The sequence below is a fragment of the Stegastes partitus genome, unplaced genomic scaffold, assembly GCF_000690725.1.
Source record: "Stegastes partitus isolate 25-593 unplaced genomic scaffold, Stegastes_partitus-1.0.2 Scaffold1013, whole genome shotgun sequence".
Taxonomy (NCBI): Eukaryota; Metazoa; Chordata; class Actinopteri; family Pomacentridae; genus Stegastes; species Stegastes partitus.
Genome location: NW_007578744.1, coordinates 26,871 through 92,212, shown reverse-complemented (window position 1 = coordinate 92,212; position 65,342 = coordinate 26,871). Strand labels below are relative to the sequence as shown.

General features: G+C 39.9%; 2 protein-coding genes across 2 annotated transcripts; both read left to right on the top strand.

Annotated features, from left to right (window-relative positions):
* Positions 1-10,903: 10,903 nt before the first annotated feature.
* LOC103367075 (multiple epidermal growth factor-like domains protein 9) lies at positions 10,904-53,700 on the top strand. Its single transcript, XM_008294990.1, has 6 exons — positions 10,904-11,569; positions 16,456-16,660; positions 32,412-32,551; positions 37,588-37,737; positions 50,258-50,527; positions 51,630-53,700. The coding sequence occupies exons 1-6, from the start codon at positions 11,011-11,013 to the stop codon at positions 52,121-52,123; spliced, it is 1,818 nt and encodes a 605-aa protein (XP_008293212.1). The 5' UTR covers positions 10,904-11,010; the 3' UTR covers positions 52,124-53,700.
* A 3,168-nt stretch (positions 53,701-56,868) lies between these two features.
* LOC103367074 (tumor necrosis factor) lies at positions 56,869-62,254 on the top strand. The gene is made up of 4 exons (XM_008294989.1): positions 56,869-57,317; positions 58,736-58,766; positions 58,875-58,949; positions 59,793-62,254. The coding sequence occupies exons 1-4, from the start codon at positions 57,102-57,104 to the stop codon at positions 60,212-60,214; spliced, it is 744 nt and encodes a 247-aa protein (XP_008293211.1). The 5' UTR covers positions 56,869-57,101; the 3' UTR covers positions 60,215-62,254.
* Positions 62,255-65,342: the final 3,088 nt, after the last annotated feature.

Below are 65,342 nucleotides of genomic sequence, written 5' to 3'. Positions count from 1 at the left end.
AATAATCCCAGTCAAAGAAGAAACCCTCTAAGTGATGCAGGTTGAGTAGTTAGACAATGACAAAACTAACTGCATTCATCAATTCTTCTGACTTTGCATTTTCTTACTCTGCACCAAACCAGTTCCTAAGACACACGAGGTCATTTACATTTTCAGATGATAAAGAAACTCTCTTCTTCTGTACAATATGACCAGCAAGAGAAAACAACCTTTCACAGGGAACAGATGTTGCTGGTGTGGCCAAGTACTTCTGTGCTATGGAGGCCAGCCTGCTGTGAGCCTGCATGTTTGGACCACCACTCTAATGGACAGGCCTCTGTACTGATGGTGGGCTCTGCTCTGTATCGACGCACAATGTTCTCTACTGAGTCTTCCTCCTGTTCAGAATCAGACTCTGATGAAGCAGCCAGTAGGACTAACTTTTTCTTTGGTGGCTCAGATGTTGCTTCCACAGGTTTCTCTGCAACAACCATCAGTTCCTTCAGTAAGTTGGTGACTGAGGCCCACACCTCACACCTCTCAGCTCTGGGTATACACTCAAGGTCTTTGAATCTCGGGTCCAATGCAGTAGCAGTCTTGAGATATGCAATGTTAGCATTTTCCTTGCATGTCTCCAGGTCTGTTCTGAATGTAGACTTGAATTTGACCACGTAGGGTCATCATCTGACCTCTCCATCACCCAAGAGAGATGACAAAAAGCAGGCAGAACCACAGAGCACGAAACATACTTTTCTCCTCCCAAAAGTTCAGTCACATATCTGCACCAGAAAAAAATCAAACCTATTTCAGTTCAAATGTATTGCATTTGCTTACATATATACACACACACCATTGGACCCCAAGAAAGAATATGTACAAAAATAATTGCTGGTATTCATTACAGACTTTTAGACCATGTTAAATACATTTTCTGATAAGTTGACATATTTTTGGCTCCAAATGCATGACACATGCCCCTCTTTTTATATTTAAAAATAAAATCTTTAAAAATCAAAAAACAACACCTGTCACCTAAACCAAATGGCCTGGGGTCCAAAAGACCCCAAAAGTCTATTTTGAATAGAGTTAAGAAGAAGCCATGTGAGGGTCAGGCCAGTGAACCAGACAGGTTCAGGGGGACGGTTCTGAGGACAGGAATCCAAAGCAGGACCAGTCCAGCAGCTGGAGCCCATCATCAGCACCAGGTGAGACACAGAGCAGGACAGACAGCCATTCCTCAGAGCAAATGAAGAACAACATTGTTAATATAAAAGAGGAGAGCATTGTGTTTATGTGTGTATTTAAATGTATCATTGTTAATGTACCTCGAGCCATCAGGCTGTTGTTAACATGAGTCTTCACTGTGAATCAGTTTGTCATGAGTTGCTTTTGAAAGAAGCAGTTATTGTACATTCCATATTGTACATGTATGTTCTGACCAGAAACCTTTTCTAGATCATCTTTATTTTTTCGGATCTATTTATTTAGGTTAGGTCTATATTTAGCCATACAATGTGAGTACATGTAAAGAACATTTCTCGAGAAATTGCTGTACGCTACATCTTCGAATAACGCAGGAATTGGGTGACCCCCAAAATATAGCGTTGGCCCCCTATTGGCCCCCCCTAAAAATAAAACCTAGAATCGCCACTGCTTAAAGAACTGCAGGGCTCCAGTAGCATTTCCAACGTCTGCAGTTTGTCCATTTCAGCTGTGGCTGGCATGGCACTCTCGGTGCTGTGTGTGGTGAGGACATCCGTCAGTGGCTGTTTGTTTCTGCGGATGCTTTTTATCATGTCCAGAGTCGAATTCCATCTGGTTGGAATGTCTTGTATAAGCGACTCCTTCTTTTGTCCGTGTTCAATTTGTTGTTGTTCTAATTCTGCAGCACTTGCTGGACTGTGTTTAAAGTGGCCCACAACTTTTCTGCATTTGGCTAGGACATTGTCAAACACACTGTACTGCAGAGACACTGTGACAGAACGCTGGAGGCTGTGCGCGACGCAGGGGACATGTTCAAAAGGCAGATGTCTCGCAGCAGCGATCATATTTCTTGCACTATCTGTGTTAAGTGTGCTTACTTTACTTGAAACCTTCCACTGCTCTGCAACATGAATAAAATGTCTCGCGCACGTTTTAGCAAAATGTCTGTCTTCTGTTTTCATTACATTCAGAGCATGGGAGTGCAGCCCCCACTGTTCATCAATATAATGCGCTGTCACCCCAAGATAATTATGGTTACCTAGTGATGTCCAGTAGTCTGTAGTGAGAGCAACAGCTGATGCACGCTGTAAGGCTGTCGTTTTTGCAGTCCTCTCCTTTTCATATAACTCAGGAATTCTTCTTGTGATGGTGCCTCTTGAAGGAGGCTCATATGTGCCGTCATTCGTTGCGATCCTCAGTCAGACATCTTCCACTGTACTCATCAGCCTGCAGTTTTTAGCTGTCCACTTCGCTATGGCATTTGTTAGCTTGTCTTGCTTTTGTTTGTCTATACTTTTCCCACATGCTGCATCTAATGTAGTCTGCCGAAGTCTCTTTCCACTGTTTGTTTGAGTGGATGATTTACTGGCATCAATAGTGTGTTTTGAATTTAAGTCATACTTCAGACTCAAAGTGATTCGGTGATAAGAAAATTTTGCTTTGCAGTGGTTACAAATAACTTTGGTTCTATCAACTACGCCGTGTGGAAGAGATTTAAAATGAAAATGTCCATGTAAAAGATTGGTACCTTTCTCCATTTTTATGTTCCCGCTAGTTCTTTTTTGCAGTCTTAGGCCCGCCCAAATGCTCTGCTCTCATTGGTTGAGACGCGTGATGACACCTATCCCATCCATGACTGGTCTGTATCTGTATTCGGAGCCAGTGAACAAAGGACTTTCAAATTAATAATAATTTGAAAAATGCATTAACGTGCGATAAAATAATTGTCGGCATTCATAAATCCATGCGTTAACGTGATAATAACGCATTAACTTGCCCAGCCCTAATTTAAACTTGTTAGGTCACTTTACAATGACAGCCTTGACCCTCCACTGGAAAGCCCCTTGGCTTAGTAACCATAAATTACATCTTGCTGCCACATTTTGTCCTCAGCAGACAGTAACTTGTTCAAAAAATGCATGTATCTTGTGTAACATTTTCCTCTACAAAAATAATATCTTGATCTCATAATTTTAAAATGTCTAAAATATATATATAATTTTTTTCATTGAATAATTTGACAGCATTATCATCTGTGAATCTTAATGCCCTTCCTTGGGAGTGGACTGGGAGGTGGATGGAAGGTTCTCAAAGAAAAAGTCCATTTTGATCTGTTTGACTCTGCAGGACTAAATAGGAGTACAATAAAAAAAAAAAGTCACACTTTCTAAAAATACATACATAAAGACAGTTTTTGAAAATGAATCATATTGTGTTAGATTAGCAAACTGAGTTAGCGAGTTAATCAGTTGTCTGTGAATATTCTCAGTCATCCAGGTCATGGTTATTCTGGTATATTAATCGTAGCAACTGGACTTGCTTGAGTTCCTTGAAGACGTTTCACCTCTCATCCAAGAGGCTTCATCAGTTCTGACTGACTAGTTGGGAGTTCCAGATACTTATATCCTTAAAGAGCCATTAACACCTGAGTTTCGGTTCCAGTTGGGGGTAGTTACTCCTCCCCCTCCTCATGTGAGTCGTTAGTGCTCCCCCTGCCCTCACGAACACCTGTGTGGCACCTATTCAGGTTTCCACTGGAAACGTTTGCATGATGGTAGCAGTTCAAATAGTTTGTGGAGAGGGTGTGAGGAGTCCCTGACAATGTTCAGTGCCCTGCTCCTGCAGCAGCTCTGGAAAAGTTCTTGGACAGAGGTGAAGGAAACTCTAATGATCCTCTCAGCTCCTGTGACTATCCTCCGTAGGGCTTTTCTGTCTGACATACTGCAGCTGGAGTACCATGTTGAGATGCAGTATGTCAGAACGCTCTCACCAAACCTCTGAAAATGCAGTCTCTGCTGGAACCGTTTGATGATTGCTGTGGTGTTCTTATTCCAGCTCAGGTCCTGTGAGATCTGCACTCCGAGGAACCTAATGTTCTCCACTCTCTCCACTGTGCAGCCACTGGTGCTGAGGGGAGCATGTTCTGGACGTGATCCAGACCAACTTATGGTAGTCACAATTTAACACAGACACATGTTGCCTGTTTAACGACACATAAAACATACTATTGTCTCACAAAGCAAAACCCACAACATACAAGCACATAGAATATAGAATCATAGGAGCATGGTTCCAGCATGGAGGAGTGTGTCCTGAAGGCATTCCCATGGCAACAGACAGACACTGGAGGCAGAGCAAGACGAATGGAGACACGAGTGAGAGATAAGCTTCAGGAGTTTAGGAGGGCATCCAAACATCAAACGATTGGTGTCCATACGGTAAAATAACTTAATAAACCGGACATAACAAGGTAACTCTATGAGTTATTCTACCCTCTCATTTAAAAGTAATGTAAGATGCCGATTGAGCAGGCAAGCGCTATGACTTTATGTTGGACTCATCTAGAGGCTATGGAATGTACGTGCTGCGCAGTCATTCCACCACAAGGGAGGGCCCCACTACAAGGGGGGATATAACCCTCCACCTTCCAACAGGGACTTTGGAGGGACAATGGTGCCTCTACTCTGGGAAGTCTACACTTCAGTTGTAATGTTCTTGAATGTATGTTATTGTTCTATGTTATAAACAGGGGAGATGTGTTTCTCTATTTTCATTGTGAGTGATCTGCACTTGAGGAGTCCATTACTACATGTATACAATGTTGCGCTCAACCCCAATCATTTGACGACTAACACAATATGGTAAAGTTAATTTCTAAATGTTAACAGGCTCCTTAGTCCAATTAAACAATCCAAAATTCTTACAAAATCAAAGAGAGAGAATATAGACATTGCATTCTTGCAAGAAACTGATACGACGGGAAAAGATCTCTAGAAACTTAAAAGACGGAGATATAAATATGTATTTGCTTCATCGAATGGATCAAAACACATGAGAGGAGTTGCCATATTGATTTCTGGGAGAATAATATATGAACATATACTCACAATGAGTGATAAAGAAGGCAGATTCGTAATGATAAAGGGGAGAGTTGATGGGAATTTATTTACCTTCTACAATATATTCCCCCACGGTCAGAACCTGATTTTTACATACAAATACTGGAAAAGATTTCAACAGAAGCCCAAGGGACTTTCAGATGTGGTGGAGATATTAATATCACTCTGAATCTCTGTCTTGATTCTTCAGGAACAAGAATATCCTAAACCCAGAAAATAACTAAGAAACTCGATGATGTTAGAAATAGGACTAATTGACGTCTGGAGACAGCTGAATCCATCAACCACTGATTATACCTTCTTTTCATCTCCACACTTAACATATTCAAGAATTGATTACTTTCTACTGTTTGGTATAGATCTCAGTAAAGTGCAACACTGCCATATTGGAACGATGGATTGTTCTGATCACTGCCCATTATATTTATCCCTAACAACTATGTAAAGACAGAAACTTACTCACTGGAGGTTTAATGCTTACATATTGAACAGACACAGAATTGAACAGTTTGCAAAAGACATATCAGACTACTTAGAACATAATGACAATGGTGAGGTGTCTCCACTCGTAGTCTGGGATGCCTGTAAAGCAGCAATGAGAGGCAAAGTGATTGCTGTAACATCTTTTCTCAAAAAACAAAGAATGGAAAAACTCAACTGCCTGTAATATGACTTGAAAAAATTAGAATCCAAACATAAAGACCCAAGGGATCCCAAAATTAAACTACAAATGACAAGCAAAAGAAATCAGATTGAGGAACTAAACAGACAAGAAATTCAGAAGAAATTAATATACAAAACGAAATTATTATGAGGTATACAAGTATACAAAATTATTTTCCTATAAATTATAATGACCTCGAATCTAAGGATGTCATGTCCAAGAAGTTATGTTAAGTTTAGTTTTTGTCTTGTGTCAATGTGTCATGGTTTCCTGTTTTATTTTGACATTTAACTCCCCTCTTGTTTCAGGTAACTTGCTCGTTCCCTTTGTGTGTTTCCCACTGGTCTGATTGTCTGCCCTGCCCTGATTGTTTCCACCTGTTCCCCATAACCATGTGGGTATATGTAGTCTGTGTCTCCCTTTGTCCTGTGCCAGTTCGTCTTGTCTTTTGAAAGTCAGAGAACCTACGCCAGTCCATGCCAAGCTGTCTTGCCAGAGTCAGGTTTTGTATTCTTTTGATACTTTGCTTTGTGTTAACCTGTCTTGCCTTATGTTATTTTGATACTTTGTCTTGCCTCTTTTTATAGTTATAGTTGTTATTCCTCGTGAGAGTGATTTTCATTTGAAACTTTGTCATTAAAAGATTATTTATTTGAACTTTGTCTCCTGAGTCATGCCTTTGGGTTCACATCCCAGTTCGGTTGTGTAAAAGGAAATCTACTATTCAATAAACGAAGAACATTAAAGAGTGCTTTAAGAACTATTACAAAAATCTTTATTCACAACCTCACACTGATAATGATCAGAAAATGGAGACACTATTTGAATCATTAAAATTTCCAACTCTTAAATCAAATCGTCAAATTTTATTTGAATAGAACTTTTCATACACAATGGCAACACAAAGTGCTTACTGAAGATCAAAATAAAGCACTAGTTTCACAAACAACAAAAGAGGAAAGTTATTTGGCCATAGGCAGGTTAAAAAATAACAAGTCCCCTGGAGCTGATGGTTTACTTTGGAGTGGTACAAAAATCTAAAAGATGCTCTGATGCCTATTTTACTAAAAACATTCAATTGGGTTCTGACAAAGGGGGAAATTCCTGATTCATGGAATGAGGCAAGTATTACTGGGTGAGTAGTGACACCAAATTGCAAATATATGTATACATATGTACATATATTTGTAAATGTGGTTCTGATGAAGTCAGAGTGAAGGTCTTTCTGCGTGGAATTTGCATGTTCTCCCCGTGCAGCGTGGGTTCTCTCCAGGTTCTTTGGCTTCCTCCCACACAGTCCAAAAACACGTTGAGGTTAATCAGTGATTCTAAATTGTCCGTAGTTGTGAATGTGAGTGTGCTTGGTTGTCTGTCTCTAAGTGTAGCCCTGTATCTGTAATTGCAGAATGCTTATTCCTATTGCAGCTTTTCCGTTTTTTATATTCAGTGTAAATCTTTGTGAAATCTGCCGTCATAGAATCATATCCTTCCTCTGGATTTGCTTTAATATGGAGAGATCTTCATCAGCCTCTGGCAAGAGCAATGACGGAATTGTTGGCAGCACACGACTGGGCCCATCAACATATTTTTTATTCCTACTTCTTGTGCTATCTAACTCATGGAATTTACCTCACATATTTCCAGAGGTACCCTGAAGTTGCAGTAAATAATAACAGGTATTGAGGACTTGTAATTCTGCACCTTAGACCACTTGTTCAGAGTCAACTTTTCCCTTCTCAGCTAAAATGTGGGTCCCCCATTTCAATAGAACAGTGTTAATCAGTATTGTTCTTCAGCCTGCACAACAGCTGAACTCTTTAGAACAGGGGGAGCTGCTCTCCAACATGACAAATACCCATAATCAATCACAGATCTTATAATTACATATCATCAAAAATGTTCTTCTATCTTCTCCCCAGTCAGTTCCTGCCAGATATCACATGATGTTAATGATGTTCTCACGCTCATGCAGCTGTCGCCTCTACTTGTAGCCCCCATATCATTCTCTCCTCAAAACAGAAGCCCAGAAATGTGAATTTGTATCTCTGTCAACAAACTTATTTAAATAGCCTGAGTTCCTGATATGGCGCTTTTTTTTTTTTTAACAGCTGAGCTGCATGTAAATATGGTGTTACTTTTCCATATGACCTCATCATCAGCAAAAAGTGATACACCATAAAAAGTCCCACTTTACAAAAAAGGCAAAAGAGGAGGAAAAGTTAAAAATGACTGAATACACCTCCCTGGTGGATCCAATTGCTCACTATTTCTTCACTGGACAGGGTCCCATCTACTCTTACTTGGATCATATGATCTTAAAAACATTTTTTGATACAGTTTAGCATCCTACCTCATACCCCAGCATCATTGGGGTTTATCACTAATCTCTCAATTTTCTTCTTCTCAATATCAAGAAATAAACCCAAACCCATCTCTTCCAGGTGCTGTGTCTCACCTTTTGTGACTGGTTTGTTTAAGTTCATACAAAAAAATAAAGTGTCCACTTCATTTGTATTGTCATTATTACGCTATAATTTGAAACTGTCTTTATTCAACCTCACCTCCTTTTTTGTGCTTGCTGAACTTAGATCTTCTAAGCTATGCCTTGCTTTGAATATTTTAACTAACGTCTGCCTTGCTTTGCCTCCTGTCCTTCAGATAGTATTGGAACTGTAGATGTCCTATACACTACTGCTATCCAGTGGACCAAGACCCATAACGTTCCAACCTCTGTTTGCAGCCATAAAATACTGCAGTATCTGTGCCAGTGATCTCTTGTTACCTCTCTCATAACTCTCCTGACCTTTGTCCTGTCTCTTATTTTTAATGGCTTTCCAATCCGCTGTATGGAGAGCATGGGCAGTAAGATTGCATGCATTATTCCACCATGTACAGTCTGATGTTCTTTTTGAACCTTGTGTCTCTGGTATAAACTCATCTGCAGTCAATGCAAGAACTTCTGTTCCAGGTATCCATGTCCTCACTACTTACATTTACTACCCATTCTTTGCCCTTCTCTTTGAATTCTTCTCATTTGCCATGAGCACTGGGTTCTCCTTCGCCTGTTATCCTGCTCTTTTATTAGTATTGTACCAAACTTGCTTAATATTGAAACCTGATGACTTCCCATTGTGTATACATGTATGTCCCATTCCCTGACTAAAGCAAGCTCAGCTTATAAGCTGAATGTAAATGTTGCATTAATTTACTGGCTGACTAGCTGGGAATTATGCAGGCCTACCATCACTTAATGCCACAAGCCCACATTTGTCTAAAAAATCCCCAGGACATTTGTGTTTCATGTCCTGCTCTCCGTGTTGGTAATGTGTGGCTCTTTCTGAGATTGAACCCGAACAGCTCTCACGAAGCTCTTTGGGTTTTCCATGACTTGTGATTCACTAGTAAGTGTATAGTGTATTAGAATGGTCTAGAACATGGTAGAAATTAACAGGACCATTTGGACTAGGGTGAAAACTGTATTTTCCTAAAAACTGGAAATAATTTTCAGGGGTATGAATAAACTTGGACATGGAAATTTTCAGTAAAAATGCTTTAAAAATGTAGAAATAGTTCAAATCAATCATTAACACAATGTTTCATTGTGGTTTTTTTCCCACTTGCTTACGTCTTTTACAGCCACAAGAAAGCTATTGATTAATTAAAAAAAGACATCAAAGGCAAATTGGAACAGCTATCTCCAAACAGAGGAGGAGGACTGCGACACCAATTAAGTATCACACAGTGCAAAGGTCTCTCCCAAGAAAGTTTCACCATCAGTGACTTCTTGAGTCACCCTGACGTGGCAGATTCACATCCTTTGTTGTTGGTGTTATTAGGTCACCTAGTTTCACAACTATTTACACTAGAAGAAGATGAGTCCTTGGGAAATGGGTGTGACGTGTCTTCAAGAACCTGAAAGAGAAGTCCAGCTGCTTTAACCGGAAGCTCTTAGAATTACAATGACCTGGATGCTGAGAAATTGCACAGACACTGAACTGACTCGTGGATCCACTGGAGGGCAATCAACACTCATGATTTGATATGTACAGCAGCAAGTACCAAGGCAGACCCAACAGCTTGCTTTTGATTTCTGTGTCCACCTTCAAAATAAATGTTTTAAAATTGAGGCCTGATAATGCAGTGTGAAGTATGGAAGCATGTAGCAACAAACAGTCGCATTTCTAAGCGTTAAAATATTAAGACTGTGTTCAGCTCTTATAATAGACAACATCTAGACTAGAAGCCTACAGCTAACAAAAGGACAGCTGACACATATGAGAAAAACGTATAATGCATGGACTTAGATGGAATACGATGGAAATTTTGCTACTGCCAGTGTTGCAATATTTGAGACTGCTTAGCCGTTGGTCCAGGCTGATTAGATTTTTTTTATTTTATTTTTTTGAGTGTTCCTAATCAATCCCCACGGAATGCCATTACATTGGATAACAAATAAGTATTCTTATGAATACATCTTGTAATAAATAAATGTGGTATTATGAAAGAGGCCCCTTGTAATAAATACGTAGTCCCTCAAAAATGTCCTTTTAAAACAAAACAAGGTTCATTTAATTTTGTTGACGTTTATTTACATGTCTCGATTTCCTTGTTTATTTTATAGTCGTATTTGACATTTCACGTGATTATTTATTTATTCTATACAGATTTGTTTTATACTTGCTAATCCAGGAGGAGCTAGGCAAGAATAAACTGATATTAACGTAATAAATAGACTTTCAATAAAATATGAACATGAATCCTAAAACGAGCCATGTCAGGACATTTCCAGTGTGAACAAATGAAACAGCATACCTGAGCTAGGTGCAAGCGTGTAACTGTAGCAACGGAAAACTTGTTTATATCTATCTTACAGGCATCAAGTACACTAAATTGACTAAATACAATATCTTTACATTACCATACGTGTGTCAGTTAGTGAATGAAACCGGTTAAGTTTTGATCATTTTCAGAGTGGGGACGTTTGATAATTTACAATACTGGCTCCATGTTGAAACGACTACCCAATCACAGCGTCAATGAACGCCCACTGAAATGCATCCAGGGCTCCTATTGGCTGACGAGCACGTCACTCTCCCGACGAGCCCGGGTTCGGTTGCAGCGCAGGTGAAGTGTGGACGGTGGTTCATAGGGCAACAAACAGCAGCGTACGCCGCCGGGAGACATCAATGGTGGAGTACGCGTCCATTCAGGGAAAGGTCTGAGAGAGACCGTTACTGGGGCTTACATGGAGAGCTGAAACTGAATATGAGGCTAACGTCCTTAATGATGCACATATCTCCGGTTCTGCTATTTATTTTGTATGTATATATCGGATTTTCTGAAGCTGCACCCCGCATCAGTCCCTACGATGCGTCGCCTATCTCCAGGAAGCCCGGCTCAGCCTCCGACACCTGGGAGACCTTCCACACCGACATGCCTCCGACTTTACCCGAGAGCACGTTCACTCTCGGGCCTCTAGCCGGACTCACACCAGTTGTTTCAGCCGGGCCAGCCTCCTCCACCACCACTACAAGCCCTAGCTCCGAAACTGCAACCACCCTCCAGCCTCCAACAACAGATCCGACAACCACCACCACCGCTACTAGCACCACCACCGCCCCCGATCCTGGAATATTCTCAGCCACTAAAGATCAAATCATTTTCAGATCAACCGGCAAACGATCCACCGATGCACAAACATCACTTTTTACTCCGGAGAAAACGCTGCAGACCATGGTGTCCATGGTTTCCCAGCGCACAGCAAACGATGCCTGGGCTGCAGATAAAATTGGCACATCTGTTACCTCAATAGAGAACAGTCAAGGTGAGTGATCTCAAATGAAAAAAAAGAATAAATCTGTTAGATTTTGGGGGGGCTTTTGTAAATGATGCTTTACGCACAACCACCATCAGAGAGACAGCCAGTGAAAAACAAGACATCCATGTGTAACACAGGATGGTCGCACTGTGGTTTTGACGCAGAGAGCGACCGAAAAACCAGATTGCAACAATAGGCAGACTCTCAGATGCAATACGAGCCTTCAAGTAATCGGGAAATGACCAAATCCATAACACCCTTTATGCACAATTTGTTCAATGTAGATTTCTCTGCGTGGTCTTTATTATAAACCAGAGGCCTTTTTATTCTAGGATGACACATATTACAGCGGGCTGGAAATAAGGGGGGAGGGTGAGGGGGTGGGGGTGATCCTGTTGTTGTTCAATTTATCCAGTTCATATATAATCTACAAGGACCTGGGTCTGTTGTGTTAGACTGGCTGCATTTGGCTACTGATAGAGAATTACAAGGAGCTGCTCAGATAGCTGCAGCATCCCCTCTATTGTTGTTTGCATGGCATATTCAGAACAAGGCCATTCAACCAAAATGGCCAGGCAGGCCAAGCCATGAATGAGCAATGACAGTGGGGGCCCCTCCTCTCTCACATACATCCCAGTATCCATGTGGATGTGTTGTTCTCCAGTCAGCACAGCAGTGCAGGCTGAGGGTTCTCACTCAAAATGGTTCTTGAGTGTTTGTGACAGTCAAAGATGTGAGAACAGAGAACACAACATTCCCTTTTTATCATTAGTATTACTTCTTAGAAAAGCTGATCATGGCAGCGTTTGGTTGCTACAGCAGGGATGACTGCAGATTTTACGAGAAATGGTTTTGGGGAAAACAGCAGGACCAGAGTTGTGGCTGGTTCTGTGGTGGTTGGACAGTTAATGGCGAAGAAATGTTCAGTGGAATATTTCTGAAGGGTTGAGTTTCAAATAATTGTTATTATATTGGAAACGTCTTTAAATCTCAGAGTTTTGTCAATGGAGATTTATAAACACGTATGTTCATCTGTCAGTTGACATAAAAATACCTAAATATGATTCCATTCCATTTCCCAGTAGTGAAAATTTGTTGTTTCTCTCTCGGTTTTTTTCCCTTTTGTTCATTTGTGACAGCGCACTGGATATGTTTGGGTTTTGTATTGTTGGTCAGACAAAACAAGCAATCTAAGGACGCCATTTTGGGCTTTAAGAGACAATGATGGTTACTGTTACTATTCTAAAGTCCAAAAGAGTAGAATATTAATTGACCTGCAATCAATCTACTTGTTGTGTGCGATTGTTTTTCATTGAAGCCTGAAGTCAAATTGAAATCTGCACCCTTGCGTGAGGTCATACTTAAAAGCTTCACCCTTCCATCATCTCCAAGAATCTCAACATTCTCCATTTTTCTCGTGCACATGACAATGTGACATCAACAAAGGCGTAACTTGGGATCACACCCAGCCACCATGATATCTTCTCTGGCAGTGCAGAGGCCTTGCAGACAGATACCCTGAGGTGTATTTTCACATGTTTCAGGTATACTTTATTTGAAATAGCCCTCAGTGCTTTCTGATAGCTGAGAATGTAGTTTGATACTTGACACAAAATTGAAAGTACAGCAATTATATTCTGTATAGCAAGCAGTAAACTGGGAAAGAGAGGAGTTTTGAGACGTGGCTTGTTCTGAACAGCCTGCTGCTGCCCGTGTCTGAATACCAGTCATGCCATCGCATCACTTCACAGCCAGCCAGACAGATAGGAGAGGTGAATTCTACCTTAGTTCCTCCTCACCTCCTCTCCCCCACTACACACAGTTCCAATCCAATCTACATCAAACTTGTTGTGCAGCTTCACAGAATTACCTCGCTGGGGCCCAATCACACACCCAGAGGAAACTGGGTTTTAAGAATGAACTGCAGTTTGTGTGTGTGAGAAGTGATACACATTTATCGGATCTCATACATTCTCAGGCGTGATCGGGGCTGACAGTTTATCAGTGGATGGTGCTCTTGTAAAGGCCCTGACAGTAGACTCCACAGGCTTGCATAACTACAGGCCTTTCTTAGTTACATAAAAGTCCAAGCAACAGTGGAAGAGAGCATAATCTGAGTGGGATGCCCATGCAGTGATACATTAAAATTCAGCTGTCCTTTCCACTTTATCTAACCTTTAGCTGAGGTATTGTGTGCACGCTAAATATGAAAAACAGGCTGATTTCACTTTCTTATTTGTCTGTTTCCTTTGTCTGACTGCTGAGCCCGGAATGGAGACATGTAGTCGAGCCTTTGGTTGCCACACCTAACCTGAGACCAGATGAATAATAGATTGCCACTCTGTGCTCTTCAGGGTCATCCACATGCCTGTCATTATATGACCTGATTTGGTAAAGAGACCACCAGTTAGAACTGTACAAATGCTTCATATGCAGCACTCAGTTTACTAGGTTTATCACTGTTGCTTTAGATGGGAATGTTGAACATTTTTAAAAAATATATATCTTGCTTTCTGAAAAACAAGCGTCTAAAGCAGAGGATATGGATGCTAGCTCAGAAAGATGAAGTGCACCCTTTTTAATTTGTGCACTGGCGAGAGAAATCTGGACAAGCGAGTGAATTAACAACTCTCCCTGCTCCTTTAGCATGTTGTCCTGAGCAGTTCCCAGGGGATGATGATGCCAGAAGATTGTGAATGGACCAGGCAGCTTTAAGTGAATGATTGTGGAAGGCGGGCAGTGTTACACGGCAACACTTAGTCCACTGTCGAAAGCAACTTCCCTGTACATAGCCACCAACAAAGATGTTCCAGTGCGACTAATGGAAAAAAAAACTGAGCAGTGTCGTTACAAAAAGTGCAAGTCACTGGCACCTGTGGAATGTTGGACTGAAACGGTGTATGATGCATGTTTGAAAAGAATGACTTCCCCATTTTTGAAATACAGTACATTACTGGTACAACTGGCCACAGCAAAGAGATCACACTGAAGGGGGAGGGTGGCTGGATGACTAGGGGAGTGAAGCGGAATTAAATAAGATTTATGTTGGGAAAATTAAATCTGGTTCCTTTTTTATATGATGCTTCTCAAATATGTACTGATTTTTATTTTGTCCTCTTAAAGGGAAGAAATTGAGATCTGCTGCTCTACACACGCATGCACACTTTATTACTAAATGGTGGGGAAATTAAAATATCTGCCAGCTTTCCAACTGTTTCCAGAAGTTAGACCTGTCAGGACCAGTGGTGATGTTAAGGCTGGTCCAGCGTATTGTTTAATGTGTTCTGTACCAATAGCCACTCTTCTGACTGGGTGCAGTTCTTTGAGATTCAGAACAACCAACTGTTAACCATTGCTTTCACTTCTTCAAACTACTACCTAAAAAACGGTCTATGCAAGCTTTACTTAGAACGCCATCCGTCCAGAAAAGACCAATAATTTCAAAGAATAGTTTTGTTTGTTTCATAACTGTCATCTATAGTCATGCACCTTCATCTATCATAATATAATATATAGATGGGTGTAGACACAGTTGTGATTAAGGCTACAACTAATACTTTGTTTATTTATTTGTTAATCCTGTTAAACATTTCAATATAATAGTAATTGATTTTACAAAACTGAAGACTTTTGCAATTTCCAGTACAATGGGTCATTTTCAAATTGTCTGTTGTGTCCGAGGTAAAGTCCATTACCCAGATGTATTCACTTTACAATAGTATGAAGCAAATAAAAGCAAGTATCCACATTTTAATACATATCATATTTGGTATTTTTTGGTGAGTGGTTAATCAGGTTTCCTAATTGTTGTTGACCAATGTAATGCCAATCAATTATTTGACTATTCATTTCAGCTATTCTTGCTAAATGGACTACATGGCATTTTATGTGATTGGAGTTTGCTATTTTTGTGCTCTTCTTTTAGCCTTCTGAACCTTAAAATCTGCTGGTGGGTTTGAGAGGCACTTTAACTTAAACAAATCACCATAATTACACACTTTATCATGGCCAGAAACTGCAAAAACAGAGTTGTGAATGTTAAGATTTTTGACTTTCTGAACGTCCTTCACCTATTCATGTATCAACCAAATTTAAACTTTGAATCGGGATATTGAATCACTTTATTAACAATTGGCTAAAACGGCTTGCCATTGGTGGATTAGATTGTGACCAACAGTCACGTGACAAAATTCTGGGACTTTTCAGGTGAACTGCCGCCTGTGTTAACACAGAGCAGATAGGCGACAAGGAGGGAAGCAAATTAGACAGTCTGAAAACAAAATAAAACATACTTGATCACTAAATTCAACATAACTAAAAAATATCCAGAGGAGCAAGTTTTTGCCAAATGGTTGGAAGAATCAACATGGTGAAACATCTTTTGAGAGTTGTTCAGAGGAGTGGGAAACATGATGAGTTTGTAGAGTTGTGAAAAATGTCAATAGCAAAATATCTATAGTATGAGGAGCCATCATTATTTTTCCAGTATTGGTAAAATATTGTACATGTTGATTCCTTTTTTTTTCTAATAAATAGTGAGGCTTTTTAAAATTGTTGTTGTTTTTTGTTTTGTTTTTTTATGATTTATGCCATTAGAACAGTTTCACTACTGCACAGAAGACATCTGTCAGTTCTCTCTACTTACAGAGTAAGTAAAATGTGACAGGAAAAAAAAACACCTGGAAACTACTTGAGGTTGAGAGGATTATGGTTCGTCCATAGAGTTACTTAGTTTCAGACCAGGGTCTGTAGATGTAAAAAAATCTAACAAGAAATCAAAAAGAAAACTGTCCAGAATTGAATTTGTGTCACTGCTGTTACCGCTCTTTCAGTATTTGCTTTTTTTTTCTTTCCCTTCTCATTGCTGCCTCCCCGTCGACCCCCTCATGCAGAGGGCATTTGTAACTGCAGCAGCGGTGGTGAGGGGATTTTGGATCCGGACGAATGCGAGCAGAGCACTGGTCAGTGTTCGTGTCTGTCGGGCTATACCGGTCTGCAGTGTGAGGACTGTGAGGAGGGACACTTCACCAACGGCACCAGCGGCTGCCTGCCCTGCGCCTGCGACTCCTACGGTGCAGTGAACCACCTCTGTGACAGGTCAGCCTGCTTTTTTGACTTTCTTTTGAGAGCTTGTAGATAAAGTAACACCCTCCAGGAGCCATGTTGGTGATGTGTGTTTGTTTTGTGAACATAACTAAGGAGACATGAAGAGACAAGTCGCATTGTATTTGTGGTTTAGATGAACTAATTTGCCCGCTAACTGTAGTATAAAATGGATTAAAGCTGCACAAATGGAGACATTTACATTGACTCCGGATCAGCTGACAATGTGTAATGTAAAGCAGGTTCTTGAGATTTGACTCCACAAAGAATTATGGACGTGTTTAAAAGCTGAACACTTTTGCAATCAATGCTTTTTTACCGTACTTTGTGTTTATAGCTTGTTATGGTGGCCAAAAAATTGATTTGTGCAACTTTAATAGTAACTTTTTTCCCAATACTACTTGACCATCAAACTCTACTACCTTTGTATTTTGAGAAGCAAGGTGAGCCATTCAAAAAAAATTCAGTTGTCCTATTGGGGCTGCTGCTAGTAGTCTATTATGGGTTGGACATGCATTCACTGATATACCATGAGATTAGATACAGATATGACACTGCCTGTCAGCAAGTGAAGAGGCGCAATGTTCACATATTAGTTTATGTTTTGTTATAATGTTAGTATAAGGAATGTTTAGCTGTAAAGTTACAGATGAAACATATGTTTATACTGCTGTGCGTCTTGATCCAAGTCACTGGCTGAACTCGGTCTTGAATTTGAGTGTGATTTGTATAAAAAACAAGTTAATTTGCATGTAAATACATGACTGATTAAAAATTACATTTTTTTTACTTTTACTTGGCTGTAATAAAATGCACTGTATATGAGCACAGAGAGCTGTAGAGAAACAAACAGATGTAACACCCGCTAAGTTTATGTTGTACTGAGGGACATCAAGCAACTGAAATCACAGTAACCCACTAAGTCCTAGTTGATTGGTTTCAAATATGCCTTACAGTTTTCCCCCTCTCTGAATGTCCAATCTGAATGGCTCACCTGGAAGCAGCAGGCATGGAGGGGGCAGCGTTATGCTAATTTTTGGCTTAGTAGCTGTCAGTTACTCAGTTTCTATGCAGAAACTTGTTGAAAGGAAGCTAGAGGAATGGCAGTAACAAGCATCTTCACACTGCTTTTATTGTACATATTAAATTCTGTTAAACATATATTATCATCTTATTGTCAATGTGGGGTATAGTATTTAGATTTTTTGCATGCAAGTACATGACTGGACAAGCAAAACCCACCTTCACTGTGCTCTAAAGCTAGAAACAAATCCTCTTCATGAGACTGTCAAGACTTATTTTGAGTGTTAGTGAATTAGCTCAGATATTTTTCATGCCCACTTGTATGTGTTATGTAGACAGTGAGATTTCATGGCAAAGTCAGAAATTGCCTCTAGGAGATTTGTGAGTTACCTGCAAAGTGGCTGCAGCTGTTTAAAGGAGTCCTATCTTAAGCAGCACAAGAGCTGTGGCCTGCGAAACCCAAACAGACTGTCTGCTGTGAATTAGAGTTTGTTATCTATTAAAGACTGGGCCAAGATGTACCGGGACTCAGCCTTGCTCAGATGTTGTTCTCATTGTTCCCTTGCAAAATCGCTATTCAGTGCATTGATCCAGGCCGTGATCCCACAGGCCTGGCTGAAGACAGCAAAATATCCCGACCCTGGTTGCTTCTCAAATTCAGAAGCCAGAAACACACAACAGAATTGCATGCAGCTTCTCCACAAGTCACAAGAGCTGTGACTGGGAAACGAAGCTGCGTGTGTGGGTTAGGAACACGGTAAAAATAGCAGCTGTTCTCTCTGCCGCTAACCATGAAAAGGAATGCTGCTGCTTTTCAGAAGCCTGAGTCCACAGTTTGTGGAGGATTTGTGTTGTCATGCTCTGAAAAACACGTCACTGTACAGGGTTACGTAAACTAAATCCTAATAGGTGTAGTCCTTTGATGGAAACACAGGACGTGTTTTTCACGCTTACAAAGACTGAAATGTTGTGTCTAGAGCTCAGTGGGATGTAGGTGAAGGTGGAGGGTTATTTCAGGGCTCTTTGCTTTCTCACAGTGACACGAGTAAATACAGTCCTTCTCAGACGGTCTGAGCCCGGCCTCTGCTAACCCTGTTAGCCTAGCCTAGCCCCCTTCAGAGCTTATCGCTGTAGGTTACGTAGATTAACCAGCTTTCCGACCCCCCAGCCTGCTGCTTTAGGTATTCTTACCATAAGTAAAGAGCTGAGATGGAGGCAATCTGTGCTTTAGTCCTGTTCACTGCTGAGAGAACACTATAATGACGGTGAAACGGCATGAATTATACTGCTTTCTTCAACGAGCATAGTAATTAATGTGTTCAGAAACTGCACATTCAGCCAACAAGGTGAGGAGACATTGGTATGTTTAGACAGGATGGGTTTTACTGGCTTCCGATGTCTCGACATGAACTGTAAACCTGATGTCTCATTGTTATCAGTGGTCACATTCCACAGAATACTAACCCATGAGCAGAATAAAGAATTAATGTTTTAGCAGTTTGGGAAATATTTGCTCCTTTGAGTTTAATGAGAAAATCCACGAGAGTCAGAAGGCAGCTGCCACTTAACTTAACATAAAGACTGGAAATTACTTGTCCAAAGGTAACCAGAGTCCAGAACTGGGTTATGTATAAACCTAACATTTATTGTGTCACCTCTGAACAGAGCCAGACTAGCTGTTTCATCCGTTACCATTCTTTATAAGTTTAGGGTCCCATATTGTGCCCCTTTTCAACAAATGAATGATAATGTCATGCGTCCCCGGAATGAGTCTTTCAGTTTTCAGCCCAAAATACTGAAAAAGTGGTCATTTCACCATGACTGTATAATGTCTAGTTTTTTAGTAACTGAATTTAATTGAATTGAATTTATATAGCACCAATTCACAACATATGCTCTCTCGTAGCACAGTTTTAAACAGAGAAACACAATTCCCTTTGAGCAGCTTTTATGAAACATACATTATAATCTAAATTGTCGCTATGGGATATAACATTTACATTGCCCTTTATTACAGCAGCCCTTGGCCAAAAGAATATGAAAGCACACGCACGTTAACAGATGCGTGATAGCAGCAACAGTTTTTAGTTATATGTCAGTTGTTGTTTCCTAAATTCATGGGCTCAGAGATGTTATCACTCCATGATTTACAGCTGTTATTGATGTCAGGACTGTTAGTACTCCTGTTTCAGATCACTTCCAGACACCTGCAGATTTGACTGACTGCATAGTCGGAGTGGAAAAAGGGAGAGATGTGCTTTTTTTAATGTGAAAAAAAACATTCACACGTGTGCAGCTGAGTCTCACCTGTTCGAAGATGTTTGCTGTGAGGAAACAGGCCCGTGGTTTGTCTGAGGCAGCATTATGTAACTGCAGTACAATATGTAGCTCAAAGCTAGAGCTCAGACAGAGCTTTCCTTTATGAGGAAGTGACGGAGTGAAAACCTACGATTTGTGTTGGTTATGATGTGATGCTGACTTGGTCTCTGCTGCATACACATGCTGAATGCTTTTAAAAATCTCCTCTGCATTTCTGAGTCAGTGTTGTTGTTGTTGTTGCTTGGTGTGTTTGTCTGGATAGCTGGCCAAATATAGATGACATGACATCACAAGGAGATATTTCCAGCTTGTAAGACTGACTGATAAAGACTACCTATTTTCAGCTATCTAAAGCATCAATTTAAATGTCAGAATTCCACATTAGTTCCTTCCAATCAAAGAGAAAGAGCTTCTTTCTGGAGTTACTGTTTTACATAGTCATTTGGCAGTATAACTCCTCAAGAAATACCATATTGAAGGTCACACTGTTCTCTTATAGTCTTATAGCTTTTATAGCAGAATGCACAGCAGCAACAAAACATTTCGTGTTGTGAGTCAATATCTCTCAGTATCCTCAAACTCTGGGTCACATTTGATCAAACTAATGAGTTTAAAAAGTGACGGTACCAAACCTCGCTAACGTCAAGAAGAGTAAGGTCATTTCGATCAAAACGATATGCAGCAGTTGGAGTAGTGAATATGACTTTCTGCACCTTTTCCTTTGGAATGTACTTTACCCTCAGATGACACTAGTTGTTTTCAGTGTTGAATCATCCTCTGGGCTCTTATAGGTGTGTAGGTCCCAGTAGGTACATCAAGTGAGGGAACAGACATCCATCAGTTCAAACAAGCAGTGAGCTATTTTTATTGCAGCAGGTTGTTGATTAACTAACCTTTAAACAGGATTGGTGATAATGACATGCCCTCTGGCCCTGTGTGTGTGTGTGTGTGTGTGTGTGTGTGTGTGTGTGTGAGGTGAACTAGTATGAGCCTCTACCACACAGGAATGTTGAGTGTGACGGATATGAAGGCATCAAGTCATGATTAGGGAAAATAGGTGATGATGAACAGATGACAAATGCATGAGAACACTAAGGGTTACAGTATAGAAGAACTGCTTCTTACAGTGTGCTGTCTGGCCTCATCGGAACACAGAATTGTACATAGCTGTTTGGCACAGCCACATTGAGGGAGGGATGGAAAGCTGTCCAACATAGAGAGACAGGACACGTAGTATTGTTTAAATATAGAAGTAATAATGCAGATTTTCAGACAGTCAATCTAAAAGAGATTCATATTGTGGCACTCACACACTGTGTGTGTAGCCCACAAAATAATATTTGTGACCATGCGGCCGATCAGCACTACAATTGTGTAGACTGCACATGTGCCAGGAAAACAAGTTTTTCTTAAAGCAAATGTGTAGTATGAGGAAGGACTGTACGACAATGATTCTCCACCACACCTTTGTAGTTCATCGTTAACAGAGTTGTAATTGAAGTTGCCACTGCCAGACTTTGCAGTTGTTTCGATTTGTGCATACTTTGTGCATGCCATCAGTGGAGCCCAAACACAGTGGCAAGTTCTGAATTTTCCTGAAATCCCAAGCTATGTTCACCTACTGCGTTCGAATATTGTTGTTGGTTTCAGAAATTGTCAGATGCAACCTACCCAATTCAATCAGACATCTTGGGAGAGGAATCTAAAATTGCTCAAGCAACCAACAAACACTTTTAAAGGAGCACAGTAGCACTTTCCGAGAGCAACTGTGAGATTTTCTGTGTGACGCTGTACTCGGGTACAGTGATGTTATGTACTAAATGCAAACATAAGCAAGGTAACAGCGATGATATTAGATTGGGATGTTTCAAGTTATGTACTATGTTCACCAACTTATTTTATGATGTTAGCATTTGCTCATAATCACTAAACACAAAGTACAATTGAGGCTCATGGTATTTACCAAAGACAGTAGGATTCATCTTCCCCCACAGATCATTAATATCTGTAAAAACCTGAATGGCAGTCCATCTAATAGTTGTTAAATCTTTCAGTCCAGATCAAAGTGATGGGCTGGATGAGCCGAGCCTGACATGGATTGAAATGAACAAATATCAAATAGATTTATAGTTAATATTAGGTAAATCACCTACAAGTAAGCAGCTGCATGTGGACAGATAAATATTGCCATCCGTCATTTGTTAAACTGGCTCTACGCTAGGATACTAAGCTTAAATGAAATCCAAACTAATGAAATTCCTTCAGGGTTAGCAGCTCTTTAAAGCCAAGTGACATCTGTAATTGCATCCTTATTCAATGTTCTTAACATCTCTAATGAGATTTCCTCGTCCTGCTCGTCCCTCTAATGTGCCACTGTCTGCAGTAGCTCAACAGCTTATGTGATGTAAAATTTGTTGGGTTTGGTCTGGCTAGTAGTTGACAAAAGAGCAGTATTTACCACTTGTATCGGTCATAACACTTCTATCATGGTTGTATTTGGGTCAGCTTCTGTGGGCAATGACTGTAAGGCATTTCTATATACAAGACTGTATTGAAAAGGCACCACAGTCTGTAATGAAATATTGATTGTTGTTGCAGATGTTTCTACCTCTGTCACTCTGTAGTGGATGCATCACTGCTGTCAATTTATCTGTACCCTACACTGATTGAAGGGACGATGTTATTTTCATTGGTTTCCACAACAATAATCTATGTGCTGGCCCAGAAAGGGCATTTTTTGAGTCATGTAGTTGTTGTATTTGGAAACTGCACTCCAGGTATGTAGATGTTTTATATCAGGTGTGCTAGGTGTCAATGGACACTAAAAAATGGCAGAATTTTTGCAATCTTTAAATGCAGGTCCAACAAATTGGGGTTCACGAACAAGAATTCAGTTTTAGAGCAAAAAGTGGCAACAACAGCATCTGTTTTGATTCTTGCATTTGACTGGATATGTGTCGCTGCCTAATCAAGTGGAATCAGTGAGCTGATTCTCAGTGCCCTGCTGTGTTTCTACAGCAGCAGTGGACTGAAGGACTGCAGGGTTTGAGCCACACATCTGATGACCACACTCAGGAGACATGCAGACAGAGCGTCACTGCACCGTCTGCCGTCTGTAGCTGCCGAGTCAGTACAGGACTGATACTGGCCTTTTGATAAGATGCCTCCTAGTTACAGTGCCTTCATACGTAGGGTTAGGGTTGGTGAGAGTCATCTCATTGCAGATAGATGAAAATGTCACTGTGTTGTTCACACTCTTTTGGAAGGCACTTAAATTTTGTGATTGTTCAGTACTGTAGTTTTTAAATGAATTACTCATTCAGATGTTTAGACCTTTATTTTATCATTAAACATGTGACCTTTAAACTACCAAAGTGCCAGATTTGAACATTGTATCAATTCTATTTTGTATTAATAGCATCCACTTATTGCAAAGGTATATGAACAGAGATCTAAAAGTTAGACATGGTGGTTGTGGGTGTGGCTAGCTAACAGTGGAATTCTTTTTCTTGGCAACTGCTCCTTCCATGACGTTCTCACTGTTCTCACTAACGGGTTGCTAGGTTCGAGCTTACCCAACTGTCAACAAAACCCAACAGACCCTTGAATGAATTTGTGACGAGTTCCTAAACTATCAAGCCACAACATGTTAATATGATCAGGTTTGAAACCGTTGGAATGTTGCTTTTTGGCTAACAATTTCCCCTTGGTTCCAGCCTTTGTGCCTAGCTAGGCTATAGGGCCGCACAATACTTTGTTTCAGCATCAGCACTGAGATGTGCACACAAGTGCAACAGTCACACTGCAAGAAGTGTAATGTGAAATACAGCACATTGTGCTACAACTTTTTTTTTTTTGCCGCTTGATGCAGGAAAAAAACTGCCATGCTTCTTATTTTTCATGACTACTCTTATTTTTCAAGAGGCCGCTTGTCCAGGGTGTCTCCTGCCTTCACCCTAAATCAGCTGGGATAGGCTCCAGCCCCTCCACGACCCTAGTGAGGATTAAGCGTTGTATAGATAATGGATGGATGAATGGATGGAATCTACAAGAGAAGACTGGATAATAGAGCGTCATTTATTTTTTATTTTTTATTTATTTATTTATTTTTCATTATTTATTGAATTTCCCTTCTGGGATAAATAAAGTATTTTTCGTTTCATTACTCTGATTTAAGGGTCTATGGAATTTGTATTTACTTTAATAATAAGACACTGAGCTAGCTGACATGTGGGCTCACTATGAGCACAGCATATTTTGCAAGAAACAGGAGAGAAACATTTTGTTGCAAAAAGAAATGCCGTTTTATTCTTTTAAATTGTAAATGTTTCAGCAACAGAAAGGATCATGTTGATTAAAAACAGGTACTGTGTCAGCAGTGTCTTGCATTTGTTGCCATCTCACAAGGCAACACGACTAATTTGTTTGGCCATTTAAATCAGCGCCACAAAGCTCTGTAAGACGAGCGCACAACCGGATCTGAATGCAATCCAAAGCAAAAAACTGTGTTGAACACATTTGCCAGTGTTACACTGTATGAGAAAGGTTCCAAATGTTCCAAATATTTCTGATTTTAGATGCAGATTCAATTTGAATTGGATATGAAGAACCAATCCAAAAATGTTCATAGCCCAGGGTTTTAGTTCACCTTTTCAGTGTTCTGAGCTGTTTTCGTTTATAACTAAGCATGTCTGTAGCTCCAGCAGCTCTGAGCCTTTTGAATGTCCTGTGTTTAATTTTTGACCACACCCAACTCCATTATGTAATACACAAGCTGAAACGTTACAGATGTCACCTTTGACTATGAGATTTAGAATGCTGTTAGCGTTTTGTCTGAAAACTGGCTCGCTTTCCTCCATAAATAGTAGGATGTGTCCATGCTTGTGCTGAATGAGCCAGGACAGTGGAGGAGAGATCACAAGTCCTGCTGCTCTGTTGCTCAACACACCCTTTCAGGATTTGGCTGTGCACCCAGCAATGCTACTAAACCTGCTTAATGTAGTTCCTTGTTTATGTTTGCCAACCGTTCACCTCTTGGTTATTAACTGGTGACCACATCCCTGATGGACAGAGGATGTTTTCTACTGTCTGGCTTGATTGGACACATGTAGTAGTCAATGGCAGGCGCTCGCTCAGCAGCAGCTGAATGGGGTTAAGCTTTGTCGCCCGTGTAATACTGACCTAGTTAATTTGCAGATCTGATGCAGAGCGGCTGGCCCAGCATAGAACACTAAAATCACACCAAAACAATAACAAACCCCTCCTCCTGGCCAAGAGAGCACAAATTATCACCAGGATTACCGGGCACTAAGGGAGAAGGTTGTTCTGATCTCAGAAACCTCATCTGCGTCTAAGAGTCCTCCAGTTTAGCTTTGTATATCTCCAGCAGTGGGCCTGGTGGGATTTCAGGCTGCACATTAGACTACAAACCTCGTATTAAGTGAGTCATAATTTTGAGCTGCTAGATGAAGCCTCGCTGTTGACAGATTGTGCTGCACTGCCACAGGTCAGAGTCTGACTGACTGCCAGGCAGTCAGAGAAGAGAACAGGCCATGGTGGTGCATTAAAGGACGGTTACACTATGATTTTGTATTTGTTGCATGCATCGCCCAACTGATTTAAATCCCTGATGATTTTCCATCTTCTGTTATTATAGCTAACTTTTTGGAAAATACCTAAAAAAATTTAAAAAATACATATGTGTATATTTTTTTCACTTCTGGTAGCTGCATACTATAGATATTTTGGCAACTAGAGTTTTGTAGGAATTTTTTCCTCCTCTTTCCTCTGCCATTCCTCAGATTAGAGAAATATGCACTTATGATTAGCTAGAGGTTAAAGGTTATATTTTGTCAGATGAAGAAGACAAAATTCGAAGGCAGGGGACCATCTGGCCTCACTGGCATGCAGTATAGCATCCAGTGCAATGGAAACGGCAGGCTTTACTGTGCATTAAATGTTTATTATCTAAAGAGGAGTGGTGACGGGCAGGGTTGGGCAAAGGCACATAAAATGGACTGCGACTGTTATTTTCTCAGTTATTTTATAAATTGTTTGTCAGAGAAACATCCTGAAGCAAAATATGACATATTCGAATGTCTTGTTTTGTCTGTAACTGTCTGGTATTTGGTGGCTAGAAAAATTAATTAATACCGTGATACCAGTTGAGAAATAATTGATTAGCCCAATATATATCATGACAGGATATAAATGTGTCACATATTTACTTTGCTATACTACCCACACCATAACTTTCACGTGTAGTTATATTTGATCACATCAAGTTTATTGTCATTTTGCTGTACATACACAGTAGTACAGGCAAGATCTATCTACTGTAGAATTATTTTTTATTTACATCATCATGACATGTTGTTAGGACACTGTATGGGTGTAACACAGGCTGTGTGTAACCATCCTGCCAGTTTTTGCTCAGCGTGAGCTGTTGGCGGAGACAGTACAGTATGATACTTGAGAAAAATGACATTGTGATATTTTGTTTTTCTGCCATATGTATATTGCAGTATGCAAAAACCATTTTCAGCAGAGGACTTTAATAACTATTTGGAGAGAATTAATCACTTTAGAATAGAATGATTAGAGGTTTTTTTTAGGGCAATACATCTGCATTTAAAATGGAAAAGAAAAACTGAAAAAAGGCATTTGGAACTTTTCTCATAAAGTGTAACACTGGTAAAGGCATCCAGAATAGTCTTTTGTTTACATATGACATTCACATCTGTCTTTGCACTGATACATGCAGGGCCTTGTGATGCTCGTTTAACTGGTCAAATAACAGGCATTTCTTTTTGCAACCAAGTCATCTTCCTTCTGTCTCACTATCAGTGTTTCTCTCCAGTCCTGTACTTACTTTGCTTTGCACATGGGGAGCCTGTTTCTCGACAAACTCTGTGTCTTTTTAAAAAAAAAAAAAAAAACTTCAAGAACTATTTAATTTTTATTTTTTAAATTTAATTTAAATCAGAGTAAATGATTTTCTATCAGATTATGTATTGTGCAGCCGTTGTACAGGAACTAGTTTCAGCTGTGCCACTTCATGTCTTTATCAGTGTTTGTTGTCTAGTAGACGGGGTTCTTTGTTTTCTTGTCACGCATCCTGTCAATGCAGGTTTGCACAAGCAGCATGTGCCGTATAAACGGTGTAAAAATCCCGCCCATTTGACACTACCTGATGATGTAGCTGTTGGGGTTTGCAAGTGCACCTAAAAAGGAAGCAAATCAGTTCAGCAACTAAAAAAACTACACAATGTTCTTGCACCACGTTGGCTCCCAACATATTTAAGCTACAGGCCAAAACACCCTTCCAGCCATGGTGACTGTCATCGATTGTAAGGAGTGTGTTTGCTAATTGATGAACTCCTTTTACATCCTGAAACCTCTTTCGCATGGTTTTCATTGTGCAGATCAGCAATTCAGTCACACACAATCAATCATAAGAGATTCATGTTAGCGACACAGCAAGGACAATAAGGGCAAAGGATGTTCCCAGAGGTCTTTTTTTTTTTAAACATCAGTGCTCCTATTGTAATGAGACCTTCATAAAACATGTAAATTCATGTTAAAAATAAGTATTTTCCATTAAAAGCATGCTTTAGGCTCCTCAGCATTTACTGTACCTGCTGATTGAATTCTAAGACAATTCATTTTTGCTTTAACATAAGAAGAAAATGTGTAGGGACATCATTTAAAATTTGCACAAAATGTGTAAGACAAATGTGAAAATAAGGATGACAGCAAAAGATGTTGTGCTCATATTAGTTATTTTAGGAACAACATTATTCTTATGTTTGCTTTAGATTTATTATTAAAATAGCTACAATAACGTTTTAAAATACAGCACATCATGAGGCACTAGGAGTGGAGTTTTTGCTCCCTTTCTGTGTGGCAGTTGGACATTATCTCTCTGACTGCGTTGTATTAGGGTCACGGTGCATCATGTGGATATTATTGTTTTTGGAGTGTGTGTCTGTGTCTGTGTGTGTGTATGTTTTTAGCTGGAGCATTGAGAACTGTTGATCTCCCAGCCTTGTCCTCAGCAGTGCCCACGCCCCACTAAGCATTGCCGTGGGCCTCTTCATTTGCATTAAGTGCAGTTGTTTTAACAAAGCCGTGTTTGTATGAAGACCCACGCACATGCTCATGGAAAAGTGCTCCCAGTCACTCTTGATTTACTTCAATTGTTTTGAAGTCATTGTCCCCAGATTATCTTTCTGAGTCCATTGTCTGGGTTTGAGAGCTGATCAGGCTTGACTTAGCGTTGTGCTCTTCCTAGGAAATTACCTTGGGTGTGGGTGGGATCACAGAGGGATTTTTTTCCCCGAGAACAAATCAAATCGCTCCCTGCCACTCGCTCAGCCTCATGTATTAATGAGCTTGCATTTACTATTTTTATCAGATAGTGAGTGTACAGATCCAACTCTGGAAAGATGCATTAACAAATGACATAACTCATTTATGACTATATGATTGCCTGAGAGCTCAAATGTAATTGGATTTAACTTTGCTGGAGTATTCTCCTCAGCTGAGAGCAATCATTCTCCGTTAAGTAAGACACATAAAGCCAATAAATAGTGTTACAGTTCTGCTTATGGCCCTGCCATTATGACTACTTCAATAAATGAATATCAATTAAATATTAGCAATAAAGAACGATCTTATCTTATTTTATTTGATACTAAAACTCATATCTGTACTTTTGAGCTTAAAACTAAGGATATTTTGGCTGATAATAATTTTAAAACATGAACACAGACAAAAAACAGTTTACCCTAGTGGATTGACTATGTGAAGGATATCTCCTCTAAATTCTAAATGATTTTTTTCCTCATGTTTCAGCTGACGTATACTGACCTATACATACATGCATATTGTTGTGCAATAAGCTAGTATCAGCCGGACTGATTTATGGCCTCGCTGTAGTTCTGGATGGAACCGCTCTGCTTCAAGGCTTTTTGGAGCTCTATGTAGAATCAAGTCATCCCACGCTACTCATCCTCTCAGAATACCCTCTCATAACTGCATTATCACACACCATGTTTGTGATGTCCTGTAGAGTCATTTTGTTCTTCTCTTTTGCCTATAGTGCACTTGCACAGTTCTATTCATAGTACAATAGACTGCTATGCAGACAGTTGTACTGCTCCTCATGTTGAAACACACATTTCTGAAAGGCTGTGACTTTGTGCTTTTTCAGAGCAGCTGGTTACAGAATAGGTTGTAGCACCGTGTCAGTGTGATTATTCCTGAGGTGCTGAGCACAGTGGACCGAACACAGGGTTTCTGAAAAGTTTAAAACTGTACGCTGTGTTTTCACTGATGTGTTTTAACGCGTCAGTAAAAAGCATGTACAAATCAAAGCACCTCCAAATTTCTGCAGTGACTACTTCAGTTTTAACTCTCTTAATGATGAATTATAAAGGTGTGAATGACTGGCACCCACAAATATTTAAATGGGACGTGTAGAATAAAGTGATCAAGCTTAGTCAAGATTTCAAACGGAACTACATTTTCCACAGAGGGGTAGTTCAAGGATTGTTAGAAAGTGGAATATATGGCTATTCTTTGTGTTTTCATAATCACTCCCACTAAACATTAGATGTCTGATGGACATGCAGAACATGTCCATATTGCGTCCGTCGGTCCAAGACCAATTATGGACGTCTATATGATGTGCAAACTAGGTCTGCTATTTGGACGTCTAACCATGACCCCACTTGGACGTCAGTATGCAGTCCAACATTTGGATGTTGGTCTGGGTACCTTTTTTTGACGTCATGTGGACATCTAAGACAGGTGCAGGAAATTGACATGATTATAAATGTAATGTTTCTGGTTCCAGTAAGTCAAAACAAAGCTGTCATTGAAGAATTTACCTGCTATGTTTAACAAAATTATTTTAATTTCATTTGATCAACTTGAGATTCATACATCTCCTGGAAAGCTCCACCTGACAAAGGGCTGGGTCCAGAGGGGTGGAAATTAAAACTTTGTCATCAGAATAAACGTGATGCATCATTAGAAAGGACTTGATCAGGGGAGTAAGATTATGTCAGTCTGAAAGTTCGAAGCTGCATTGACCTTTACACTATGACATTGGTGCATCTTTTAAAGCTTCTAATTCAACAATGAAAGGGGCTAGAATCATGGAACCTACTGTTATTCAAAGCTCTTGACTTCTATGATCATGTAGGCTGTGGCTTGATGTTTTCACCAGCAGGGGGGCATCACAAAATGTGGTAAAATTTTAATTTCACCTGTATATGTCAATTTCGTTTGTAAATTCATTCCAAATAAACATGTTCCTCATCAATGTAAACCCCTAAATGCACCTAAAGTTTTATATTTCACCCTCCATTTAGGAGAAACGGCTATTTTGAAGAACGAACTACAACTTCTAGTAGTGTTACCATGCAACGTGATTGGACACGCCATGAAATATGTCGTTCTTCTTGGGGTTTACAGCTATGGCTGTGTTTTTGTATTAATAAACTAAAATAAATGGATTAAAGTACTGACAAATGTGCTACTGTTAAAGTATAATACGTGTAGTATGAAATAAGTGTACAAGCGTACATCGTATTGTGGTCATTTTTGTGTTTTCACTACACCGGAAGTGTTTGGGGGAAATTTGCACTCGTTGCTAAGGCAACCCTGTTCGCGTCGGCGTGCAGCCTTGCCGTAGACTCAGAAGAGATCTGTGCTGCAGAGTCTGTAATGTTGTGTGTATCATAGATATGTATAATAAAGGCCTTTATTATACATATCGATGGTGTGTACAGTACGTGGCAGTAATGCACCTGAACGTTGGATGCCAACCGCCAAATCAATAGAAGAAGAAGCAGCAGCAGCCGCAGCAGCAGCTAGGCTAGGGTCGTAGCTAATGTAGTCAGCCTTGACGAGCTCACTAAAAGCTTCACAAAGCGGCAGATACATTCCCCACCGCTGGCCTCTCAGTTACAATTGTCAGATTATCCATCGCTGCAATCACAGTACATGTTCCAGTCGTCGTTTTCCTGCATGTGTCTTTCTTTTCAGAGTTGTATTCGTTTACAGAGAAATGAAAGTAACGACGAGCATCCCACTGCGCAAAGACACGTGGCAGTGCAGTCTTTTCTTAGTCATTTTTGGATGTCCAATTTTGGTCACAGGCAGGTGCAGACTGTAATGCCAGAAGATGTTTTTTTTCCGACGTCTACCGAACGTCTAGTATTGACGTCCACAGGACCTCTATGTAAAGGCTAATTGTAGTCCAAATGTGGTCCTCTTTTCCATGTCAAATTTAATCTTATTTTAGAAATGGTATTTATAAGGATGTCCATAAAACGTCCATAACAACCACATTACATAGAGGTCCTGTGGCGTCAATACTAGATGTTCGGTAGACGTCGGAAAAAGATGTCTTCTGGTGTTGCAGTCTACACCTGCCTGTGACCAAAATTGGACGTCCAAAAACGACTAAGAAAAGACGTCACTGTGATGTGTCTTTGTGCAGTGGGTGGCTCTGATAAATAGTGTGATTTTGGTCATTGTTAAAGATAGCGTGCCCTTCAAACCTGCCAGTGGGTTTTGGGGTTCAGAGAGCTAATGCATAGACTGTATTTTACAATTTCAAAATGACAGCTTCCCAGAAGCGATGCCAAAACATCTCAGAAATGGGTGCTGATTTTACGCTGATGACGCCATGCTCACTGTGCACAGTTGTGACCGGGGAGGTGGAGCCATATATCAAAGGCCTGCCTTGCCCTCAACTTTCAAAACAGTACGTGCTGGGAAGCCTGTTAATAAGCTAGTTTTGCTTCTTGAATTAATTAAAAAAGTTCAGCTCCATTAGCCAGTTAATAGGTCTTGTCAAAGTCTATGTTGTTTTTCCCAGCCTACATGCTGTTAGGTTTAGATCATCACCTAAACCTAAATGGGTTGCATCGATGTAGCGGATGATGTCTTACAGACAAACATGTCTGAACTCAGTTAAATAAAACAGATAAAGAGTAGGTGAAGGTGAGATAATGTTATTTTTTTGTGATTTTTGTAGACTGATCCTTTAGGTGGAGACGCAATGACATATTAGGGAATAACATAAGGAAAAAGCAGCAAACCTGCAAAACATTCTTAATGCGTTTGTGGGGTAACTGATATGAGCGGTACTTCCTACATACTTCATACCTGCAGCAGGCCTATAGAAAGCAGATGGATGGGAGAGTCTGCAGGAGTCTGCACAGCCTGGGTGTCAGGTGTCATGACTGCAGTCCAAAACACACACACACACAGTGCTCCACCAACAGTCCAAGCTTGGACTTGTATTATGTTGAAATGCTTTCTGAGGCTGTATTTTGTACACTGTTGTATCTGTTGTATTAATTTTGTCCTCTGCTCTACCTTCCAGCTCAGGGATATGCATGTGCAAGACAGGAGTGTACGGACCCAAGTGTGATGAATGCCACCCAGGTTTCTTCCACTTCAGTAGCACTGGCTGCCGGCCCTGCCAGTGTAACAACCACACCAACTACTGCCATCCACAGTCTGGTGAGCCTCCTGACTACATTGAAACAGTGCATTAGACTGTTGCCCAGTGGCCTCTTGACAACTGTTTTAATAATCACTCAAACCAAGCTTTAATTCTTGTTTCATGCTTTTTTGTATTTAAGATTGTCTGGATCAGTTGTGAATGAGCCGAGGTAGCTTGATTTTGATTCAAGCATTTGCCCTGACTTCGAGTCCAGAGAATGTGACTCCAAAATCAGAACTAAAAAGCACCTAAGTATATTTAGGAAAGTCTGTTGAACTTGTAGCTTAATTTACAGATACTTGGATGTTACTTGACTATTTTTATTTTACACTACTTTATTCTTCTGATCAAGTAAACTACTAGTTTTAAAGCTAACTTATATTGCTTGTACCATTCATGAAACAAAGCTTCAGCAACTAACTCCTTAACAAGCTCAGATTCAAAGGACTATGTACAGATGTGTGATAAATTAAAGGAAAGCCTAACATCTAGTGTCTTAGAAGGGTTGTTGGATCTCCATGTACTGCCAGAATATCTTCAGTTCTCCTTGGCATTAAGTCTGTAAGTCTCTGGATATGTTGCATCTTTTGGAGAAACTCTACTGGATGGAGTAACACAATTCTCCAGATACATGAAAGTTTTGATGATGATGGTGGAGAGTGTTTTCCAAAGTCTCCCACAGGTGTTTAGTTGGGTTGAGATCTGTGACCATGACAGCGTATGATTCGCATCACATCCTTTATTTTGTCACCCGTCTGTTAGGGCTGGACCCGTATATCCAAATATTCGGTCGTTGTGGTGGTATCCGCATAACAATTTTGATATCCGAATGGTCGTCCATCATGACAACGTAGATATGCAGTAGTTTGACTGGTAGGTCAGACTGACTACAAATGGCAGGATTGCTGGTTCTAACCCCAGCTTTACCTGTCTGCATATCAAAAAGTGTCTTTGAAGAAGCCAGGCCCACTGATAGTCACTTTTAATAAAATAATCTATTATCTTTAATTTATTTTTGTGTCTTTGACTTTTTGTTGCAACTAAATGTTGCAGCACTGGCAAAGCAGAAAATCATAGGGGTTTCTCAATAGGCTATACTTTGTCTTCTAAAGGCCCCACAATGACAACAGTGATCTATTGGTGCCTGTAATAAAAGAAGCAGATGCATGTGCTCCTTTCAGCATGCAGCCACTGTGTAAACGAACAATGCATGAGAAACTTGAAGCTTAATGGTCCAACCAATCTTTGCCTGCAAAATGCTCATTAAGTTACCCATAAATTTAACTCTTGAGTTTCACACCTTGGTGCTATATGCTGAGGATCATCTGCTGTGTTTAATTAGGGACTTTGGCAGCACACAAGCTCTCCAGTTTGTCTCAAATGAATGTTTACCATCAGACCTCAACCAAAGTGTGATATTCAGTTGGTGAGAAGGATACAGAAAGCTAAGAAAACTAAAGAGAGAATGTTAAAAAGTGCAGAATGGCACAAATCCAGTTTCCTGTGTGATTTAGGGTTGGAATTATCCACTTCTGTGTTCTTGATCACATAAAACGTAGGATTGCTGCTCACCTCCAGTCGTCAGGCTTTGAGAATTAGAAAACCACCAGCAAGTGACAGGCTTTAAAAGGAGGATAGGTAGAAGGGTCAGGACGTGGGTGGGGTAGGGGGTGGGGGGGCAGCAGTTTTAGAAGCCATATGTCTTTCCATTATAATGCAGGGGCAGATGGAGCGCTGTAGCCTTTGCCTGGGCTCAGTGCTCACAGGGCTGTGGATTAACATAGCTCAGGGTTGACAGCTCCTTTAAAGACTGACCCTGGCCTCTCCCTTGGGCTGCTTGCACAAGAACACATTGTGCAAATGCAAATTATACAGTATCCCAAACACTGTGTACCTCCGATAAACATGACGGGGACTCGCCATTTCCAACAGGATGCTGGAAGACTGTCCCCATACTGAGCCATTGTTTTCAGCTGAAGTAATATGTAGTGTAGAGATAAATGAAGGTTTTCAGTCTATCATCATGAACATTTTTCACAAGAAGAATGGCCTATTAACCATGAATACACAGCTTTTTTATGACACATTTAACATAATAAATGTCATCTTTAATTTAATGTCAACTCACTCTGAGTGAAAACTGTTATTTGTCTTCAATTGTCCACTGTTTGGTGAAATGTAGCATTTCCTTTTAAGTACATGCTCTCTTCAACCAACAATTTGAGCTGTAATGTGCAGGGTTTGCTGCAGTGACTGCAGCATTTCATTGCTTTGGGTTAGAACCACTGTTACGCAAAGGTATAGCAACAGTCTGTAGACAGATTAAGTCACGTCCACATAACCTCTCCCTGTGTAGGTAGAGACATCACATCTCAAAAACATACAGAAGCTCAACGACAAACAGCACAATCTACTTACAAGAAGAAGATGTACGTTGCTTTGGATAAAAGCGTCTGTTAAATGAAATTGTAGAATTGTAGAATAACATTTTTGTATTTTAACTGAAGAGTTTTTGAAAAAAACAAAAAAAAGCTAAAGTAATTTATATAATTCTGTGTGGATAAAAATGGCAGGCCTTTTTTTAGTTGAAGAACCTCTGACTTCAGTGTAGCCATCCTACCTCTGAAAGAAACAACCGTGCTTGTGTGCTGATATAATGCAGTTTGACTGGTTTGTATTTCTTTTTACTGCTATATCAGTGTCTTTTGGGGAAGCAGTCTGATCCGATTTTAGTGTGACATTTGAAAAAATGGACATGAAAACACGTATGAGGTTGAGGTAAAGATCATCATAGAGAGGAGACTACGTCTACCCTGGGTTTCACCTCTCAGAGTACACTGAGCTGACTGCTAGTATAACAATTGTTATACTTTACACATGCACGAGTACTTGAGAGTGTGCATAATCTACATTTTTTCATCTGCCCAAGTCTGTGAGAGTGACCGCACTACAAGGGCAGTAGTGTGCATACACGGAGTAAATGCATATGACCTAGGGCACATGAATGGAACTGAGTCTTCTAAGTGGCCTCCTGCAGTGGAGAATGTATGATAATATCAACAACTGTGCATCTGTGGTGTCTGCAGCTGTGTCAGTGCACGTCTGCATGGGAGTATAATCAAGGCCTAAAGGAAAATTCGTGCTTTTCACATGTCCGCAGGGGCATGACCTAAATAAATCTGCATAACCCCGCAAGGGTTTGTGCAGACCGAACAATTGCACCCCAAAATTTGTGATGTGCCGACTGTGCCAGGAAAACAAAACGTGTTCCAACCATTTTTTTTTAAAGGTAGTTTGATTTGTACATCGTGGCTCATTGACACTGCCCAAACACAGTTGGAAGTTCTACATTTCTCAGAGTTTTCGGAGTTATGCCTACACAGCATCCTCAATAATCACATTCACATGATGCTACAGTCCAACATGTACTAACTGCTATATTCTGTATAAACCAAAAAGCCATAGCGAGCCAGATTCTCTGTTTTTGATATGAGGCTCAGTGCAACTGTCTGCGTAGCCAACCCGTACCTATATACAAATTGCATGCACATTGGCTTTAAAAGTCCACTTCGGTATGTACATGGGGATGACATAGAAACATAGTGTAGTGTTTGGCACCATCAGGACAGTTGCTCCACTCTTCTGCTTCACTGCCTCTGTGTTGGACTGATTTGCAAATAGTGTACACTAAAACATACATTATTGGCTATATTCTACTTCTAATTATCTACCTATATTATAATACTATATTCACTGTTCATTTATTAATCTTCTGTTCTAGTACATTTATACTATATAATGCTTTATTTTGTATTGTTCACTGTATTGCCGTAGGATATTGCTGTTTTGTACTATGTTAGATGGTATTGTTATATTTCACATTATATTTTCTGTTTCATTCTATATTAAACTATATATGTATACATAGAAGCAAATACATGTTTAAAAAGTTGTGTGTGGTCATTGATACTGCATGCTTATTGCTTACTTATGTGTTTGTTGCTCCTGTATTATTTCTGTTTTGTTTTTCTTTCTTTTTTCATTTTATATAATTCTCTCTCTCTAATTCTCTTGAGAACATTTCTTTTTTTTTTTTTTTTTACTTTTTGAAGTTTTTCCAGTAAAAACTACCTCACACAAAACAATCCATGCAGCATTTTTTTTTAAAAAAATTGTCTTTACTTCCTTTGCTTCTGTCCTGGTACTGCTGCAACATCTGAATTTCTTTGAGTCAATAAAGACTCCTCTAATATTCACATTTGATATTCTGCCTAAAATATTCTATAGTTGAGAGTCAGAGCTTTGTAAATATACTAAAACATGGAATCTTGAGGTCCTGAAACAACAACAAGAAAAACAAATAGACTCAGAAACCTCCTTAGAATATAGTAAAAACGTTTGAATTTCATTTATGGGTCTTGTCTCTTGCCCTCTGGCTGTTGCCGGCAGTAGTGTTAGTTTGAAGTGTTTCTGTGTGCCTGCTTTCTGTCAGGAGGTGCTATGACAGTGGTTTCTGCTGATCAGTCCTTTTTTGTGGGCTTCCAGTCAGCAACATAAGACCTGTAGCAAACACTGTCACTGCTGCAGCAGTGACGAACCATCAGCTCAGAATGAGCCAGCCAAGGTTTTAGCCAAAATTTACACAACATGTCGTCACACATCATCCTCCCTGTTTTTTTGTTCTGCTTTCAGTTTTTGGCCTGTATGATTATGAAACAGTTCTTACAATGCATTCTATATGGCATTAAAAGGGCTTAAAGTGTCTTAACCTGTTTAAGTAGGGCTCCATCCATGAAGTTCTGCTTTAAAGAAGGATGAATGCATTAATGTTACCATACTTCACATAACACATCACATTTTTTGTAATTTGCAAAGCATGATCACCAACTAGATTCATAAAAATCTAATCTTAGTCCAAAGTTATTATTTTTTGAAAGTGAAAGAACCTCTGACTTTATACCCTACTTACATAACCAGTTAATCCCACTTTCTGATGTAAGTAGTTCCAGGAAGAAAAATTAGGTAACCATGTGATCTTTGTTTTGCCTTCCAGGAGTGTGTCTGAACTGTGAGGGCAACACCCAGGGATCCAACTGTGAGGAGTGTAAGCCTGGTTTCTACCGCAGCCCCAGAGCTGCCCTGACCGACCCCTGTGCACCGTGCCCATGCTCCAACTCCACCTCCACTGGCACCTGTTACACCGGTCAGTCCCTGCAGACGCATCACACATTCAGCTCAGTTTCCTATCCAATGCTGTGCTGCAGTGATCAAGTGGGTTTAACACACCAATAATGTGGGAATTCTGACACCAAAACCTGACAGTGAGGATGTCCTAGAAAACATTTTCCAAAGTCTACTACAGGTGCACTGCAGAATAACTCATTGTGCCATCTACTTTTGGCTGGTTTTTAAAGGTAATAAGAGAAATGCTGTGAAAGTAAAACAGGATTAAAATCAAAGACACCTTGTATGCTGTGTACATGACAACACAATAAAAGCAATCAATCTTTCAGTCAACAAGCAGCAAGCAACCAGAGCATGGGTAACCAAAAAGCATCAACAAATGCATTAAAAAATGACAAAGCTACACCTTACATAAAATATCTTGATATTTAAATCTGCTGTGGCTCAGGTGGTGTAGTGGGTTGTCTACTAATCTCAAGGTTGGTGCTTTAATCCCTGGACCCTCCACATGTCGAAGTGTCCTTGGGGAAGACACTAAACCTGAAGTTGCTCCCAATTACAGGCAGGCACCTTACATGGAAGCTCTGTCGCCATTGGTGTGTGAATGGCTGAATGAGAAACATTGTAAAGCACTTTGAGTCGACAAGTAGCGAGCAAGGTAGAAAAGAACTGTATGAGTGCAGACCATTTACCATTTGAATCACATTGACAATACTGGTTAAAAAATACATTTCAATTACTGTACAAGGCTTCTAATGGTCATATGATGATAATAGTAAGCATGAGTCTTGCATGCTGCCATTTTTGACACCAACATGTAGCCATAATGCTTTACTGCTTCCAGCTGAGCTGGACGCTAGGAGGGTTGCTCATGAAACAAGGTTTATGTCATTACATTGCTTAAAGTTGCTGTATGCAACACTCAAAACTAGCAGATATTGCTGGAATGTCAGCATCTCAGGCCAAAACAAGCAGCTACACCTCCCAGCAAAACAGCAGCAGAGACTCTCTGAGCTGAAATGAAATGAGTGCACATAAATCAGGTAAATAATATATATATATTTTTAATTTGTTTTTTGGGGGGCACCGGCTGAATGCCCGAGGCTGTACTCTTGCTTCTGCAATGCACAGTGAGGGATGTCAGTCTTGGCCTGTTTATGAATGTGCAAAGGAGCAACCGTTTTAAAGGGAAAGACTAACGTGCACTAACATGCATGTGCAGCCGGACTGCCTGCCAAAACATATAACCATAAAGTTCAGATTTCAACGCACAGAGAGAGAGTGTGACTTTATCCTCTGCTAAAGATGGCATTACCCCCACTATATTTCTTCATAGCAAATATTTGTTTGCTCCTGTAGTTAAAGTATTGCATATTGCACCTTTAAATTAACTTAAGAATAATAAATTAAATTAGAAAGCACTTGATTAACGGAATAGTTCTTCATTTTGCTAATTGCCAGGCAATCTGTTGAGATTCCAGGAATTTACTGCACAGCACAAAATCTCTGTAAAACTAAAATGACATTTTAATGTTTCTCATTTATATATAATCTAAATCAGTGAGCTTCAGTATGAGGAAAGATTTTCTTGTAAAAGCATTACATTAAATTAAGGACTACAAGTTAAACTTCTCAAAGTAGTAACTTGTGCACTGTGTTTATGCTAACTGGCTGTACTGATTGCCTGAACAATTGTTTAAACATGTTTAGGCAATGTTTTATTAGAAGCCTTGTCATTTCTTCCCAGGATAGTAAACTCTTTTGTCGCTGCATTTTCTTTTCAGTTTCAAAATGTTTACCCCGTTAAAACCCCTATCAGATATTCCAGGTGCAGATTCAATCTCTGAAACAAGTGAGATAAATTCAAATATATGTAACACTAACTGAATTAAATAAGGTTGTTACAGAAACCATACTTATATGGAAGGTTCAAAGCAAATTTAAAATTAGTTTATCTTAGCTTTAAAGACCATTGCCAATGATAATCATGTTGTTACTTTGTTGTCCAGGTTGAGTTTTTTAATATATTGAACCCAACTGTGGGGAATATCAGCAGTCAACTCCATGGCTGAGCATTCGCATTTTGAAACGGCAGTATATCAGTGACAGTCTTAAAAACACAGATTCAGACTTTAAGGATTTCGTAAGTAAAAAAATCGAAGGAAAAAATTCTGTCCACCTGCAGGGTTGAGCCTTCCGTGTCATTGTTCTCAGGTTTCCAGTTCAAACATGTATGACTGAATTGCTCTAATATTACAACTTGTCACTGTGGAGTATAGAGCAGTTTTACAGGGGTGGAGCAGAGTCACAGGTAAGTTGGTATGTTTGAGCTGCAGCAAGTAGCAGAGGGATGGATGGAAATAGAGGCAGGGGCTTCGTAGATCTGCTTATTCTAAAGTCACAGGTGTACAGTCCAAAACAGGAACACAACGCATTTCACTGTACGTTATACCGTATATAGCTGTGTTTGTGACCAATAAAAGACCTTGAACCTTGAACCTTGAAAGCATTTAGGAAATTTTAAAGCAGGAAGAAATTCTTTTCATGAAAAAAAACTTGTTAACAGTTTTTAGGGCTTTAATCAATGACCAGATGGGGAGTTTTAGAAAGTGAATATGCATTTTTAAATTAATTAAATGCCAAGTCCACAGCCTTACAGTTTCTGACTAAACCCAATTGTTAAAAGTGACCATCCAGCTGTCCTCCAAACAAACCTGAAAGCTGAAATTCACCTCAAATATTAAACGGCCCTTCTTACTCTAAGTACCATTCACCATCATGAATAGTTAGTGAATTAACACAGCTCTAGTGGCTTGGCACTGCAGGAAATTCAGCTCTCTAAATTCTCTAACAAGACAAATACCAAACATCTGAAATTCATCCATTAGTTCTAGTCTCTCTTTGTGTGGAAATCAATCAATTTCCATCACTGGCATTGATTCAGTGATGATCAATTCTACACACTATGCCCGCATATGAACAAAGTGAGATTGACTGCAGTCTGGTTATGTTATTGACCCGTGTTATTTTTCTGTGTTTCTTGACATGACTTTGACCTACGTAAGACCAACAAATTCATGTTTTATTTGAGGAAGAAGTGATTGTTCCCTTTGATCCACTAACCCATAATCAGTTTTCACCATATTTAATCAGCACATATCAGTAGTTGTCTGCTGTGAGCATTTATGTTAGTTTTCAAAATAATATTTCACTGAAATTAATAATCTTCCAAAGATCCAGAACTGTGATGTAGAGTGCTTTCGATCTCTGTTTCCAGACAATCTGGGATTAATGCTGGCCTTCCCATATGACCCCACTTGTGTCACCTTCAGGCTGCTGCTGCCCTAGTTACACAATGCACCCAAAGGTCTCTGCTGGGTTGAGATCTGGGTTGAACTAAAGTCACTGACAAATTCCTGAACCACTCTGGTTTTCTTTGAAATTTCATTGTATGGCAGTCATTGACCATTTGACTAATGGCAACACTTAAAGATTTCAGTGTTAGTCAGTGTGTTGTGTAAAATGGGATGGAATCAACTAGATTCCTGCTGCAGCCTGTCACTGGCATGTCATAACAGACAGTAGAATTCATCAGAACAGGCAGCATTATTCGGATGTAATCCCCCAGTCTTCAGGAGTAAATGTGTTACACTTCAAGCCCCTGCCAGCTGTATGTGAAATGCCATGCTGCATATAACTGAGTAAACTAGTGGTAAACTAAGACCAGTCTTGAAGTCGCAACAAGAAATCATGTTGGTGAACACAATGGTTTTAGTTAGAGCACAACATCCCTAGACACCCACCGCATTTCTACGCCTGAAGAAGTCCCTTCCTAACCCAGTTATCAGGAGACCTGCTTCATAGTGTTTTCATATGAACGTCAGAACTATAGAATAACCCAGTTAAGGTTCGCCTCTAATTAAAAGAAATCTGGTTCAGATTTCCGATTACTCTGTTGTTAAATGGGTTACCATAAAGGAAACATTAACATTAACTAATAAAGATAAGTTAAGTTTATAAAGCATCAAAACATCAATGAATCCAAAAAAGTGCCACACACCAAAATATTTTGTTAGCAATTGTATAAAATCTAGGAAAGCACCATTTGAGAAACTGCAACTTGTATTGTTAGTAATTAGTAAATTAGTAATTAATTTTTAAAAGAAATTTCACAAGTTAACTCTGTGTCAGTATACTGTGTAATTAATTAAGTGACATTGAAACATCTGATTGGAGCACATTGGATTTCAATTGAAACGCTGGCTATAAGCTTAAAATTCTGACAGAAAAACAGAAAAAACATGCTGCTGTCACAACACTAAACAGACTGCATTTAACAAACAATCAGGAAGTCGTTGACAGTTATGTCAAAGAAGATACTGTAACTTGTGACTGAAAAGGGCTGAAAACGACGAAAATTCACGACGCAGTAATTTCTAAGGGTACATGGATATATAAACTGACATTATCTGATTTGGTATGCGCTAAATCAGCTGTAAGTGTGCTGAGTGACAAGTTGTATCAAGTGATTTGGGGGAGACATTTTCTACATTTAGCACCAACATTGGTCCAAAAACATTACATAGAGCAGAAGTCAAACTTTGCTGCCAAAATTACAATCCCAAAACTACAATGTTATATATCCAATGTTTGAGAAGTGCTAACAAGCAACAGTTCAATGGTTGAAATGGATAGCAAAAAACAATACATTATTGGCTGGTATAGCAATGGCTCAAGTCAATAAGTAAAAGTAAAATATGCAATTTTAAAATAGTTAATACTAGATTAAAGTAATAAGTAAATGGTTGAAGTAGCTATCTACTGTATCAGATAAATTGTGTTGATAGCTCAATAAATTGTAATGCAAAAAGTAATGAATACATTGTTGTGATAGCTCGACGTAATGGATTAAAATGTTGAAATAGTAATAATAGCTGGTAGACAGAACTCCATAGGTAGAAGGAAGTATTATGTCACCTGGTTCATTTGTGGTAACAGTTAATGAGATTAGCCTTATCTCCAAGACCATAATTACAGTGTGGCCAGCAGCAGTGTTACGTATACTATGCCTGTCATCATCCTGTTGTGGTTTGAGTTCATCGGGCTCAAGCACCACACCATGACACAGTGGCTTAGATCACAGCTTATCCATGTCAAACTGCCCTTGAACCTTTTTTTGCAAACTGCCTGTTGAAGTTTTCATTCACCAGTGCGTCACTGTGTTCAGTCTTCTCTGCTATTCATGTTCTCTCATCTGGCCCTTCCTCCTTCTGGACCAATCCTAGACAGCTTTTCCACATCCTGATGATCTCCCCCCATTAGCAGGGGCATGCATGGCAACAGCCACATATACATGCACTTAGGCTGTCAGGTTACATTTCCCCCTGCCAGGGGCTGCAGCGGAGGTTGCTCAACAGGGGGAAGGGACATGTACCAGGACCAGGCTGTGCTGAGCTGGGACAGCAAGAGCACAGCTGGGCCATTTCAGCGCCAGTCAGGCAGCAATAGACTGGGGGGGAGGGGATGGGCCGCATCACATTCTCAGTTTAGACAGCATTAGTACAGGAAGAGGAGTACAGAAGCTGTGAAAGAAGGGAAGACATCAGAAATATACTGAGTACTGTGATCAGGAGGAGTGAACTTAACAACGTGCATGGCTATGAAGGATGTTTTACACTAAACACCTTAACTGGAAAAAGGAGCAGTCTCCAGGTAGAGGTTTCCCGGCAACGGTGACAAATGAGAAGACGCCACAGTGCAGTGTCATGGCTTCACACTGGGGGGTAATGCTTCCTAAATGTGCTGATGAGGCCTTTTGCAATAAATTTATATCCCTCCATACTGACACACACAGAGGTGAAATGGAGCATTGCACAAGTTTAGAATGTGGGTCACACATATGACATCATCCATGTGTGATTGTATCTTTGCTCAGTGGTCTAGGATGGTCGGCCTCTTTCAGCTCATCATGAGGTTCATCAAATATTTTCATTCATTCCATTTCATTTCACTTTCATTTTTATAGCTTTCTTTTCCTTCTACGTGTGCATATCAGACAGTGTGCCTGTCCACCAGGTACCATGTGTTTCATAGCAAAGTGGAGGACAATGGGTAAGCAAGCAGGTCAGGTCCTCTTGCCCCTGCAGTGCAGTGTGGAGCAGCTCATATTTCCTTCTAGTTATATAACCCAGTAGGCTGACTGCCTTTCAACCCCCAGCAGAGGTTAAATCGTACTTATCAGGAGCAGCCTGCTCAGTGCTGGAATACAACACAGTCACATGACCACACTAGATGGAGACCTACATCTAGGCCATTGGAAGGCAGTTATCTGTGTCTAAATCATTCAACACCAACAGCTCTGCTGTGCTGAGGACGGGAGCCTGAATGCAGGCCATCCATTGGTCCATTGAGCTGCAGAGTGTTAACACTCATTATTTAGAAGAAAACAGTTTAGCTCAAAATTGTGCATACCCATACCAAATTTGATTTATATATATATAAATGTATATATGTGTGTGTGTGTGTGTGTGTGTGTGTGTGTGTGTGTCTTAAAAGTTCATTTATTTATTTATATATATATATATAGCATGCCATTTAGGAAATTATATATAATGAAATTCTGAATATATGGAATGAAACTCTTGTGAATATATATAACGAATCTCTATGGGTTAGATGAGATGGCAGTGCACATAAACACAGTGGCCCCTTCAGGAGACAGCGGGAGTGAATGTTTTGAGTTTCTTGCCTACTTTCAGCCGAGAAACTTTGCTGAACATCAGGACAATGAACGTTTTTAAAATTGCGGCGCTCGGTTGTGATTTGGACGTACTACATCAACACGTCCAGTCCAATTGCCGACTACGCCGGCAGTTACCCGAGAGAGAAGGAAGCACAAACGGTGCAAACGTAAATAAAACAGGTTCAAACACTTCATGGAGAAGGGTTAGTCCCTGACAATGTTCAGTGTCCTGCTCCTGCCAACGCTCTGGAAAAAGTGAGAGCTAGCTATCTGTCTGTCTGTCCGCCCGCATGGATCCCGGCTCTCTTCCTCCTCCTTTGTTTATGTTCGTAACGCTTGCGCTTCCTTCACTCTCGGCTGGAAATTACATAAACAAGAGACATAAACAGTCAAACAGTTGTTATAATTTCTAACAGTCTTTCTGCATGCCTCCTGGGATTTTGTTCTACACCTCTTTTTGACAAGCTCCATGTCTTTGAGGTTGTAGTCTTTATTGCAGTCACTNATATGGAATGATACTCTCGTGAATATATATAACAAATCTCTATGGGTTAGATGAGATGGCAGCGCACATAAACACAGTGGCCCCTTCAGGAGACAGCGGGAGTGAACGTTTTGAGTGTCTTGCCTACCCCAGACGTTCATTCCGCAAAACTTTCAGCCGAGAAACTTTGCTGAACATCGGGACAATGAACGTTTTTAAAATTGCGGTGCTTGGTTTTGATTTGGACGTACTACATCAACACGTCCAGTCCAATCGCCGACTACGCCGTCAGTTACCCGAGAGAGAAGGAAGCCCAAACGGTGCAAACGTAAACAAAACAGATTCAAACACTTCATGGAAAAGGGTTAGTCCCTGACAGTGTCAGTGTCCTGCTCCTGCCAACGCTCTGGAAAAGTTGAGAGCTAGCTGTCTGTCTGTCTGCCCGCATGGATCCCGGCTCTCTTCCCCCTCCTTTGTTTACGTTCGTAACGCTTGCGCTTCCTTCACTCTCAGCTGGAAATTACATAAACAAGAGACATAAACAGTCAAACAGTTGTTATAATTTCTAACAGTCTTTCTGCATGCCTCCTGGGATTTTGTTCTACACCTCTTTTTGACGAGCTCCATGTCTTTGAGGTTGTAGTCTTTATTGCAGTCACTCTGGTCTTCAGTTCTCTCCACAGATTCTTAGTAGGATTCAGGTCTCAACTGGGCCCCTCCAGTTTGTTGATATTGTTATCTGTTAAACATTCTTCGACCTCTTTGACTAAATGTTTCAGATCAGATGTTTTGTTGGAAGGTCTGATGCTGCCCAAGGCCCAATGTTTCTGCAGACTACATGATGTTTTCCTGCAGTCTCAATGCAGTCCTCTTTTCTCATGATGCCTTTTACGTTAACAAGGTTACTTGTGCTATATGCCTGAAAAGCAACCTATAGTCAAGCATTCCCACCACCATGCTCAACCATGGGGATAGTGTTTTGGGGGTTGAAAACACTGTAACGCTATTGGGGGTTCATTCTTTCATCCTTGTGTCCAAGCAACTGTAATTTCATTTAATTTGACTGAAGAACGGATGACCAAAAGCTTTCTTGTTTGTCAGTTGAGCTTTTTACAGGGCTATGTGAGCTTTTGTGTGCCTGTCTTGGAGAAATAAGTCTTTCTTGGTCTGTGTTTATAGACACCAGCCTTGTTCAGTGCCTGATTGAGATGTTGCCACCAGAAGTGCTCCGATTTATCAAGATGGTCTCTATGATCTTCGATTCTTCTTGGCTTCTACCATTCTTTACAGCACAGGGGTCACTTTTGGCCTCCCACCATGTCCTTTGAGATTTTTCAGTTGGAAAGTCCTTGTACTTTTGATGATGCTTTGCACTGTGGCCACTGGAACTTGAAAACACTTTGACTTGCTTTTATATAGCCTTTTCCCAACTTGTGAGCAACCACAATGTTCAGCTCTCTCTCAGTGATGGACTCTAATCTCTTGATTTTAGCCATGACTTGCAGTCCACTAGTAGATGACTAAAGAACTATGCATCTGCTGTTCTCAGTTGACTGTGTTAGAATGATCTAAAACATGGGAGAGATCCAAGACCATTTGGAATGGTACAGAAGCTGCATTTTCTTTCCAAGGGTACATTTTGAACATGGTATTTTTGTTAAAATCTATTTTCAAAAAACTTAGAAATAGTTCAAATATATGATTAACATCTCAAACACAGTGTCTTACTGTCTTTTGTGGTCCAATTACAAATTTATGATCAAACCAAAAATTGGCAAAACTTTTCCTTAGGTAATTGCTTTAATTTCTCATAGCCAGAGTTCAGTCCACTACTGTATGAGCCTCCGTCCAATGCCCCCGGTAGTCCTACTCTAGATATTTTGAGGACCTTATCAAAAGGTCCTCAAAAATCTGGTTGATGATTAGAAAACTATCTTCTATCAGGGACTCTACCAGAGGTTGTTTCCATCAGGTCCACACACATCATAGAATGTGCCTTCACTGTCATGAGCACACAAGTCTCACAATAAGGGTGAAGGGCTCCGGTATCAGTGTTATTTACACCAATAAAATACATCATTACTAACTTTAAAAGCATTCTGAGCATTTCAACCAAAAGTAAACTAAAAAGTTGGTTCTTACTGGGAACCACAAAATATAATAAGTAAGAAGTGCAGTGTCATCAGTATTAAAAAGGAAAACAATGGAACCATTCATCTTGCACTGACTTGCTGTCCACGTTTGTACAATATCCATAAATTGCTTAATATAACTCTTTGGATTGTGGTAAATATTTGAAGTAAGATACGGAAAGCTTTCAGGTAAACAACAGGATCCACCATCGTTTTACCCGGACCTGCAGTTGTTATTCATGGCTGGTTCTTTAGGTGGTAAGCTGGTTCCACTGTTCAAAACTGTATGAGTTCAGGAGCCAGAGGTTTTCTGGTGGAAAAACAGTAGGTTAGAGGTAGAACCACTGTTGCTTTTGCTTTAGAAAGAAGCTAGCTGAAATGCTTTGTTAATCCTAAATGCCACCCTGTGGAGTTATTTAGATACACCCCACTGGGAAAAGACCACAGGACAAACATGCTGGGGGGAATATAAATCCCATCTGGCCAGGGGACACCTTGAAATCCCTCAGAAGGAGCTGTAGGAGACACCTGCCTACTCTGGATGCCTGCCTTTATTTTAACACAGTACTTTAACTTATAACCTTATCCTTTGTAGGTTTATAATTTTGCTTCAGGTGTACAATCTTTAAAAGTCTAAATAAAAGAAAGATGCTACTTATCCAACCAGCTCTTGCTTTTCGAGTTAAATAACAATCAGATTTTGCATTGAAATTTAAAATGTGCAATTTACCTGTTTAGTAAAAATGCTCTTACCTTCAGACAGGTTTAAATGTGAAACATCTGCCTCAGGTCTGCAGTGAGCCCATGCTTGTTGTATAGATCTTGTGTAGAGCTTAAATGCATACACACAAATAACAAAGCATGATGATTAGAAACCCTCTTAAGTCACTTTTTTTTTTCCCTTTTTCACCCAGTTATTTAAAGATGGCATAGACTTTAAGGAACTGAACTAAAGTAGCAACACACTCAGTTCTACTTCTGAATGATCCAACTGATCACTAAAATATGATCCTTGTCTTTATTTACTTTAGACACAGCTTCATTTTCAGAGTTTCTTTCATCAGACCCATCCAGTATCAAAAAAACATCAGATCTGTAGCTGAAATAGGATAGTTTTAATTGTTAAGTTCAGCTAGTTTTTTTGATCACTTAATTGTTTGGTTATTTAGAAAAAAAGAAAAAAACAAGAAAAATCACATTCATAATTTTGGCCAAAGTGATGTCCTAAAATGTACTGACCGACCTTTTAAGCAAGCATCAAAAACCCAGATGTATTCAATTTAGTTTGTTTGTTTGTTTGTTTTAAAGTTTTGCACCTTGAATGTTACTTTTGCTTAAATATGACTTTAATGATGAATCAGCTATCAAAATAGTTGCTCAATAATTTCAACGTGTCAGTCAAAACAGCCTATTGTAAAGTCAGTGCACAAAATGAAGCCAATGAAGCATAAATACCTGCCGTTACCTGCTAAACACTGTTCGCAGTAAGATCTAAAGACTAAAACTTTATAGCGAAAAGCATTTATTTTAAAAATAGCAAATCTTAATAATTCTGACACCAGGTAACTGTTTAAAAACAAGTAAAAGTACAAGTGAGTAAAAGGGAGTTCAAAATTTTGAATTGAAAAGGGGGGCCTCGAAAGACCCAAGCAAAGTGTTCAAGTCGAATGAACAGAATACACTCATAAGTAGCTATAACATAACCAGGACAGTCAAGGATTTAATGGAAATATCCTTTGTAAGTAAGTTCTTGTTCAGTGAGAAGTTTTCCCTTGAGGACACGGCACTGTTTAGGGTAGCATATAGTGATACCGCTGTTCCTGTTTGACATGCCAGAAGGTGTTGTGGTGTCATATTACCAGGCTGCAGGTTGCAGGAGAAAGCTGACACTTAGAGACGATATACACTTGTTGCTAATGAACAATGATGTGCTGTTGGGCTCAATTCAGGATGAAATCAAACCCTAGTTGATCTTTAAAGCTCCACTCTATTTATAGATCTTATTAATTTGTGATGTTCAGAGGTGCTCATGGGACCTCTCTGAACCATGAGTTAGAGACGTAGCAGTAGATATTTGTAGTATGCTATATATACACACTGTAAAGATTGATGACAAATGAATAACAATGATAAGGTCATAGTACGGTGTTGTTCCACTAAAGGCCTTCAGAGCAGCTTCAGTGCTGCTCATTGTAGATTCTGTCACCTGCTAAAACATTTCCCCTTATCTGGTATTTTGAGGATGTTGATGAGCTGAGTGTCCTATCTGCCACTTCTATTAATTTTTTTGGGATCTGGTGATCATAAAGACTGAACCTTTTTATTTATTTTATGTCAATTCTTTCCAGACCATTCAGCGAGTCCTCATGAGATGCAGATGCGGGGGAGCCTGGTCCTTACCATTATGCAAGCATCTGCGTCTTTGCTCTGTTTTTCATCACCAATCCACCACATTTCAAATACCTACCATGTTTAGCATTTGTGATAAACCCATCCCCTGCCAGTCTGAATGCCATGCACAGATATTTTGTAAAGGGCCAGGGTGTGACATGGCCTGCTGAGATAAAACAGCAGTCTCTGTGTTTCCACTGATTTCCACAGGACAGACAAAAACAGTCTGGAGACTGTATAGAACATGGCTCTCTGCGATTTCCATATATTGTCATCTTGAGCCACCTAGTGGCACAACATGAACTTTTTCATTTGAAATTGTGTATTTAAACAGAGGAGTTTATGTTTGACTGATTCTCCTAAAAATACACAAACTGAATGCTTTAAGTGAGCAAACAAATTAATTATTTAACCTACTGCATTTATGATGTACTGATTCAGGTTGACGGTGTATCTTAGCATTTTGTACAAAGTGTGTATACATGCATTTTGATGAATAATCTTCAACAGACCAGAAATATCAGTCGGGAATCTGCACAAACTTGTTCCTTCACTGGAACATAGCAGGATGAACTTTTGAGAACGTTCTTTATGTCTTTGCATTTGCAACACAACTCTGTCAGAAATTTAGCTGTTCATGTTTAACACTAATACTCTGGGAACAAATTAAAGTTTCAGGTCATTGATGCATCCAAGAAAAGTTGTTTCTGATTAAGATATACCTAATCTTGTGATTCCACCATTGGCACCAATCAGCTGCTGACGTGCACTGTTGTCTTTCCCTGTGCAGATTCCAGTGGCTCCCCAGTGTGTGACCAGTGCCTTCCCCGGTATAGCGGCCCACACTGTGATGAGTGCAGCTCCGGCTTCTACAGAGCAAAAGGGGCTTGTGTGCCGTGCAACTGCAGTGGGAATGCAGACCCTCAGGGCCCCGCCCAGCTCTGTCACCCTGACACCGGCCACTGCCTCCGCTGCATCAACAACACAATCGGACCCCAGTGCCAGCTCTGTGCTCCTGGCTTCATAGGGGACGCTCAAGCACATAACTGCACCCGTCCAAGTAAGGCCATTAATAGATATATATATTCACATTTTCTGTTTATTGTTTAAATAGCTTGTTCAGACAATGCCAGTTTGCAGACGATAATCCATTGATTATTGAGTGACGTGCTGTCAAAGTTATTCAACTGCTGAAGTAACTGTAGTGTGCAAGTTTGGCAACAGCTCAGAAAACAAATGAACTAATCAACCAAGGTTTACTGAGGGTGCGTGGGGCATTTTAAGAATATTGATTTGAGTTACAGTTACTATCTGTAGCTGTAGAATTGACTAGCTGTAAGTTTACAAAAATGGATCAAAAAGATGATTATTCTTTGTTATTAGTTATTTAAAAATAATAGAAATTTGAATACAAATTCTGAGATAATTAAAGATTTTTGAACAGGCTGTTGCTCTTTCCGCAGTTTGCCTAAGAATTAAGCTTGTGTATGTCCAAGTTCTGTCACAAGTACTGTGATAAGTTAGCTTGATGTTCCTGTGCTGTAAGCCTTACAGACATTTTGTCTTGTCATAGCAGGGAAAGCACAGCGGAAACCAGCAAACACTCTATTTTGTTGAATTGCCACTGTGTGTCCCAAACTACTATTTCTACTACTTCTATTTACAATATACTGCACTGTATTTGCTTTTTGTCATTTGAGTACATGAGCTCTTTAAAAATTAACATCATGTCAACAACAAAAAAACATTATCCATGTAGTTATTTCTACAGCAGTCCTAAAATGTTTTATAATAATTTAATTTTATTGACATGGAAATTGCTGTTTTAAACATTACACATAAACATTTAGCCATTAAACAAACCACCACCACAAAGCAGAAGTCTGACTTTGGGAGTAGCCCCTGACTGCAGTACGCAGATTGACTTTGGAGGCTCAGTTTGAAGGAGATGGGCATTATGTCACATGTTTCTTTGCACAACTGATTTTATGCCACAAGGTGTCGCTAGTTACTTTAGTTATACATTAACCTACAGTCACTGTCTCAATTATTCAGTAACTGCAGGCCTACATTGCTTTGACCTATCAGAATTGTGAATTTTACAAAGTTAAGAACTAAAATCTTTACTTACTCATGAATGTTTTTATGTTTTCTCTCCTCAGCACCCCGACTCATTCCCACACCAGCAAATACAAACACAACCGAGGCCCTCACATCTAGCACATCCTCTCCAGCACGAGGCCTCCCAGCCTCCACATCCAGCAGCAGCAACACTAGCACCGCACTGAGCACAGCCGCCACCACCACCCAGGCTCTGCTGACCAGCCTGAGCAGCCCCACCGACAACACCACAGCAGCCCTGACTGAAGTCTCCTGGACGCAGTTCAACATCATCATCCTGGCTGTCATCATCCTGGTGGTGCTGCTGCTGCTGGGCTTCGTGGGAGGCGTGTACACCTACCGGGAGTATCAGAACCGCAAGCTCAATGCCCCCTTCTGGACCATCGAACTAAAAGAGGACAACATCAGCTTCAGCAGCTACCACGACAGCATTCCCAACGCTGACGTGTCGGGCCTGCTGGAGGACGAGGCCAACGAGGTGGCACCCAATGGCCAGCTGGCACTCACCACGCAGGGAAACTGCTACAAGGCTTAGCACTCCATCCATCCCCCCCAAACCAGACACCTAGATTTACAGATGACACAAAGCTGCTGGAAAGTACCAAATCCAAAGCTCCTATATGTATGACTGCTTGTTGTCACCCTGCTTATCTACAGCATTCACAACACTTGGCAAACTGACAGAGAGATCAAAAATTTGGAAAAGAGAGTTTCCGTTTGAGGCGATTTCCCTTTTTGATATGATTTTGTGTGGAATGGGCGATTAGGGAAAAGGGGTCCAAAGAAGTTTTGTTTGAGTTGTGCCTGTAGAGGGCACAGATTCGTTAGGTAATTGGCATTAGACAGGGGCAAAGCATACACCTGTTTGCTGAAACAATGATCCTGACACTGGTTAGAGAACCTACAGGAGCCTAGCATTTCAGATATTTTTAAAATGGACTTTTGACTGTTTAAGTTATAACTGGATCACTTGTACAGTGATCGTAAACTGAGACAATGATTGTTATTTAATGAATTTTTATTCTGTTCTTATTTATTGGTTGACGTTTCATCCTTGGGAGAAATGCTGCACATGTATGATGTGTTTATTCATGGTGTTTTATCTTATGTGCTGTCAAATGGTAATTTAAATTGGCCAATATGTTTTCATGTATAGTTTGTGTGTTCTGGAGAGAGTCGTAGGGGAAGACAAAGGCTGCTGGCACCAGCATTTTAATGACCTCATTTTTTTGTTTATAGCTTCCTGTTTTTTGTTCAAACGTGCCAGCTTACCTGGAGTATCTAAGAGGAGGGTTTCTTTTAAGAAACTTCAACTGTAGTTTCCCAACTATCCCCATTTGGTTCTTCTACAAGGCAGTGACGCATACTCGGCTTGCATAAAATGCCATAATCTTGTAATCTAATCTGCTCTTTGCTGCCTACCTCAGCAAAATTTGAACAAACAGTTTCAAACGTGCTTCACACTCATGGAGAGGGTTGGTTCTATGACTCATACAATAAGATCCTCTAAATGTGTAAAACATAGAAAGTGTTCCACTGTGGATACTGTTATGGATTGAAACCAGTCTGCAGATGGTAAAAACTAAAAATTCTTTAGCCTACTGGTCCCTGTTATCACTTACAATCAAGTTGCGTCAGTTGGAGCGGTGAGTTGCTGCAAAGTGGATGCACTTCACACCTGATCCTGGACATGGATCCCATGTTTTCTGTGTTATTTAGGCTACCATTGGTTGGGTGTGCTTCTTTTTACCACGGTGAATGAGTAAAGCTAATTATGGAACTAACTCCTCAGGTACTGGCTCTTTCCCTAATGTGATCACTGTAAATATTAATATTGTACAGATCAATGTGAATAGTAGCACTATTATTGTACAGGTAGAATACTGTGTGTACACTGTCACTCAACAAGCTCCTAACCTTTCACTCTCCAGGGTGTGATGTTGCAGTCAGCCCACAGCGTTTTGTATTTTTATTTCTTATTCTCAGTGGACTTTGCCATATCCACATCTGCAGGACTAAGATGCACCCAGAACTAATAACAAAAAATAATTATGTAAATATTACCCCCAAAAGTCAGAGCTCAACTTTCAAATAAAAATGGGTTTAACTGTTGTCTTTGTGTTTCTCACACATTTCTAGCTTAAATCACTGCCACATTTCAAAGATTCCCTCCAGAGAGATGTGACGACATGTAAAGATATTCTGCTTGAAATGACAAATGGTTCAAAGTTCTTCAAAGGTTATTCTCTCCTCCTCTCCCATGAAAAAATATGCACTCTAAATATGCAAATAGTGTTTATTTAAAAGTTTAAGCACAGTGAACAGGAGATTTCAGGATAGAATAGAATTGAATTGAATTAATGGAGTTTTATTGCCATACATGACAGTACAGGCACATTGGAATTATTGTGCATATGCATGAGTCAGCTTCATATACAGGAAAAAATCTAAAAAAAAACAAAATAAAGAAAGGTAAGAGCAGCAGCAACAAAAAGAAAGATACAAATATATATTATAAAAAATAAAGTAGGTGCACAGAATAAAGCAAGTACACAAAAATAAAATAAGTGCACATTATTAAAAAGCACTAAGTATAAAAAAAGTGTTAAAAGTGAATACCCTAAAAGATAATCGCACATATTTTTGTGATATGGGAATTATATTGCACTTCCTGGCTTGTCATATTGCACATGTTGGTTTGAAACAGATGTGAGATGGCCATGGTAATATTGCACATGAATGGACTGCACTTATATAGCGCTTTTCTACCTTTGCGGAACTCAAAGCGCTTTACAATGTGTTTCTCATTCACCCATTCACACACCAATGGTGACAGAGCTGACATGCAAGGCGCTAGCCTGCCATTGGGAGCAACTTCAGGTTCAGTGTCTTGCCCAAGGACACTTCGACTGTGGAGGGGGTGGAGATCGAACCGCCAACCTTACGATCAGAGGACAACTCTACCACCTGAGCCACAGCCGCCCACACGAACAGGGACATTATGTGCGGGGAGATGAGGGGAGGGGTGGTCAGTGAGGGGGTTAGTTGTTAATTGTCCAGAGTGTCTATGGGTTGTGGAATGAGCTACTTCTTCCCCTCCTTAATGTCCTGAGCCACGAGCCTGACAGTGGCTGGAAAAAAGCTGTTGTTTGAGAGGGCCCGTGCTGATGCTTTCACACTTGCAGTGTCTCAGGTTGTAGCCTGAGTCCACCCACCTGAACAGAGGATGAGCTGGATGGTGTTTGTCCCCGAGGATGCTCTGTGTTCTCCTCCTGCAGCCCTGGGTATATATTGTGTCCATGGAGGTCAGAGCCGATGACCCTCTCTGCAGTTTTGATGACTCGCTGCAGCGATTTCCTCTCAGCGAGGGTGGTGTTGCAATCACACATCGCACTCATTCACACTCACCACTGTTTATGAGGAAGTCCGAGATCCAGTTACAGGTGGGTGTTGATACTCCCATGTCTGCCAGCTTAGCAGTCAACTTAGCTTAGCTGTGGACCATGATGGGTTTCCATACCATTGTAGCTGAGATATCACAGAACCCTGCTTGTACACACAAATTCCATACAATTCAGTTTTATCTATGTAGCACCAATTCAACCACCAAACATATGTCATTTCAGTGCACTTCACATAGTAGGACGAAGACCTTACAATATACTATACAGACAAACCCAGCAAATTGAATTATCCTTGGTAACAGTGTAAAGAAGAAAAGAAAAAAAAACCTTTTACAGGAAGAAACCTGCAGCAGCAGCATGCTCAGGGAGGACACCCATCTGCCTCAACTGGTTAGGATGAGGGTTAAGGAGAGAGACAACAGGATAGCAGATGGAAATCACACAATGTATAACAGAACGAAAATGGAGAATGATACTACATTTCCTAACCTGAAGTTACTGCTGCAGGAGATGCATGTGAAAGCAAATTCTGCATATGAATGAAATGAATGAAAAATAATAATTTATTTATCCCAGAAGGGAAATTCAATTCAATATGTGCACTATATGCATGCATAGGGACTTCAAATAAACGATGCATGATTTGTTCTGTCTCATCTACAATAATTGTGTAGATTCCTACACAACTGTTGCTCTATTGGTTACACTAAATGTACAGTGAGGTTTGCACTTGCTCTTACAGGCTGACAGCTGTTACATCACTGCAGCTCTCTATGCTATTGTGGCATTATCTTCACTCCCTCCTACTTTTTATCTGCAGTCTGCTTCATCCACCATTTAAAGTCTATTTCTCAACACAAATACACACTTCTTGTTCCTGACAACATCACAATATTTAACTGCTGACAGCAGATATCTTGTAAAGTTTTTTTGGTGAACATTATTGCACTTTTTTCTAATATGGTCAGAATTATGTGGCAACTTGGGCAAAAAATGCAAGAGCAGTATTTCCTTATGTGGCATGTTTGGTGTTTTTGGGACCTTCCAAGATATGTGAATTTGAGAATTCCTATTAAGAGCATCATGGTTATATGCATTGCTACCAAAAACCAAAGGGTTATAGAGAAATTATAATACTTTAATACATTTGTGCACTTTATCCTGCAAAGCTCTGTCTGTTATCATGGCTATATTTTGCTTGGTGGTTAATATGCTTCTCCAGATGCAAAGCTAACTTGATGGATGAATTTTTCTGTGTTTTGTTATACAGGGAGGTGTGATGTCTTCGACGTCGGTAATGTACAATAAAATAAGAAAGAACTTAATCCTGAAGGAAATTCTTGTGGCAGATACTGTGCAGAAAAATTCACAGCAAGAGCATAAATGCGGTGCCTAACAGAACAACAATAGGATAAATGCAAGCTAAAATAAATCAAGAATAGAAAGATAAAATGAGTAATGCTGGTAATGATGGCTTGTACAGAAATCCACTTATACAGTGTATTGCAACTTTGAATACTTTGATGTTTTTGAGACTGGTGTTGAACAAGGTAGTTTTCTTATTGTAATATTGTATAATGCTTCTAGGAAACGTCATAAGAAAATGTGTCTCGTGATTTATTATGACAAGTGTCTGACTTTGCAGTTTGTCAGGATGTTCGATCTGCAGGTAGGGGAAGGCAACTTTCTGTATGATTTGATATGAAATGTTCCTTCATGAATGAAGTGAAACAGTCCACCGGTCTAATCTGTGCAGCTGTTAGTAGAGGTGTGTGCTTCTTCATCACATCCCAGCTTAAACTGTCCCCCTGTCCTGGTGGGCTTTGTCTTTAACAGTGACTGACATTTTAAAGGTCATGTGACCAGAGACAATATAAATGTGCTCCTCCGAGCCCTGAGTTGGGTGCTTTGGGTGCGCACCGGCTCCCACGACCAAACTAACCAGAGTGTGTCACACAACAAACGAAAAACGAACCCTCAGGAACAGGAAGTTCGAGTCGGTGAAACTCGTTTAAATCGAGACTCCCTGCCGGTGCGGCGGCTCTCAACGTGGGCGACAGAGCAGATAAATGCAGCTGCTGGGTAGGAGCAGGCAGCTGACCCAGAGCCATGGAGGAATACGACTTCTACGAAGTAGGAGGTGAAGAAGAGGCAAGACTTCATCGGCAGAACACTTCGATTCAACTTCTCATTCAGAAAGTGGCTCGACTTTATCGGATGGCTCAGTTTATAGCCGTGGCGCTTCTTCTGCTGATTTCAGGAGCACTGGCTTTACTGATCACCGTGGGACTCGGAGGGCGATGTCACGTGTCCGCGGACCAAAAGGTAACAACACACCTGAACACTCCCTAATCCTTCTTCTGTCGGTGCGGTGCTAGTAAGTAAAAGTTTGAGTGAAAGTGCGCCATCGGTGCCCAGGTGAAGTTCGTTAGGATCATTCTAAGTCAAAGTGTATTTCCCCATACGATCCAAAAGCTACAGTCTTTTTTTTTTTTTTTTTGCAGCGGCGCGGGTTCGATTCCAGCCCTTTTCTGTATGTCATTCCCACGCCGACTGTCCTTCCAGTTTGTCTTCAGCTGTCCCTTTAAAAAAAAAAGAAAAAAAAAAAAGACGTAAAATGGTTGATTTATTAAAGAAAAAAAAGACAACTGAAAGCGAACACAATGGAGCCACATTAAGATTTACTAACAGCCCGGGGCAGTGTTGCACCAGCATAATGCAACATACTAAACATTAAAAACCACGCTGGACACCAAACGTTGTCTGTAGCCACAGCAGCTCGATGCAGGATGGAGTAGCTGGCATTTCAGAGCAGATGTCTGTTCACTGGATAAAGAAAGTTCAAAACGTTTGTTTAATCTTTTCACTATATAAATCTGAAAATGATGTCAACAGCCACAATTAAAAAACAAACAAACAAAAAAAACAAACAAAAAACCCCAACAACAACAAAAAACATTGTTTTCAATAATGAAGTGGTCAATTTTGTTCTATCCAGTGTCAAAGCGAAACATTCTTTAACATGATGTGCCCCTTTATTGTGCACTTTTCTTTTGATCTTGTTTGTTTTTATCCTCTTTCATACACAATTTTTAAAGATAAAAAAAAAAAAAAATCCTACAGCTCTTCCAGTTCAACATCTTTAACACTGTTTTCTATTTGCAGCCTTTAAGCACAACAAAATTCTTGTAACACTACTTTTCTCCCAATATCTGTTCAAGTGTAAAAACATCATGAAGCACTGTTTGCTTCCATATAAGCCAACAACAACATGCATCACTGTTTTCTCTTTATAGCTCTTCCAGATCAACAACCAATTGTAACACTGTTCTCTTTCAGCTCTTCATGTGCAATGACACCATGTTAACACTGGTCTGGCCTTTGAGAACTTCATAACTTCAATAACAAATATTTAGCACTACAATGCTGTACAAAAGTACAATTCTACACACAGTGTGTCCTTTAATTGCATACATCTGCAATTCTGCCATATCTGCACAAATCCACATGTAAACTCATCATGTCATATATGACAAATGTGAATTCATTATGCCATTTGTATCTGTCTGTTGCAGCTAGATATAGATGTAAATTTGTATGTGATCAATACATTTCATCTTATCTTTCCTCTGAATATTTTATAGTTTTCTTTTTATATGTATCACTTTATTGTATTTTTATTTCTTGTATCATTGCTGTTATTTATAACAAATTTCCTTAAGACTGTGTCTGTTTTCTCACAGGCCACGATGATAACCGACAGCAATTCATCAGGTAAATATGTTGCTTAGTGACATGGTGCAATCAAAAGCTGTGTGGATTTCTGGTGAGCAAAAGACGTTATTCATTTGTACAACAGATATGTTTCTGTTGTTGTTACAGGTATCAACAGCCAACGAGGAACTGAAAGATTTCAAGCCAACACAAACATCAAGAATCCAAGTGCAATGTTAACAGGTAAAACATAGTGTATTAGCACAATGCTGCCAGGATTAGAGTTTCACTGCACTTCCCTAGAAAGGCCCTATTTCCTTTCAAAAAAAAAAAAAAAGCAAAAAAACAAACCAGTGAGTTTAGTGAACATATCCAACACAATGTAGATTGTAATAATTCTTATATGCTGGTGTTATAACACATACAAAACAGACTGTATTTTGAGCTGTATAATCATACTATGCACTGTATAGTATACAGTGTATGTCTGTTGCCCACGCAGATCACAGGGGTGTAAAGAAAGCCTCTTAACATGGGAAATGCACTGCAATAATCATAACAGTAATGAATCGCCGCAGGCTTATGACTCACAATTGGTCACACATGAGAAAGCAACAGGTCTTGTCTTACTTGTATGTTTTGTTGGGATGGTCACACTAAGTACTTATCTGCTGTAGTACTCAACTTTGTGTAAAATTAGTAGTATAGTAGTAGTAGTAAACCATGTACAAATGACTTTCCATAAGGTTAGTGTGCACACACTGTGACCTTTAAAGAAAGAACAAAGGGTGTCTTTGTAAGGGCCACTATGAGGCTGCAGACCAGCTGAACAGGCATCTGGAGTGTCTGCAGGTTTTGATTAGAGACAACACTACTAGGTTACTTAGATTAGTTCACTAACTAGTCAAATGAGGCACTGTAGAGTTTATTCATAATATAACTTTGCACACATTTTGCTCTTGATGGCAGATGATTATCTGCTTATACTTTAGTTGTCAGCTTAACAAAAATGTGACATACTTCATGTTATCTAGAAATGATGGACAATCATAAATCTGAGTTTTGTCTTTTTTCTCTGATCCTTAGCTCCAAGAGGAGGTGCCACTGATGGGGAATATCTTCAGTGGGAGAGTGTCATTCCACATGCATTCTGTCAAGGCGGCTTCAGCTACTCCAACGGAAGCCTTGTGGTGCCCAGATCCGGCTACTACAGAGTGTTCGTGCAAGTCACTTACGAGAGTAATGGCGAACAGTGTCCTAAACCTCAGATGATGCTCAACAACAAAGTGCTTTATGTCCCATATAGTTACAATAAGAATGTGACTCTCCTTACCTCAGATGACGTCGTGAGATGTAGCACAGAGCTGTGGCGTAAATCCCTGCATACGTTTGGCTTATTTTTCCTGGAGGCTAATGGCAGGCTACGTGTGACATCAACTTATCCTAAATTTATTGCTAGGAATGAATACCAAGTATTCTTTGGTGCTGAACTTCTTTCTTCCCAGTAAAACGATTGGACAGTCAGAATCACCAAAACATAATCTGAGGTTGTACATTCTCCTCCATGAAAACTTAAGGGAAGATACAGTGTAGTTTTATTGCTTCCTTTTACGATTACTGCTCATGACAAGTATACATTCACAAGTAATTTTTTTAACTGCGAGCAGCTGATAAAGTAACTAACATTATCTGTTTGACTACAGACTTGCTTTGCTCATTTAACTTAAAAGCTGCATTGTTTTTAACTTATTAATAACAGCTCACATAAGTATGCTGCTGTATACACTGATTTAAATATAATACACTATGGGTGTACACTTCTAAACAGCATATATATTATATTTTAAATATAGTAACAGGTAACATTTGTACCTTCACAGCTCTTTAAAAATATGCTACCTTTTTATTTTATATCTTTGGATAATAATAAACATTTTGTCATGATCTTAAGTACAAAACAATTAGTTTAATTAACCATCTGAGCCCCAAAACCCGCCGGCGGGTATTAAGGGCATGTTGTTATTTTAAACTGACCAAAATTACACCATTTTTTACAGTAAGAAATTGTAATAACAGAAAGAATTAATGGATTTTTAACTTTCCAATGCTCTTTGAACTAAGTGAGTGGCTTTCTTTTTTTTCTTTTTTTTTAATGACAAATTCTAAGCTAAAAATCCTTATACTTCCTCCATATCCTTAGATTCTAACCAGATTCTGTAAAAAACAAAACAGTCTTTGTTGCAACTGCGAAGCCATGATTGACTCAGCTGCGACTAACAGTCACAGGACAGAAAATCAGGAACTATTCAGTTGAACTGTAGAGGAGACAAGTATGGAAAGTAAAAATGTGAGAAGTATGGGTAGTGTGTAGAGCCACAATTTTTGAAGAGCCAGCTCTGTGTACTTAGAAAAATATTGTACTGTTGTATTGTCAAAATGAAGAATCGAGAGAATTCAACATTTGTATTTGGCATGTTTTGTAATTTATTTGCATTATAATGTATCATACTTAAGAAAAGACACCTCTGAGTTCTCTCTACTTCTAGCAATAGTAGTGTGTGGGGGGGACCTTGTGTTTTAGGCTGTAATTGTGTCATTTTGGAGAGATATCCTGCACTAAAATGTTGGACAGACTGACTAAGTGATTGGTCTCTGTCTAGACCACAATCATCTGGTTGGGTTTGACATTTAAAACCAATTGTGAATTGGTCATTGCATCTTTTCTTCACTCAGATGAAACATGAGCCAACCACTGTCATTTAAAAAAAGAGACATTACATGGAGCTACTATGTTTAAGTTCTTGGCAATAGAAAACAACTGAGAAAAGTATCTCATCTGTCATTATAGGAGATACTGCAGCACTGAATCTGAATGACAAGACTGCAGAAATATTTAAAGAACAGCATCTAAGGACAGGTTGGCTTGACGAACACTGACATAAAGATGATTGACAAGATGTGGTAATGAAGGATTTTGTGAATGAAAGGAACTTTGACATCATATGAAAGAAGAAGTAACTCGGATAAACAACCAGCATAAAATGCTAACCTGGCTGTACTAGTCAGAACTTTTTGTATGTGCCTTGGAAAGTGTTGCCATAGCCAACTGAACGGGTTTGATAAGGCAGGTTTGAAGAGTAGAAGACTATGCAGTTACCGGCAGGTTATCACACATAAACCCAACCCACACCCACACAGACCTGCTTTCATGATAACATGTTTGAGGTATGTCTAAACTTGCTATAGTTTTATGAAGTAAATATGCTTAAACATGCAGAACTATGTCAAACTGTGTCAAATAGGATAATTTCTCCAAGCTAAACACTCGCAACATGTATGTTTGCAAACGTACCTTTTATGCTGAATGTACTGCAAATGTAAAAAAGACAAATGCAATGTGAGGAACACTTGCCACGGTGCTGTCAGCTCTTGTCTTACAGCTCAGAGCTGCCTTCATTTGTGAATCTAAATGCTCTAAATGCTAAATGCTGTAGATCTGGTGATGGAATACAAAGGGATCAGTAAACCAGTCTTGTTTTTATGCATGAGTGAATTTGACTTCTTTCTCTCTCTTTTTTTTTTTAACCACGATGTTCATTGTAAACAGCGGAAAATATATATCAGGGGTTTCTCTTTTTTCATTTTTACATATAAGTATGCTTATATAGACTTATTTAACAAGCTTAAAGTTTTCTTTTGTTATTTAATTATTTAATGCATTGCTTGTGGGACACCCTGTACTACTTAAGTTGGTGCTATGTGAATTGACTTTTCCTACTTTAAAAGAAATAACATAATTTGTGCACTTTTATATTTCTGTTTGTGTATGAGTGAGTTTCTGAAATAAAACATACTACAAAAACTTCAGACACATGTTTGTTTGTTTTGTTTTTTTATCTTTCAGTGCAGAGCAAAAATATGTGATTTCATATTTGACCTAACTGGTGAATGGTCTAACTCCTGAGATATCTTCTTTAAGATCTTTAATCTATGATATCTTTAATCTGAGATACCTTCTTCAAGATCTTCAATCTATGATTAAATAATAAAGGAGTGAGTCTGTAATTAATCTGTTGTTGTCATATTTCTGTTCAGGCAGGATACAACCATAATACAGATGTTGTAAGGTCCCTGTAGGAATAGTTCCTGTAAATTACTGGCCACAAATGACCACTTACTCACCAATATGAATAACACTGTGAAAGGTTTTCTCCTATTTTGCTCCACCTATCTTACTACTGACTGAGTTTTGTTTCCACAATTATAGAAGGCTTCTAGGCATATGCAGTATGATTAATCTTTCCAGGAGGCCTATTTAGCAAGATGGGGAATCCACAGTAACATGTAATTGTAAATTGCTGACATGGAAACTTCAAGCCCTACAAGGATAAGTGAAAAAGATTTAAACAAGCTATTTGTCAGTGCATTGGGTCATTAAGAAGAGTGTGAATGTGAATGTATTAAAAACATATACAGTCTGTACAATCAATGTGATTAAATAGAAACTAATTATGTGGCTGGGATATTTAATTAAATTCAGTTTTTTTTTTTCCTAAAGCACCAATTTGTAAAATGCCAAGGCCATCTCAAGGCACTTCATCTAGTAAAGTCTTAAACCTTGTAGTGTGTTTCTGTGGTGTTCAGGGCAAAATACGTCAAACTTTAGTTTTGAAAAGTTCAGGTTATCCAAGTCACCATGTCTTAAAGACATGCTTGTAATTTCTCTGAATTGTTTCATCTGGCTTCATAGATAAATATTGCTGGGTGTCATCTGCATAACAATGAAAATGTATGCAATTTTGCCAAATAATATTGCCAAAAGGCAGCATGTACAGGATAAAAAGTGTTGGACCTAACACAGAACTCTGTGGAACTCCATAACTAATCGTTCTGTGCGTCATTATTGCTAGCCCGATTCTTTAGTTGGAAGCCCAAGAACAAACCGGAGAAATCTTCAGTTCACAGACGTAGAATTTATTTAGGTTACAGTGAGGCAGTGCTGGGCTCAGAGTGACAGAGGTCTCGCGAGAACTCTACCAGAAGGAGCCCCAATATCCAGAAATTATTTCGTTCATCTTCTTGGGTTGGGCCTGCCCTGAACAGAGGTTGGACTTGTAGGCAACCGTGGTTAATTGGCCGGTTACTGTGACGTGAACAGGGGTCCGTTTCACAAAGCAGGTTCAACAAACTGTTGAGCCAGATACCTAAATACTTGTAGTTATTGACGAAGTCGATTATAGATCCATCCAAGGAGATGATGTTAATTGGGGAATGGATCTGTGGGAGGTTTCTATTGAAGATCATACATTTTGTTTTTTTTGTATTTAGTGATAACAGATGGTACGCCCTCTGCTGTCAGTTAGTGGCAGTTCTGCCTCCTTCTCTCCTGGTGTGTGGCGGCGTGGCATGACAGGTGGAAGCAGTTCACAATCAGCTGATGAGATCAGCTGGGAGTGATTACCTGCAGCGTCTCCTCAAACGGATAGAAGCCTCTTCCAGACCATGACACGACGCCAGATCGTAAAAACAGCCTTGTTAGTCCTATCTGATCATTTCAGCTCTTCCGTCTGAGTGTTGGCCACATTCTAACCATTTTCTCTGTTCCAGTTGGAGCGCCTGTCTTCCTCTGCCATAACCTGGACAACCTGTCTACTGGATCCCTCCAGCCTTCCACCTGTCTGCCGCTGCCGCTACACCGCCGCTGCCACTCGCCTCTCTCCGTCTGCCTAGAACCCCTCTTCCTCACTATCCAGCCCCGGTCGAGTAATGTGCCTAGCGATGCTAGTTTAAATGACTGTGTTGCTGTTTGTTAGTTAGCCTGTGTGTCAGCAAGCTTTTCTGTCCATTAGTTATCCTTAGTTTGTATGTATCGTGTAATTCAATCAGTTATTCGCTAGCGCTTCGCAGTAGTTTTATTTTTCGGTTTCAATCCTTTCCATGCTCTGTTTACCTTGTTCTGGTTAGCGACTTTAGTTCCTGTAAAACCATTTATTTTATTAAAGAACATGTCTCCTGACTCTGTCGTTGTGCCTTGTTGTCCCGCACCTGAGTCTTTGTCCTGTTCGTAACAACAGAAGGTCTGAGAAGGCATGTTGGATGTTACTGAATGCAGTTTGCAGATTGGACAGTGCATCATTGAGAGAGGGGCTAGATGTATAAACAATGGTATCGTCGGCGTACAGATGAATGTGAGCATTGTCAACAGCTTGGGTTATGTTGTTAATGTAAATGTTGAATAGTGTTGGGCCCAGTATGGAACCTTGGGGGACACCTTAGTGAAGAGGTAGTGGGGCCGTGAGAAGACCCTCCATCCTTATGGACTGTAAGCGCCCAGAACAGTAGCTACTGAACCAGGAGACACAGGTTTCAGAGAGACCAATATTTCTTAGCCTTTCCAGCAAGATGGGGTGGTCAACAGAATCAAAAACTTTAGATAGATCAACAAACACAGCAGCACAGGATTCCTTGTTGTCAAGGGCACAGATAATGTCATTAACCACTTTCATCGTGGCAGTGTTGCAACTGTGGCCTGATCTAAAGCATAATCCTACATCCTAAGCACTGTGTTATTTCCATAATAGATAACAAGCTCATGTAAGACACTCCGTGATGAACTGGATGTGACACATTTTCATT

Coding starts and splice junctions, on each gene's coding strand:
- LOC103367075 (XM_008294990.1), top strand. CDS start 11,011: ATGAGGCTAACGTCCTTAATGATGCACATATCTCCGGTTCTGCTATTT. Junction 16,661..32,411: donor GTGAACCACCTCTGTGACAG/GTCAGCCTGCTT, acceptor TCTACCTTCCAG/CTCAGGGATATGCATGTGCA. Junction 32,552..37,587: donor CTACTGCCATCCACAGTCTG/GTGAGCCTCCTG, acceptor TTTGCCTTCCAG/GAGTGTGTCTGAACTGTGAG.
- LOC103367074 (XM_008294989.1), top strand. CDS start 57,102: ATGGAGGAATACGACTTCTACGAAGTAGGAGGTGAAGAAGAGGCAAGA. Junction 57,318..58,735: donor ACGTGTCCGCGGACCAAAAG/GTAACAACACAC, acceptor GTTTTCTCACAG/GCCACGATGATAACCGACAG. Junction 58,950..59,792: donor TCCAAGTGCAATGTTAACAG/GTAAAACATAGT, acceptor TCTGATCCTTAG/CTCCAAGAGGAGGTGCCACT.